Source organism: Eublepharis macularius, chromosome 4, assembly GCF_028583425.1.
Source record: "Eublepharis macularius isolate TG4126 chromosome 4, MPM_Emac_v1.0, whole genome shotgun sequence".
In the NCBI taxonomy this organism is placed as follows: Eukaryota; Metazoa; Chordata; class Lepidosauria; order Squamata; family Eublepharidae; genus Eublepharis; species Eublepharis macularius.
The window spans coordinates 51,596,017-51,668,105 of record NC_072793.1 but is presented as its reverse complement, the minus strand read 5'-3'; positions in this window follow the sequence as shown (position 1 = coordinate 51,668,105).

The window sequence follows — 72,089 nt, the reverse complement described above, 5'->3', positions numbered from 1 at the left end:
CAACAGTGAATTGGCAACAATGTCAGTAAAACATCAGAGTTTTTGGTCCAGATATGCACATAACAAACCTGCAGCCTGACAAGGTTGCTGTGGCCCCTACAGTGCACACCCACATCTTGTAAAGCAAATGGAAGTCACAATTCATACATTCTATATGAATGTGAATTGCACTGTGGTTGTTGACGTGCAAGCAATTCCTGATAGAGCATCTCGAAACACGATCACTTCCATATGAAAGTTAGCATATAGAGAAGTTAGCAGGCTTCAGCAGTAACCACTAAAATGGCAGAACGGACATCTCCCTATGGAGAAACACACAGATTTTCCAAAGCGGGGGAGGGGAGTGCCTTTTCACTATATCTCAAGCATGTTACCTTTTCATTGTCTTTTCTTTCTACTATAGATTTTTTCCCCAGAAACATTCCCTGTTCGATAAAGTGAAGCTGTCATAGAAGACAAGGGAACCAAATGTAGGCAAATTTGTTATAGCATCCTGGAGTCTTTGTGATGTGCCAGCAATATTAGTCAAATGGGGAACCCTGCTTCCTTTTTGCAGCCAGCAGTCACAGAGGGCACAGAGACACAGATGGATTGCTCCACTGAAGAGAGTATTGGTGATTTTATTGATGAGCCTCTCAAATCATCACTAAACCAAAATAAGCTGTTCACTTCCCAGCTGGAGTCACAACAAACTGATTACTGTTGTCTCAACCTTAGCTGATGATAAATGAGGTTCTCTTACTTGTTCAGGCCCTTGACCCACATTCACAGATATTCTAGTGACCCAGCCAAAAATCTGTGAGAAGGAGGAAAGACTGGCTAATGAAGCTTGTCACCATTCTTGCTACTATTCTCTATCACTCTGGTTGTAATTGATTCACCCAAACAGCATTTTTTTTTAATAATCAAAGAAGCTGTCTTGGTAATATCACGCTTCCCCATCCCCACTCCACTGTTAACACATACTTTTTGGATCTCCTAACAGATTGCAGAAAAACTCTCTCATTTGCTTTCTTACATAACATTACATTAAAAGGGGGCAAATAAGTGAGGGGAGAGGAGGCAGTACAGTATAGCCTGCTCTCATCTGATCTCAGAAGCTAAGCAAGTCAGTTCTTGGAAGGGAAGTCACCAAGGAAGACTCCGAAGAACAATGCACTGGAAAACCACCTCTGCTTCTCACTTGTCTTGGAAACCCCTTGCTGGGATCACCATATGTTGACTACAACTTGACAGCACATAGACACACACAAAGGAGTGTGAAGTTCTTTCTCTGATCCAGAGGTGACCAGCAGGCACTGAAGTGTTTGGTTGATCATTGGGCAGAAATGGGAATTTTCACAGGAGCAGCTTCTCATGTAACAATACTGCAAGAACTAGAAAAACTTTATCAGACAAATTTCCCTGTTCTGAACCTTAAAAAAATGTTCAGGCAACTCATGCTATCCTTAAAGAACAGCAAAGGGGAATGCTTACAGGGTTATGTTATTTTAATGGCAATCGTTGCACATTTTGAGCTTCCATACTCACCATAAAACTGACATTTCATAAGTTGCAGTGAACACAATACAGTCCATGTACAATGTATACTTGATTTTTATTTGTATGTGCAGTGCACTGAAGAATTCTTATGTTACTTTCAATGTATGTACAGCATTGAATGACTGGAATGACTGTTCCTAAGACTGGATACACTGTTCTGGGGCTAGAATGACAACTTGCAGAGTGGAATGATGGTCCTTGTGACCAGCTACGACCAGCTTAACTGCTCTTGGACTTGAATGATGACTGTCATAGTCATAACAGGCAGCTGTTATTCCAGCCCCAGAGCAGTTTAGCTGATCCCAGGGACAGTCATTCCACTCTGGGACCATCATTCCATCCCCTGAGCAAGACTCTCTAACTCCATTCTGTATTTTCATTGTAACTTTTTCTGTGGTGCAATGTATTTCAATGGAGCCAATACAAGTCAATTGGCATTCATGGCTCCCATTATATCCAATGGGCCTTCAAGCCTCTCCCATTGTTCTCAATGGGCATTCTTGTTATTTGTTTTAGTAACTCCCCTCTGAAGAGGGAAAGGAGAGAAGAACCTCTGTTGCCATGATTTCAATGAAATAACTCAACTTTTACAAAAAAAAATCCCACCAAACAAAGAGTTAAACCAAGCAATACCATGCAGTCTCAGATCACACTGCCCATTTCATCCCCAACAACAACCAAGTGATGTATAACAGATGAAAAAGGGGGGAGGCAATTAAGCAAACTATCACATGGAATAGCAGGAATTTTAAAAACCATTAAAAAGAGCTCATGTTAGAAAACAAATTGAAGTGGTCCGTGGCTGCTAAAGCTTTTAATGAAGAAGGGGGATACACTAGAGAAGCAATGATAAAACAAGTGAATCACAGCAATTGCACCACCTCCTCCACAACAAGAATGATACAAATACCACAGGAGAAAGAAGCAGAAACAGAATGAAGCTGACACTCTACAGTAGAGACTCTACAGTTAGGAGCCTGAACACTTGCAGATGCAACCACACATCCAGAGATCCTGTGAAATTAGCAGACACGTGTTCTACTGAGAGGAAAAGATCTTACATAAATTTGTTCACTTGCTTAAACTTGTGTAACTTGTCTTGTGTAGTTCCCCTCTTAGACACTGCTCTTCCAAAGGATGAGTAGCTGATTGTTGAACCTCAGCAGGAGTGTGGGAGAATGTTATGTCATTTCTGTCATCCTTTCAGCTTTGTGTTGCAGACTTTGGCAATTAGAAATTAAAGAAAAGTGAAATGATGGCAGCATGGTATAGCCCGGTCCTTTCATATCTCAGAAGTTAAGCAGGGTTGGCCCTGGTCAAAACTTGGATGGGATACCACCAGAGAAGTCAGAGGTTGCCCCTCATAGGAAATCATCTCTGTATCTCACCTGCCTTGAAAGTCCTTACTGGAGTCACCATACATCAGGAGAATACATAAAGAAAGCTTTATTGATATTGTATAAGGGAACTGAGTTTGAGGAAATAATTCATTGCTTTATTAAATGATAAATGTATAGAGATGATTAAATGAACAATTTGGGGAAGTGGAAAGGAGGTGGACCATTTTTTCCACACTAAGGATTTAGTCTCTCCTAATCACTGAGCATTATTGGTTAACATCTGCACTAACTAACAAAATGAAAGGGGAGGGGGTTAACTTCTCCCATATTAGCAGGATGTGCATGTGCAAGGACATATTTAAAATGGGGAAAACATGTTCTTGGGCATAGTGGTAATAATGTGTATTACCTGAAGTAAGGTTCCCAAGTAATAACGGAGGTACTTGATCATTGATGTGATTTTGGCCTATGTTGAAAGGATTGGTGATCCCTGTTCTCACTGGAGATCTTAATTATTGAACTGAGACCTTAAACATGCAGATAGAGCAGGGCTCTGTCACTGAGCTACCCTTGGCATCTTATTTGCAACTTCAGCTTTATTATGATCAGTTACTGACGTTTCTGAAGCAATACCGTTAGCATTAGCAACTAATCTGAACGTATGTCAGTCTTGCTAGATTTACAGCCTGATCCTAAGTTACCGGCATGGTAAGGGTTAGTGCATTGAATTAGTGTGTGTGTTGGTGGGGTGGGGGACCTTAGTTTGAATCCCCACTCAGCATTGAAGCTCACTGGGTGTCCTTGTGCTAGTCATTCTCTCACAGCTTAACCTAACCCACAGGGTTGCTGTGAGGATGAAATGAAGGAGGAGAGAATCAGCAGGTGTGTTCCTCTGTGCTCCTTAGAAGAAGACTGGGATAAAAGGGGATGAATAGATAGATAATTACTCAGAAGAAGCTCGGTAGCCTAAAACCTATCTCAGTTCATTCACTCTTTAGTCTACCAACTGCTACTGCCACCACCAGCAATTTTCAGAAGTTTTTAAAAGTCCATTTTTTAGATGTGAGATCTACCATTGAGAGACTATTGAGAGTTCAATTTAGTTCCAGGAAAAGGTGCAGGAAGTTCATACTCTAAAATGTATATGTTGCTTATTTCCATATTTATGTAAGTATTATATCCTTCACCACACCAGAGGCTCAAAATTCTTTAACGTTTGTGTGTGTGTGTGAATACTATTACACTAGTATTCTTGCTTCTGGGAGCATCAAAATGAAAGGGGCATTTGGAAGCATATGATGGGGTGTTATCCAAATGGAGGGAAGGAGACTTCTCAACCTTTCCATGTCTGACCAGTTTTCATGGGGAATTAACAACATTTTATCAGTTACGAAGGGGAATTAACTAGACATTTCATATAATGCTTAAAATGAGGATTTATTATGGTAAGGTAAAGGAACAGGGGAATAGCAATAATCAAAATAAGAACTGCAAGGACTATAGAAAAATTGCAAGAAATATTAGACTAGGGCACCCCCCTCAAAAAAAAAATCTGGGAAATTTGTATCTGGGTTTCAGTGAAACAAACAAAAAAAATCTATGTTCCTTGAAATCCAGATAAAATTCTCTAATTTGATTTGGCAAGATTAGAGATTCCTTGATTTATTCAGCCATTATTTTCAACGGGTAAACCTATTGGGGGAGTCTCCAGGGGGCTGGAAGGGGTCATTTTTTAAGAAAACTCCAAGTTTGTAGGGAACTTACTTCTGACTGACCTCTAAAGACCACCCAAGTTTCAGGAAAATTGGACCCCAGAGAGTCCAGTTCTATGACCCCTTAAACAAGGTGCCCCCAGACCCTCTCCATTGTTTTCTGAGGGGAAAACATCAAAGCTGACTCTCACTATAGAAACACACTGGGCCAAGGCACACTGCCAAACACAGGCTCAACACACTGAAAGATCAACAAAAGCAAACTGACACTCCCTTCCCCTCCAACCCCCAGAGGCTATCCCCTCTGGGGGTATCAACTTCCTTATGGCATCACTTTAACTGGCTTCAGTTCAAAACACCTTGAAATTTTCTACAAAAATGGAAGCTATGTCAGAGGGGGAGGTGTAGACAAAGCAGTTCACTGTTTTTGATTACTGTTCTCCATATATATTAGGCTATTGGGAAATGGTTCTGGATTGCTTTTGCCTGAAAATGGAGACATCTAGTATAGGCATGAGAACTGTATGGATCAGTGCTCTGTTATTTGTCTACCCAAATTTCATTTATTTTTTTGTTCATTTACTTCATTTATGTCCCACCTTTCTCTTTCAATGGGGACCCAAAGCATCTTACATCCTTTTCCTTCATTATATCCTCACCACAACCCTGTAAGGAAGGTTACACTGAGAGTGTGTGACTGATCCGAGCTTACCCGGCAACTTTCCATGGCAAAGTGAGGATTCAAACCTGGGTCTCCCAGATCCTAGTACAACGTTCTAACCACTACACCATGCTGGCTCTCAGATGCTGAATTTCAAGATCAAATTTTGCGATCAAAATTCAAACTTAGAAACACCAAAATATTTTGTAATGTTGCAGAGTTGAGACTGTGGCTTAATGTTATAGTATCTGCTTTGCATGCAGAATATCTCAGGTTCTTTCCCTGGCATATCCAGTTAAAAGACCTCTATCTGAGATCATAGAGAGTCAATGTCAGTCAAAGCAGTCATGATCTTGATGGACCAATAAGACAACTTCATGTTCTCTGTATACATCAATTCTCATATCCATTCCTGCCATACAACTTCACTGATCTCAATATCTCTGGGAGATAACCTTCCTGGTACTATCCAACAACAACAAAGCATTTATAACCTACATTATAGCTCAACACAGTACTATTTTACATAGCTTTCCCAACCAATACTGCTTGACTAATCAGGACAGTGGCAAAGGATCTTTATTCTAAATGCTACCTGGTAAGTTCTGCTGGACTGATCTTTTATCAGTGCCATGGTTGACATGGGAAATGTTCTCTGGAAGCTCAGAAGAGGACAATAGAGATTCAACCCATGATGAAAGCAGAAAAAGCAGGAGACAATTTCTCCAAGATTACTTTCCATAAAACAGAATCAGTGACATCTGCTCAATCCAGTGTAGATAAACAGTGAACTATTTTCCATCTCATTAACTGTGAGGATGAGATATCAAATAAACCCTGGAGGCCTTGTGCTTTGTTATCACATTTAAGGCATTTCCCAGACTTGTTGCATTAGCTGTTCTATGCACGACCACACTTAAAACTGCAATTAAACCATTTATATTTGAAGGTAACCTAAAATAAGAAAGGCTCAGCTTAATCTGCCTGTGTCTCTAATTACTAGTCACTTAGCCTAAATTATTTACCGTGTCCTCAGCAGTGATGTATGGTACACGTAAATCTCCAAACAGGACTCTAATAGAATTATCTAATTCTATTAAACTGCAAACAAGTATCCATTAAATATTTATTAGCAAGCCTGCATTCACTTAAGATAGATTGGATCATCAGCAAAACACTTTGCTAACCTTTTCCTCTTTCCAGTCTCAAGGGCTAAGGATCCAGAATGAGCTAATCAGAATCACAACTATTGATTAACTACCAATTATGGTGGCTATGAAAAAAATCAATGAAAAGAAAAGATCCTAAAAGAATGGGCAAAGGAGATTATGGATTTTTTGTTCTTCTTTAAAAAAAAAAAGACTAAACAGTTTAAATCAACAAGTTTGTTACAGCTCATGATTATGAAAAGCTTTTAGTTAAATCTACTGTTAGGCAAAGTATGAAGTTATAATGTATTTCTTTGATGTGACCATGAAATATGCTTCTGTTAAATGGAAGGAACAATTTCCAGACATTAAAAATTTGAATACAGTAAGTGTTGTTGTTGTTGTTGTTGTTTTTCTTAGAAATTACAGATCATAACTTGATGATATGACATAATATATAAAAAACTGATTGTGTGGCCCTTTACTGATTATAGAAAGCAAAGGTAAGAAATCAGAAGGAAAAGAGAACACACCCAAAATATGCTGATTCTATAATAGTGATTTTAATATCTTCCTTGCCATGTGCTACTTTATATTTAAAGTAATGGGCTACTTACTCAATGCTGGCGGGTTTTTTTACAGATTCCAGATGCCTCCGATTTCAAAGTGGAAGCAGGCAGTTTGTCTTTCATCTGATCAGCGTCTTTTCTGAGACCGGGATTTCCCGCTCTTTTCTGTGCCAGGTCAAGGACACTGATCAGACGAAAGAAAAACTGCCTGCTTCTGCTTTGAAATCAGAGGCATCTGGAATCTGTGAAAAAAAACCGCCAGCATTGAGTAAGTAGCCTGTTGCTTTAACAACATGTGGAAACGGTCATTGTTCGGCACTTGTGGGCTTAGATTGGAGTAATTCTGTTTAGGATTTCACTGCAAGTGGGCTACAGCTAAAGTGGAAATCTACAGAAGTCACACATGCCCTTCTCTCTTGCCTAAACCAATCTATTAATGGAGCAAGCATGAACTTACCTGTCTACTCCAATCATCTTAAGAGACCTTCTTGCTGCATTTTCCTCGACCCTTGAAGGTTAGATGACTGGCAACCTAAGAAAGGGCTTTCTCAGTCACAGTGCTGAAACTTTGGAACTTCCTTTCCTGGGAAGTTCACCTGTCTCCCTCTGTCATTGGTCGCTTCTACATGTTCCTTTTTTTTCAGGCTTTCTCTGTCCTGAAGCTGAGTCTTCCCAACCCGCTTTCATAACTCACCTTCCATAGGCAGCGTCCTCGTGCGTTTCTTGTGTGTGTTCGTAGAGGAAGGAAAAAAGGTCCCAAAACAGAAAGCGCATTCTTTCTGCATCTCGTCACAAATGACGTTGGTGCAGTCTGGCCCAACTTTCCTTTTCTTTTTTTTTTAACGCAAGTGAGATTGCGCTATATTGTTGTCCTGTTTTTCAGTTTCTGTAGAAACTGGGCATGTGTAGTACTCTGTTCTCTACTGTTGATTTTCCAAAGTTTTAAATGCAAAAGTGTTTAATAAATATGCAAACAATAGAGTAGCGCAATTGCACAATTTCATATCCTACTATATAAAAGGCAAACCATGTTCCCTAGCACTCACTCCTTATCCCTGCAGAGGTGCAGTATGCAGGGATAAGAAGCAGGTGGGGGCAAAATGAAAGCTCAGCACAGGCTGCAGGAAGGCTCAGTGTGGCGGCGAGGCCCTCCCAATGTCCCACAGCAGCAGGGGTGGTGCTTCCCGCCGCCTCCGTGGGATCTTGGGAGGGCTGGGCACAAGCCAAGCGGTGGCTGAGGGATCAGAGGAGGAGGGAGCCCCTGCTCTCTTCCCCATCCCCCTCTTGACTGATGCTGCAGGGAGAGGCACAGGGGTGGGGGGAAGCACTGCTAGGAGCTGTTGTATTTTCCAAAACAACAGGCTTTAATGCTCGATTGAAATAAAATCAGAAATGGCATTCTGTTCCCAATGTTGTTCCTAAACTGATAGTCTGATTGCTGAGTGATCCAATGTAACAAGCACTGCATCGTAATAGCACAAGGACCGTTTTAAAAAGTTTTTAAAAGGGGGGAGGAGGACTTAAACTCAGACATGTGAGCCAGATGCTTGTGTGGGAGGGGTAATGGCAAGAGGAGGGGTTGGAGATTTGTGGGAGGGCACTTCAAAAGTGCAAAAAAGCCTCCAGATGCATCGATACGTTAGATAATCACGCAAAAAAAGTGGCATCAAAAATGAAAATGGAACAAAACAAGTTTCACAAAAAATGCTCAAAACCCGGAACCATGACGACCTGCTCATGCATGGGGAACGAAGACGTATGTAATGAGTGAGATAACCCGCCAAAGTTCTGTTAGCAGGCCGTCTCATTAAGGACATGTGGAAGCAACCATTGTCTTCCCATCAGTGGGTGAAGAAGACTTTTTTTCATTTTGCATACCTTCTGTAAACTCCTCCTACCTGGGTGTACATGTTTGTTGTTTGGTTATATGCCTCTATCTTTTATTGTATTTAAATATACATTTTAAGTGTCATTTTAATATTTTAAATGTTTTAGTTTGGGGATTCTATTTGGGTGGGAAAGTAGCATATAAAAATGTTTTAAATAAATAAATCAGTGTGGGGGGGGAGTAATTTCAGCTAATTCTCCATTATTGATGCAATATCTGAAGCTGCCTCTTGCTGTCTCCCCAAGGGTTTTCTGGCATTCTGGAGCTCGTTTACAGGGGTACAAGAGACTGTGCTGGGAAAGGAGTGAGATGTAGTCTATGAACTCTTTCTATTTATGGCTAATTGGATCCAACATAGTGCAATTGATAAGGGAGGAGAAGAAGTGCAAATAAAGTGATGGCCACCAATAGATGGTATTAAATAGGCCACAAATGTATTAAAGGAAAACATGGCACTACTAGCACCTGTAAAGACCAATGTGAAGGAAGTCATTCTAACACAACTACTGATATGCCCAAATAGTCTAGTGCGGACAGCCAACAAAGACTTTAAGTTCATTAAATGGGTTCAGGAGTAAGAGAGATACTTACTGATATGCCCAAATAGTCTAGTGCGGACAGCCAACAAAGATAGTATCTCTCTTACTCCTGAACCCATTTAATGAACTTAAAGTCATTCATCTTCCAGAGAAAGGTAGGTCTGCAGTAGGGTCCCCATTTGAGCCACTTGGGTGTACCATACTGGCTGGACAACTTTAAGCATTCCTGGATAAAGCCAATAGCTCGGATTCTTTTCAGTCTGGTTTCAGGCCTGTTTATGGGATTGAAACAGCCTTGGTCTCCCTGATGGATGGCCTGTGCCAGGAGCTAGACAGAGAAAGTGCAGCTCTGTTGATTCTCTTCAGCACCACAGTGGATTTCAGTACCATCAATCATGGCGTCCTTCTTGACCACTCTTTCAGGTTGGGACTGGGAGGCAGCATTTTAGTCCCGCTACTATTCACACTAAAATATTTTCGCCATTTAAAAAATAATTGTGCATAGAATCAAGCCTCCATACACCTGGTGAGTTTAAAATCAGTGGGGACTTCATACACATTGCTCCTAACATATCATTTGGTTAGACCTTGAGTATTTACTATATACATGTGATACGTTGCAATACTGGAAGAAAATAATCTTCCAAGCATCTACAAGGTGTCTTTTTCTCAACATTGAATACCTACAATCTCCTGCATCCCTTGGCACTTAATTCAGGTACAGCTTAACTTGAACAGTTCAAACTACAAACCTTTTCCTCCTGGGAGGGAAAAACCTGATTTTCTCTTCCCTACACATGTTTGCTAACTTCCAACCAATAAAACAAATGCATATTTTAAACAACTTGCCCAAATCAGTGGAAATTTTTAAAAAATATTTTTTAAATGTTGATTTTGATGCTTTCTGAATAAATTGGTTTGTAGAAATTGCGGGGGGGGGAGAGCTCTTTCCTTCCCCAACCTCCTCCATTTCCCATACCATAAGCTTCCACAGCGGACGTAGCCAATAGGAAATGTATGTAGTTTACATATGAAACTGAAACTTCTAGGGAAAAAAATCAGAAGAGAGAAAGTTGGCAAATTCATTTGAAAGTATTGTTAGTTTTTTATCACTATGCTTTTCTCATTATTTGTTTTTCAAATAAAATATATTATAAAAAAGAAAGAAAGAAAGAAAGAAAGAAAGAAAGAAAGAAAGAAAGAAAGAAAGAAAGAAAGAAAGAAAGAAAGAAAGAAAGAAAGAAAGAAAGAAAGAAAGAAAAAGAAAAAGTTTATTTTATGTAAGTTTTTTTGCATAACTTCATGACCTCTACAACCAACAATTATGAGAAGAGGGCATAATCTTGAAAATTTCTGATTAGAGGAATATAAATACTACTTGGAACATAAAATTATTTGTGAAGTTTTGAGATTCATCTTTGCCCATCATATAAGGCAAGAAAAATGGGAGTGGGGGCATGCTTTAAAATATTTACCTCCATAACCATAGAGTCCTTCAGAACTATAGACAAGCTCTTCAGAATTGTCCAGATAGGCAGTTCCCAAGGGAAAGTGTAATGATTGCGAATATGACACTTCTAGCCACTGCTTGCATTATTGTGCCAAGAACATTTCCTACAAATAGCCTGTACAACCTGGAAAAAAAGGCTCCCACCTTCTGCAGAATGGGGATGAAGGAATATCACCTGATGGCCTCAAGAGGAAGATATGCTTAGATATGCTGGGAATCTGAATCTGCCCAACTGCAAAGTAGAAGTCTGTTCCTCTTTTTGACTCACCCTGAGGGCCAAACTAGATGTTACTTTTTACATGAGTTTGCCACATGCTTGCTAGTCCTTGGTGACATCTCCTATATAAAAAAAGCATAAATGGGCCCTATCAAATGGGATATCAAACAGACTGTTAAAGATCAAGTTAGCCTTTTAATTCACCTTCTGACTCAAGTCCTGGAAAAGCTGATCTCAGGAAGGGAAGGCCATACAAGAAGTCTGGTATCACCATTTGTTATTACTGTCTTCCTGTGATGGAGAAATGGATATTTTTATAGCCCTTTAGTGCAATCATAAAAACTTGAACTCCATAGGTGTCATGACTAGGGCTTAGGCTGGCTTTGGAGTGTGGGGAAGCTGGTCCTAACTCAAAAGGAAGGTGAAGGTCATCCATCCTTCTCTCTGAGGCAAGGGTTTGAAAAGATCTGCAGTCTTTTGTACTTGGGCGGGGGTGGGGGATCTGCAATGGAGAAAGGGGGGAGGAAGAGGAGGTTTGTCTCTACTCCCGGACTCTCCAACAGGATGTGCACCCAGCCTGAAGGATGCCAAGATAGTTTTGTAATGCTCAAGTGCTGTAGCTAGATATTAGTAATTTCTTTTCCTCTTCATATTTAGCTCTTAGCTATATCTCTCCCCATCCCAGTCCAATAGGCCTAATTCAGATCAAGATTGTGTGTTATATCTTCTTATATATCATGTTCTCTCTGTTTTTGATATTTTAATGTAACCCAATAATCATAATAGTAATAACAACTATAATAATCAATTTTTATACCACCCTTTAGGACAATGCCCACTCAGAGCGGTTTACAAAGTATGTTATTATTATCCCCACAACACTCAGCCTGTGAGGTGGGTGGGGCTGAGAGAGCTCTGAGAGAGCTGTGAATGGCCCAAGGTCGCCCAGCTAGCTTCAAGTGGAGAAGTGGGGAATCAAACCCGGTTCTCCAGATTAGAGTCCTTCTGCTTTCTTCAGTTAAAAACAATCTATGCCAAAAGGTGTCCTCAACCGCCTGCCTGCCTGTCATCCATTTGCTAGTTTTTATACATGGTCAGAGGTTCACCAGTTTCCAAAAGGCTGGTAAGGGTTGAAACCTGTATGTCTGGTGGTGGCAGAGAACAAGAGGACCAGGAACAATGGCCAGGAGGGAGTAAGAGAACATCTCTCCCCATACCAGTCCAATGGGCCTAATTCAGATCAGGATTGTGGCACCAGGGGAGAAGCTCTTGCCCTCCCCTCTGCACCCTTTTCAACAGCCGAAGTTATCTGGAGGTGTGGGTAGGGTGTTATTTGCCCCAGTGGAATGCTGCAAGTGCAATCATTCATTGCTTGTGCAGGCACCTGTTGGAGCAAACAAGCACACACACACACCTGCCCAGCCCATGGATTATTTTGGTTGCTGAAAATAGTTTGGGGAGGGCAGGAGATTCTCCTCCCAGATGCCATGGTCTCAATCTTGTTTGGTCATGAGAGGGACCTCTTTTTGTTGGTCTTTTCTCCCAGCTGCTTGGCAAAAGCTCAGGCATCCTTCACTACTCTCTTAGCTATGCTCTGGTCTCACTCTGTGCTCTCCTCAAAATGCCTTCCTTGCCACCCCTGCTTGTGGGTGGACTTCCCTTTTATCCTTTCACCATTCCCAATCTCCACTTCCTATCTCCACTTCCTAGTCTAGGGTTCCTAGGTGCCATCCATTGGCAGGCAAACTCCCAGCAATCGGCGGGAGGTAGCAAGCCCCCTGGAGGCTGCTCACCACTGGCAGGCACCCAGGGAACACACGTTGTGCGCACGCTTCCTGAGGGCATGGCGACATCACTTCTGGAAGTGATGTTGTCTTGCAGGCCACGGGAGCATACCCATGCTTCATTTGGAACCCCAAACAGGCTGAATTGGCCCCATGCAGAGTGCAGGAGCATTCATGCAGTAAGTGTAGTGATGTCACTACCAGAAGTAACATCACCACGTCAGCCCCAATGCATGCATCAAGAGCAACCTCATATGTGACATGAGGTAAGTGCCAGGGACCCTATCCTCCCAGCAGGAGGGGAGAGGGACCTGGCAACCCTATCCTAGTCCCATCCACCCCCAAAACCTAGCTGCCACCCTGGCTGCCTTAGGTAGCCACACCTGTGGTTGCTCTGCTGCCAGCCTCTTCTGCCTATTTCCAACCCCCTCTAGCCTGCCTGCTAGTTTGCTGTGTTGCTGTACTTCTTCTGCCTGCCTCTCTGCTGGGGTGTGGCCTGGCGCTGCCTTCGCCACCATGGATCTGCTGCTTGCAGCGGTGTTGGCTGGTTGTCTCTGTGTCCTGCACCATCTCCCTCTTGCTGGGCTGTTGAGCTTCCCATGGGCTGAGGCAAGGGTAGCCTGGAGTCTTGGCTGGGAAGTTGGCAGTAGCTAGGATCCAGGAACCACCACCTAGCTGTTACCAGAACTGCTTTTATTAATGGGGGAAATTAGCTTTAGCAGTCTGTAACTTAAAATTAGCGCGGATCTTAACCTATGTCTACGGAGGTCCCGATTCCAGACACTCTAGTGAAAAAGAGGCAGACTACAAATAGTTTCAATCACGTGTATTTGCTAACAATGTGGCGTAAGCCTAAACTTGCACAAACATACAAGAGAACATACAAGATCTAAGAAATACAGAGTAGGAAATACAGAGACGTTCGCATTAGCTGGTTCCCAACGATGGTGGGGAATACTCACTTATCCTGAAGCGAAGCAGAGACACGACAGCGAGGTGGCCCAATGCCAGCACTGGGACCACAGACGGACAGCAAGGGGTTCTGGATAGGATGGCACGAGCACCGAGTGGTCTGGGAGACCAGCTTAAATACCCCAAAACGTACCCTGGGGCTGGTGCTGTACTTGGTGGTTCTTACAGTTTAAAACAAAGGTTCTAATGGGTTACTGAATGGCTTGGATGGGCCACTTTGGTAATCAGATCGTGATAAGTGACACCTCAGGAAGAGGGGACAAAAGAGGGAGGGGGAAATCCAAGTGGGCTGAATGGATGTTCCAGCGGACAGGGCTTGTCCTGATGTCATCAGCTCTGGAATGCGGAGGTTTCTTTGAGATGCATTCTCTAAGTGCTTGGGATGGTCGGCACTTAGTTCCTTCTCCGGGGCGGCTCCTAAGATATGCAGAGCGGGGCGAGGTACTCTCGCTGCGGACGTGGTGTGCCCGCTTCGCCGAAATGGCTTCCCAAAGCAGTCTTTTCCTCTGGGTCTTCTGGCTGCCTAAGAACATGGATGCCGGCTGGGCATAGCTGGGGCTGGATAGCAGGCTGCCCGGTAGCGAGGGCAAGCTCGGCGACCGGCCCGCGGGAGGCTCCAGGCAGGAACTGACCAGGGAGCGCCTAGCCAGGCTCGCTGGAGGTTTCCCCGGCAGGCGCCCGGCTGCTAGCAGCGGCTTGGGCCCATATGAGGCAGGCTTCCATGGAGGCAGGGGGAACAGCACTTTAAAACACAGTCCAAAGCAGGGAACAGGCACGGTCCGTGGCTGATGGCACTGCAGGCACGGGGCACACTTGTAACACAGTCCAAATATACACTGGGAAATCCAGATACAGGTCAGGGCAGGGTGGCTCAGAAAAAGAGTCCTTTGTGCAGTTAGCCAAACATGGAGTCAGTGAACTACGCAGTCTATTGCAGCAGCAAGGTAATTAACACGCAGGCAGGAAACTGACACGTGTACCAGAACACACACGTGCAGGGCAGTCTTTGGTGCAGCAGTAAAATAGTGATGCAGGAAACTTTAACACAGTTCATGGCAGGCCTTAAAGCAGGAGAGGGGGCCTACTTGGCAACATAGCCTGCCTCCTGCTGCTGAGGCCTTGCCTGGGCTTCCTGCACCTTTGGCTTCCTGCCCCTTGTTAGTGCCTCTGGGCCAAACTACAAGTGATGAATGACACAGGTTGGACACTTGTCAGCTTCCCTCAAGTTTTGATGGGAAATGTAGGCAGCTTGGCGGAATGTTGGACAAGTGACAGTTGAAAAGTCCATTGGACAGCAGTCAGAGAGCCAAGCTGCAAGACCAGGATGCTTACATTTCCCATCAAAACTTGAGGGAAGCTGACAAGTGTCCAACCTGTGTCATCCGTCACTTGTATCTTGGCCCATGTTGCCTATCCCATGATCACTGGGTGAGTGGTAAGGGTGGCAGAGGGGGCTGTAAGCCTCGTTTTTGGGGTGTGCAGCCCTGGCAGGGTTCCCAAGTCCAGCGTGGGTGCTGGAGAGTATTTTTTTTCCAGCATCTTTTCCAGCTCTGTATCAGATGTCTGCTTGTTTTCACATTTCTGCTATCCTTCCTTACTCTATTGCTTTGTTTATTGAACGTGCCAGTCACTGATTGTATCGACTTAATACTGCGTAATCCACCTTGAATTTCAGTGAGAAAGGCGGACTATAAATAACATTAAAAAAACAAATTAAATTAAATAAATCACTCTCTCCAGTCAGTCACTGCCCCTTTCCTAGTTCTTATTGTCCTTTTAAAACAGCACAAGAAAATGAAAATTAAAGAACAATACAGCTGTGGACATACGTGTGTTATCAGAAGAGCAGGTGCCAGAGAAGAGGGCTGCAAGGAAACAAACGTGCACACACACAAAACCCAGTGGTGCAGGGGGAAACTAGTTTTATTTGAATATACTGCCCCTACATGTTTCAGGGACACTTCTTCAAGGGAGTGGAGTGGAAAATGCTGTGGGAAATAACTGATATTATTATATAGACCCCTCTGAAGAAACATTAGCAAAAAGCATAGAGATTGTATATGCAAATAAAACTACTTTTCCCACCACTGTTTTGTCGTCGTTGTTATTTCTTGTTCTATCAGAAGAACAGTTGGAAGGGAGTGGTCAACTCCCATCCAAATGTCAGAAGAAGTGCCATTTGAGTTAGTTAGCCTTAAGAGGTTAATGAACAGGGTGTGCTTGGCTCTGATTAGTTGCTTCTGAAATACACAAGCCACTGCTGATTTCCGTAGGATTGTTTTTATATTATCCCTGTATATTAGATTTTCCCTTTCCTACAATCTGTTGCTCATGTCCTTGTCCTAGTAATTTCTGGCCTTTGATAAGTCAGCTTCTCCAGGCAAAAACTGGAATGAGGCCACTGATTGTGTATGTGGAAAACCTTTGAAAAAAGTACTGAGAAAATTGCCATGTTTATGTACCATAGTTTCTTGGATGGATGTCTTTTAAATTAGTGTTTAATGCTGAATTTACTTTTCTTACTTACTAATTTCAAGTTTCCAACATCAAAATTTTACTATAAAGCAGATTTTTGAATGGCCCTCTGATTCTTGATTCCCAGTTCTATCAAGAATCAGAATAGCCCTCTGATTCATAATAGAACTGGGAAGATATCTGCAGTCTATTCCTCCATGAGTGGGTATTTCTCCCTGTCATAAATTTGGAAGGGAAAGTTGGTGAATATTTGCGATGCTCAATTTAAAATAATCAATGATATATGGTTCAATCTCATGGGCTATTGTCCAAGACAGGTATGAAAGCAACCAAATATACATAGAGGTCATATATTCTATTGACAATCTGAGGAAACCAAGTCACTAGCTTTTTATGACAGAAGGCAGCAATGTCTAAAATGATTTTGTGCTCGTTGCCATAATTTTTAATGATAGATTGTATAACTGGGGGTAGCTCAGCCACTAGAAGTCATACTTAAGTATTCCATCACCACTCACCTCTGCCTCCCATATTATGGAAACGTTTTATTAGCTTTTTGCAAGGACCATGTTTCTAAGCTCTACAGTTAAACAACGGTTAGTGACACCAAACAATATAAACCTTAACTGATTTTATTAAACGTTGAAGCAAAAAATGAGAACATAACTAAATCATGCAAATACTGCTTTTCCCACACAAGTTATTTGCCCTGAGTTCTATGCTCTTGTGAAACAGGTGTTTTTTCCTTGCCTCCCCACAACAACATGCACTTCCCAGGTTTTTTCCAGATTTCCTCATATCTATTTGAAACAACTACTTTGCTGCAAAGTCTAGATGGCTGTGATGTGGTTGGGATTTCTCAGTCCTACCCACATGACAGCCATTTCCCTTTCCCTGTACTGACCACCTCCGCCACCTCCGCCATGGGGAGCTTTTTTGTTTTGTAAACAACGTCTGAATATTGTTATATCGTTATAACATTATAAGAATCTGAACATTAGGTATATTGAATTCCCAGCTTCCATTTTTAAAAAAGTAAGTCTGTAGCCCCTTTCATTGCAGATATGTAACAGAAAAGGTTTTAAAGAAAAGGGATAGAGACTTTTTAATAAAAGTTTGAAATTCAGAGAACCTGATACAAAAATTGTTTTAACGTTATAACAATGCAATGCTATTTATTAGCTGATTATTAAAGAGGAAAAACTGAGAAAAGCCCTGGTGGCACAATAAGGTATAACAGCTGCTGGGGGATTTGGATAGGAAAACTGCAAAGAAACTTGCCATGTGGCAGCACCATTGCTGCTGCACTGTATAATTTATTATCAGGACTGATGGAGACTTTTTAAACCAGTTCTCGAACATGAACTTTATCCCCTAGACTCCTATAGAGATGTATCTATCATCCTGGGACAAACTACGTCTGCTTTTAAAATCTTGAAATATCTTCTTTCTTTATGTGCAAATGCTTTGAGAGCTGTGATTTCCTAAAAAAAAAAAAAAAAACCCTTTTTTTGGTTGCACTACTGTACCTGTGGATTTAAACCCTCTGTGCCTTACCCATGCTCACCAACCAGATTCCTTAGGGTCTTTCTATAATGAATTAAGGCATCGCTGAAGGTTTAAGGGCAGAATGAAACATAAAAACTGCTAAGAATTTATTTCTAAGGCTCATTTTTGGTGGCAGTAGCCAACAATATTTTTGTGAAGTTTTGAATATTTAAAGGAAACTGGATGCAAATGCAAGTGTAGGAGGTTATTTTAGAAAACCCTGCATGCCCCCTGGTCTTTTCATAAGTATAACCTAAGAGTCTCTGAGCTCATTTTCAAAGCAGGTAGTGCATTCAAAAGAGCATGCCAATTATCTCTGTGTGATGTATTGGACTCCAGTATAGAAAATCAAGGCACTGTTGGCTTTCTTCTTTTGATTAGAACATTTGGGACACATAGCCAACACTGGGGTGATTTTTGCAGTTGAAAGCTGGCTTCAGCTTCGGCAAACATTGCCTTCTTTGCTGAGGAAAAAAAAATAATTTAGGCTGTATCACTGAAAGACAGAAGAGAATGGAAGCATGTGATACCTGTTCTGCATGCGTAAATTGGCTGCTGAAGGCCAAAGGCAGTGAAAATCAAGTCCAATGAGACTTTTCAGGGAACAGAGCAAGCAGAAATTGCCCTCAGGTTTCGAAGAGTAGTCACTGCATTAGTTCCTCAATTTGAAGCTTCTCAGTGGTTGAAAGGAAAGCAATCACAGTGAACTACCACTGGAGAAGCTGAAATCATTTAAGAATCATGTCAACTCCAATTTGTTTTATTCAGTCTCTTCCCAACACAAGCAGATGCTGCTCATTCCAAAGCCCCTTAATTTCAGCGCTCAGAGTTCGGTTTCTCTCTCTCCCTCCCTCTCTCTTTCTCCTAATTGTATCGAGGCTACACATGCCTTCATGAAATTGTTAGGGCAATTGCCTCTAGGATGGGAGGGGGAACTCTTCCTATACTCAAGCTTGAAGGATTAAAAAAAAATCCCTTTCTGATCTTCCACCAAACATCTCCTGAACTGATAAACCATCTGTCCTTGGCTTATATGGGACCATTGGCAAGTCTATAAGAAAATATAATTGCATTACAAGAACTCAACAAAGCATTTAGGTAGGAAAAAATGCCGTAAATGTAAACTGAGTTTATATGTTTGTATTAAAGTCTGTCCTTAATGCTTTTGTCCTTGTATTCTTGGAAAATACAAAAGAGCTATCATCCACATAGAAGCTAAGGCAAAAAGTGATCGGAGAAAATCTGGGTGTTTTAGAGTCCAAGGGCTCAAAAAAAACATAGGAAAGCTCTACTGAATTAAGATATAGGCCATCTACAGAGAATCTGATTCTAAAGGCCTTTGCTAAGTAATGTAGACTTTCATATTCCACTACTAGTTCCAGTATAGGAGAAAAGATAGTCTTTCTTTTTGCACCTACTCAGCCATGCCATTTTCAGCTCAAAAAGACCTTAAACATTTCCTAGTTCCCTGACACCATTTCTGGACCCATTCCAGTCTGGTTTCTGCCTGGGTCACAGGACTAAGTGTTGGGCGCCCTCACAGACGATCTCCGTAGGCATCTGGATCAAGGCGGGTCAGCGCTGCTGGTGTTGCTAGATCTCTCAGCAGCGTTCAACACAGTTGACCATGAATTGTTTTTTTAAAAAATATTTTTATTAATTTTCCAATTTTTTAGACCATGAATTGTTGACCCACCGCCTTGCCGATGTGGGGACCGAGGGACTGCCTTGCAGTGGCTTGTATCTTTTCTCCACAGTCGGGGACAGAGAGTTATCAGCGTGCCAATCCTTGGTGTGTGGCATCCCGCAGGGGGCATTACTCTCCCCATTGTTGTTTAATCTCTACATGCACCCTCTTGCCCAGCAGGCATGGAGTTTTGGACCGGGTTGCCATCAATATGCAGATGACACCCAGTTGTCCCTGTTGATGGGCGGCTGGCCTGGCTCTGCTCCCAAGGCCCTAATTAGAGCATTGGAGGCTGTGTCTGGATGGGTGAAGCAGAGCAGACTGAAGTTGAACCCCACAAAGATGGAGGTCCTGTACCTAGACCATGGGGGGTAGATATGGGGATTCAGCTCCCGGCCTTTGAGGGGGCACCACTCGTGCCCGTTTCATTGGTCAGGAGCCTTGGTGTAACACTGGACTCCTCCTTGTCAATGGAGGCCCAGGTCAAGGCAGCTGCCAGAACTGCCTTTTCCCATCTTTGGCAGGCCAGGCAGCTTGCCCCCTATCTCTCAACCCATGACCTAACAACAGCGATCCATGCAACGGTCACCTCCAGATTAGATTACTGTAACTCGCTCTACGCAGGGCTTCCCTTGGGCCTGACCCAGAAACTGCAGTGGGTCCAAAATGCTGCTGCTCATGTCCTGGCAGGAATTTCATTCAGGGCACATGTGACTCCAACTCTGCAGCAGCTGCACTGGCTCCCTGTGGAATTCCAGATCAGATTCAAGGTTCTGGTTCTGACCTATAAAGCCCTAAACGGACTGGGACTAGCATACCTGAGGGACCCCTCTCCCGATATGAACCTCGGAGGGCTCTTAGATCTGCAGATCCCCTGGCCCCAGGGAGGCTTGGCTGGCCTCGACCAGGGCCAGGGCATTTTTTGTCCTGACACCAACCTGGTGGAATTCTCTGTCGGAAGACACTTGGGCTCGCCAAGATCTTGTATCTTTTCAGCGGGCCTGTAAGATGGGGCTGTTCTGTCAGGTATATGGTTGAGGCCAGCACTGGACCCATCTAATTAGCCTCCCTGCCGGTCTCCTGCCAGTGGGGGGGAGCATATGGTCCATCTGCCTCCCCATGCTTGAGGAGTTAGAGTTTCACCAACCCACACCCCCACCTTTTTCTTCTCTTGTGTATGGTGGGCAGGGGCAGGGGGAAGGGCGCACCATCTGGAATGCTGAAATCCATATTGGTACTGAGATGTATTTTATTGGTTTTATTTATTGTAATTTGTAACCCACCCTGAGCCTGCTTGCAGGGAGGGTGGGCTAAAAATCTAATCAATCAATCAAATCCAAGGCTGCATCAGCTGAGATCTAAGCAACATGAGTATGGACTTTGCTATCCCTAATGTTTTCTTCTCTCTTGACTCTTTGAGTCAGACCACACAAGACAAAATACACTTGAATTACACTTGAGTTACACTCAAATACACTTGAATTACAAAATACACTCAAATTACCTGTGTAATTTGAGTGTATTTTGTCTCGTGTGGTGAGACCCTTTATCAAAGCCTGTAGTGCTGTTGTGCTGAACCTCTGTTTATAGTAACATCATCTCATCTGGTCAGGATTTGGGGGATAGGTTGGAATTTGAAGAAGGCTGCTTGTTGGTTCAAGATTTTATGAACTTAAAATGTCAGTTTGGAAGACAGGCCTGAACTACAGGCTGTGGCCTTTGTCTTTTGTTTTCTGCTGGCAGAAGGCAATTTTGCCCATTCCCTTTTCCCATTGCAGACAACCACTTCAGCTCAGTCACTGTTCCCAGGGAACCACTTTTCCCTGAGTTACAATTGTGGGGGAGGGGGATACCATTGGAAGGATGGTCAGAAAGTTTATTCCTGTGCCTTAAATTGCATCAGTTGTATCCAAGCCCTTAAATTCAGAAATTTTAATTTGTTTTGTTGTAGTTTTTAAACAAATTCCCATGATAAGAAGGATAGGTACCAGAAAGCTATCAGTTGTGAAGTTAACATACATCAGCACACAATAGTGGGCACATCTACACAAATTCATATAGCTAAAGTATCTCGTAGGTCTGTAAATCAATTTAAGGGCATACTGTTACAATGAAAATTAATTTCATTCAGTGTAGCTCAGTAGGAAAAGAGGAAGACCTAAATTGAGATGGCCACGCCCTCCAGTTTGCAGGATCTGAGCAAGTCTGTTAATGATAGGAAGTTCTGGAGGTCTTTCATTCATACGGTCGCCATAAGTCAGAAGTGACTTGATGGCACATAACATAGCTCATTCTAAAATTAGTTTATTCTACCCACACATAATTTAATACTCCAGCTAAATAATGTTCATGAAAACAGCACTCAGTGGTTTGCTTTATTAGACCCCTGGAATAAAAAATACCATTCTGCAAAAATCTGTGTTTCTACTGTGCTTCAGCTTTGGTTCTATTGATTTGAATTGTGACTCCATTGCATTTTTGGCCAACAAAGCCATTAGCAAATCATCCATAACTGGTGGAGTCTGATGATAAGAATGATCTGCCTGCATGGATTTCATTAATGTAGTGAGGTGGTGGAGGGGATTATGTGCTGTTGCTACTTTGGAAAACTGAGGTTCAGACTTCCAACTAGGTCACTGGCATAAATCCCATTTGTTTCCAAGGGCCTTCGGCTAATACTGATGGTTGAAACTATATGCAATGTTTCACATCATCATTAACACAATGACTGGTTGCTAAATTGATTGCTCAGTTCTTGTTCACATAAGTACACATTTGTTTCTTTTTATATATATGTAGAAAAGAAGCATATATATAATTTCCCCCTTCTATCGGTGGTTTCCTGCAGAGCCGTTACTCAAACCTTTACTTAAGAATAGCAACGACAATTTCATTCCAGATTTTGGCAGAATACACAAACAAAATTTGCCATCCTTGGCTATGCTCTCATTTAAGTTGTTATTATGACTACAAAGTAAAATGGTTCCAAAGGAAAAAAATCTCACAGGAGGACTGCAGATGCTACAGTGCTGTGCAAAAAATAAAATAATGTAGATTTGTGACAGTTTAAAATGTAGCTTTTAGAGAAAAATTAAAGTAAAACTTTCAACTATTTGAGGGCTGTATAGTCCTGTTGAAAGCAAGATTTATCCCATTTGATTTTTTAGCATGCATCTTTAAACTGTCAGAGAGACATGGAATGTAGTGATCATGCCCCACTTTCTATGCTTATTTGGAGTATATTGCCTGTCCTCCTGCATACCGTAAAATAGGAGCTTTCGCTTGCTCATAGTTGCCTTTGTTTTCATTACTCACTCCCAGTTTGATCTTTGTTGCAAGAAAGGGCCAACTGATTATTTGAAATTGTCTTCTCTCAATGATGTATTCCAGCTGATGTTTTCCAGCATCTGTTTCCATAGTTATGTGGCCAATATGGCCCCAGAACTGCTGGAGCTAAACAATATTCTCTTAATTTTCAATGCAATGTGATATTTAGAACAGAATGAGAGTAGTCTAACTTGGGAGCCATGAAATAAGTCCAAACTTGTTCCAGTCACTTTTTAGTGTCTATTGAGCTGTAATTAATTATAAACAGATACTGAGAAGAGCCAGTCTCATTGCCATCATCACAGCACAGGGAACCGTGCTTTATTTCAAAGCTTTCCCCCCTCATTGCAAGAGCAGCCACTTTAACAGCCTATCTTCCACCGTGTGAGCACACAGAACAGAAAGGAAAGAAAAAGGATAAAAAGAAGACTGCATTCACTGGCATTGTCATTGTTACTATTTTTTCCTCATCTATTTATGGAACAACCTAGACCTTTATTCAGGCCCATATGTCCAGCTGCACACAAACATAGTTCATATTGCACAATTTTTTTTGGCCTACTACCCAAAATATATCTAGTTGCATGTTAGAATAAATTCTGCAGGAAATTAATGTTCACTAGGGCTTCAGATGCCATCTTGAATTTTTAGTGATTTCACAACATTGATATGAAGCTTTTTGGCTGATTCCATCTGTCACTCTGCCTTCTAGTGCTTCTATTGCTATTGCTTGCAATTCACTTTGCATAGAATATATGTGTATGAAAGATGGTAGAAATAGCTCATAAAGAAACACAGTCACTTTGTAGGTTTATGAATAGCTGTCCTTTTTTTATACCAACACATTATCTTTCAAAGGCACCCCCTCCCAGGGTGCACTCCTAGCCCCGAATTGGATTGGACCCAACTCAGGCCACTGCAGAGCACAGCAGCACTCCCGTGTTCGACAGCAGCATGGATCGGGCTCATTTCGGGCCCCTGCAGAGCACGGGAGCGCTCCCAGGGTAGCCCGCAGCCCATGCAATGACATTACTTCTCATAAGTGACATCATCACACAGGCCAGGAGCATATATGCTTCACGTGCACGCAACCAGAGAACAAAGGGTGAGTGCCGGGCCTCCCACATCCCGCTTGGGCGGTATTTCTTGCCATCTTTATTTCTGTGTCATTTTTTACCAAAAAAGGTGATTTTGTTCTATTTGCTTGCCTGTTCCTTGCTAATTTCCCCCTCTACCTGTTTATGAAGCACTGCCCAAACTGGGATCCTGGTAAACACCAGATAGTGATCATAAATACAAATTGCCCAAAAGTGTATGTTTGACCTGACACACATAAAAGATGCTCCAAAGTTCAGGAAGAGTGCCCCACTTAGGGAATAACTTAGTGCAAACATTGTATGGAAGCAAATTACATGAATTGCCAACTCCATGGATCTCCAGAGTAACCCAGAAATGTTGTACCCTTAGTCCTCCACTCTGAGTGACCCTGTTTATATGCCAGTTTTTTGGTGCCTGTACTTTGGCACTTCTTGCTTGATTAAAAGTGCCAGTGCTTACCTATAAACTGGAGTTGTGCATGCCAGAGGAAGCATCTCAGTCCATATAAGCCATCTTGTCCTTTCAGTTAAGCGAAAGATGCTCATTCTAATATGCAAGATTAGCAATAGGATTCCCATGAATTGTATTAAGAGGCTCTCCTGAGCTTACAAATATTTGGAAAGACATATGAAGTGTTTCAATTTGTTCCCAATTATCTTTTATACGAGTCTTTCTTTAAATGCTATTGTATAAATGTGAGGCTCCTCCCTTTCCGATGACTCCTGGAGCCCTTCGGCCATCCTGGAGATTTTCCAGGGAGGCTTCCCCAGCTCTCGAAATGGGCAAAGGATCTAAGGGATCACAAGACCAGGGCTAAATGTTGCTCCTTTAGCCCTGGGCTTGTGATCCCTTAGACTGCACAGCCACGCCCAGTTTCCTCCCTTGCCGGTCTCTCCCTATCACCACCTACCAATTCAGGCCCTCCTGCCAGGAAGGCAGGGAAAGCTCCCTTTGGATGGCTGTCTCAGCAGCCACTGCTCCTCCAGGGATGTTGCTGGCTGGTATAGGGCAGAGGGCTCCTGCCAGCCACTTCCCAGCTTCCTCAAGCTCCATTTTAGGAGATGGCCACTACAACAATTCCAGGCCAGGCATTGGCCCTGGACAATAAAGTTCTTAATACTTTTATGCATTTTCACTGTAGTAATCTTTCTAGAACTTTGACAGGATTAGACAGGATACACATTTAATAAATCTAAACTTAAAGTACAGTACAATCCTAACCAAAGCTGGTTGACTTCAATGGACTTAGAAGGATATAACTTTATTTAGGAGTACACTGCTAATGTAGTAAGGGACAGCACTGACAACTAGAGATGGGCACAAACCGCATTACGAACTTCAAAACCCACAAAAATGGTGATTGCATGATTGCGATCCGGCGGTTCATGATCGGCCACGGCCAACAAACTAGCATTCGGAAGAAGGCTGGTTCGGTGTGTTCGGCCACGGTTCGGGAAGCCAGACAGTCAGGCGCCAGCAATCAATTCCCCTGGAAATGGAGCCAGGGGAATGCCTGAACTCTGCGCTCCTTCTGTCGCCCTGGAAACCCGAATGGAAGCCCAGCTTACCTTGATCGGCAGGTCTTCCTTCCAACCACGGAGCTGCAAAGCTGTTACAAGTTGGGAGAAGATACCCAGGGGAGGGAGGGGGAAGGGGGTGTCCTGTAGCCACGGGCACTCCAATCTCATCCCTGAAAACCCTGATAGGGAGCTCTGACAGCTAAACACAGACCTCCTGCATTGCTCAATGGGACCTGTGCTTATAAATAGCTGTGGGCTCTCAGGCTGGGTTTAATTTTCAGTGAGCAGTGGAGTGGGACAGAGCTCTTGCTTGCCACTTGCTAGAGAGAGACTGAGAGTATAATTGAGCTTGGATTTTTGTTAGAGTTTCCTGGGGGCCTTGTATTGGAGAGGGTATAACTCCAAGATCCCTTTTGCAATCTTGTCCAAACTTGGGTGATGGCTGTAGGAGAGGTTGCAAAACAATCCCTGGGAATATGGGCTCTCTAAGTGCCATGGGGGCCATTCTGCGCCCAACAAAACATGAAACGTGAACCGGTTCAGCAATGGAAAATGTTCGTTGCGGTTTGCAATCTCAGGATCGTCGTTGGCACTGAACCGTGAACCGCTGGTTCGTTAAATTTTTTTGGTTCTCTACTGACAACACAATCTGTTTGTGCTTGGATATTCAGGGCAGTTGTAAGAAAGATTTCCGATACTCCAGAATTCTGTACCAAATACAGACATTAGACTGACTGAAGGACTGCCTTCTTCAATTTGAGCCTGGCTAGTCCGTTATATTACCAGGAGAGGCCTGATATTTACAGATATCAGGATAGAAGGGAGAATAGCAGGGCCTTCTCAGTGGTGATACCTCTTTTATGGGACACCCTACAGAGAGAGATCCATAATTCAGGCTTGTGGGTGAATCTCAGAAAACTGGCAAGTTTCCCTTTTTAGCAGATCCTTTGGAGAGTGATTTTTTGCTTTCCGTTTGCTTTCCATTTCTGTTAATTTATTTTGCTACTTCAACTATAGCTATTTCTTGGGTTGTTATTTGATATTGGACTGTAATGATGTTGTTAGCAGTCAGATCAGTTCCTTACACTGAAAGGGCAGTTTATGAATATGAAATATTATAAACCCCTTCCTCAATGTCCCATAAGCACAAAACACTGCCTGGCAAGCCAGAACAGATGCCAACCCTGGCTTGGAAAATTACCAGAAGGTGTGTCAGATTGACTACCTGCCCCTCCATGCCCAGGAGAAGCATTTAATCGAAACAAAGAGGTCTTCCAAGAGTTCCTGAGTTAATCTCATCTACACCCTTCAACCCTTCCCTCATCTACCATCCTAATCAGGGCTATTCAGGGACCTGATAGCCCCTTCCATCTGGCAATCACAGGTCATCAAGCAGTTTTCACAACTATAGTCCACCTTAGGAAGCCTCTCCCAACTCCATTGTCCACCTCCGCAGACTTGTCTTTGAGAGCAAGATGTCAGTTTTGCCCCAGGATACATTTTGCTCTATAATTGTGCTGCCATACCATGTGCTCAGTATGTCTGTCCTTGGATCCACTTGCACACTCTCAAACACATGTCTAAGCCTTCTTCCTGTCATGAAGTGCTGGTTGCTCAAGCTGCTGCGCCCATGGACATCCCCTCTCTCTCTCCTAGACTGGTAAATATCACTCCATCCCAACTACTCTCTCCCACTTTCCTCCCTGTTTTCTAGTTAGCTCTGTGTGTGTTTTCCTGTATGTTTGTCTGCTTATTTGAGAGTTCATTAAGGGAACAATCCTGGCATACATTGGTTGAGATCCCAGTTACCTCCTCTTGCTGCTTCTCCTTGCATGCTAATTCCCCCAACTCACAAGGAGACCCCCCCCCCATTTAGGGTAACAATATAAGCTACCTTGAAAACTGCCACTCGGCAGGTATACATTCGATTAAAAAAATATTAAAATATAGATAATAAGTGCTTCTGCACAGCCATAAAACCGGTTCTAATTAGTGTATGGGATGTTGTGACTGCTTTAATTTGTAAATGAGCTTTTTTTAATGAATTCCAAAGTATTTGGCACTTTTTTTTTGCCTCATTCAAGGAATGGATATTCATGGTTAAATACTTTGTTCTACTGAGTATTCAATAGGCTTGCATTTCTTCCTGTGGGGATTCTGCATGAAAAGGCCGCTCTCATCACATTGCCTCTGTATATCAAGCCCGAAAAGCACCTGCTGTGCTGCTCAAAGCATGAAGTCTGACACTGCAGTCGTTTCAATGCATAGTCAATGGGCGATCATGGCAGCGGTGCACTTGCATGAGAACAGCAGTGGCAAAAAGACTCAAAGAGAGTGGCAGGCAGGTTATTCCTTCATCCCCAAGTCATAGTGAGAAAAGCAGCGCATTCAGAAAGCAGCATGTACTGCACCGGGCTGTAGGAAGAAAAATCTCCCTTGTAAATGAACTACTGTCTGTGTAGCATCTTTCTATCGACCCACAAACATAATTATATTTGCTCAACCTCATCATGTCTTAGCACCAATGTATTCAGGTACACTTATTTTTGACAATTAATTTGGTCCAATCAATAGATGGCACATGTGGCCCATCCTGTCCTAATTTATTCTCCACAGTTAATTTTCATCCCTGACTGAGATCCAATCTTAACAGAAAAACAGAGAAGAGAAAGAGACGCACACCCACAACTTGGTTTTTCGGGAAGCAAATAGGCATTTTCTAAAATTCTGGAACATTTTCTACAGCTGAGGAAGTGAGATGGGAGAGCAGACCTACACCTAGTCTCTGATAGATCTCTGGTTTTGTTTTGATTTTTCTTTCCTTTATAAGATTGAAAAACTAAGCCAGCCAGAATACAAGATTGGTTGATCTGCGTTTTGCTTAAAGAGTCACACAAACTGTGGCCTATTATAGTGTAATTTGTGGAATTAGAAGAAGGAGAATGCCTGAGATGTCTTGCCTCTTAAATGTTTTGATCCCTTCACCTTTCCCTTTTCACCTTTCACATGAAGATGGTGTTGGTTCAATAATACATGTTTAAGAACTTCAGTAGATGCTGGTAGGATTTAAATGTCCCTAAATGAGCACGTTCACAGTGTGAGCTACACTGAGTCAGGCTTGTAGATGGAGGTACTTGTAGCCTACCTGATTATGCTGATGGAGGGGCGGAGGGGGGGGGCTCAACCAAGAGGATGGGTGCTGCAACTATTGCCCAAATCTAATAAAATTTCCTACAAACCCTATTGTTAATTGGTAACACAATGAAATATTTCCTGTTTCATAGGTGGTATAGCAACAGCAAAAAGAGAGAGAGAAACTGAAGTCTGGCAGTGTAGTTAATTGTCAGGTGCTGGACTTGCCAAGTGGGCCCTAAAAGAGAAAAATCCCATTGTTAACATGTCTGTAAAAGGCTACACAGTCTAAAGTAACAGTTGAATTGTCTTCCGTAGACAATGAGAGAGTGGTATTTTGAGTCTATGGATGGCTGATTAGACTAAATGTCTGTCATGCAGAAGGTTTATCTATAAACACTGCAGCTAAGCTTTAGATTTTTACAACAATAAATGGTTAGTTGCAATCAAAAGCTGCTCGAAGAAAAAAATGTGGCCCATAGCTGTAATTACCAGTCTCTTGACTGAAACAAAGGGCAATTACAACACACTGAAGAAGTGTGCTCACAACCATGAAGCACTTGATTATAGAGTAGTGAGGCAATCAGCAAGTGGCATATTTTTGCCTGTATGGGTCTAAAATAGATATCATTGGGGTTCGGCTGCGATGGGGATTTGGTTATAGACTGAGTTAACTCCAAGACTGCTTCCTGTTTAAGACATGCAGCGCTGGCTTTTTCAAAACATCAGCTTGTTTCATTTGGGGACTGAACAAAGGGTGAAAATACACTAATTCTAAAATAATATGGTGGAGTGGCTTTCTTTGGGTTTCTTAATCTGTTCTAGTGGATTTGCCAGTCTACTTGTTTGTGCGTGTGTGTTTTGTGTGCTGCTGCAAGTTTGTGTTATCATGTTTGACTGTGGAACAACAAAAGCAGGCATTTGTAAAGAATATTATCTCCTGATGGAATATATTCCATAATCATAGACCAGAAAAAAAGAAAAGTTCAGGTCCCTGCACAGGCTAACATTATTTGTGGTGGAACAGACCATTGTTGCTTTGTACTTGGAAAGGAGTTCTGCTGTCTCTGTGCTGAAGCATGGAGCAATCTTTTAAACAAAAGAAATGCTATTTTAAGCCACTGTTCGGCTCTCTTAATTTTTGACATTATTTGTTTTGCAAGATTAGAGCAGATTCAAGACAACACACTCAGAGGAGTTAAACAAACAATGAAGGACAGAAGGGCTAACGGAGAGTGTCACTTATGGTAATCAAAAGTGGGACATAGGTCTCCTGTCAAAACCAACCTTTTCCATATTTTTTGTTGCAACCTTTGCTTCCACATGTCTCTGGTATACACACAAAAAAAGGAAGCAATGAAAATCACAATAAAATAAATGTAAACCATTGTGTGAGAGCCAGTGTAGTGCTGTGGTTTGAGTGTTTGGGTTCAAATGCCTACTCTGCCATGAAGCTCACTGGGCCAACCATTCTGTCTCAGTCTGCCTCTTCTTGCATCATTGATGCTTCTGCTGACAGAAAAAATGCCAATGGTGCTGAAGGTATGCCAGCCTGGGTTGATTGAACAAGTCACTCCTGCTGTGGAACAGCAGTGGCCCACGGGGACAACATCCACACACCCCATCCCCACATGCTGCCATCACCCTACCTCACCCCTTTCCCCCTCATCGCCTCAGCACAGAAGCTGTGATCCAAAGAGAATGTTGCCAGGTCTCCCTCTGGCCCAGCAGTTCTTCCCTCCCCCCTGCACCCAGCTGAGTTGCTACTCACAGTTGTTGGTTTTTAAAGCCCCATTAAAGGGCAAACATAGTAGGAGACACCAGAGTTTAGTGCTCCAGTCCCTCCATAAATTTGCTGTGTGCAGCAGCTGTACCTGCAGCATGTGTACCATTTCCCTTTTAAGTTAGCACAAAGGAAGACTTTCTTTGCAATGATTTAAAAGGAACAGCCCCAGGAGCCTCACAAGTCATGCTCAGAAAAAGCACAGCTATGGGGGATTAGCCTCCCCCCATCCTTACACTCACCAGCCAGTTCAGATGCTCCTGGCTCTCCTGCAGAGGAACTTGGGGTGGCATGGCTTCAGGAGGGGCCAGAGGGCCGAATTGACTCTGCCACCACCATGATAATGCCGCTGCCATCAAAGAGGAGTGATCAGTGTGTGGTGAACAGGGAGTCCTCCGTCATGGCCTCCCCAGCATCTGTGCATTCAGGGAGGCAGGGTCACAAAGGAGCACAGTGCGGGCTGTGCAAAAATGGCTGCAGGCAATCACTAAGGTCAGTTAGGTCCTACTGGAGGGTGAGGACAGGTAGGAGGAGATGGCAAGCAACTGGTTGGCTCCTGGACCTGCCCATCAAGTAGAAGAAGCCCACAGCAGGGGTGAAGGAGGAACATGGGAGGAGCTGCCCACAGAGAATCATTTAAAAAGGAGAGCTGGGAAAGGCTTAGAATGAAGGGTGAGACTTATTCTATGTTGCAGGTGGGAGAGCCAAGTACCGTAGGAGAGGGAAACCTGAGTCCTAGGGGAACCCTTTCCCCTCCCACATTGCTGAGGCCCATCCTATGCCCAGGCTGTAGAAGGCTGCTGCCCCTGACTCTGACCCCACTGCTAGAGAGTCAGACAACATTGTATGGAAGCTCCCCAGTGAAATGGGGACATACTGTGTTTCATCTGAGGCAAAACCTTCATGTGGAATCAGCTTTGCTTCTTCATCCTTACTGTAGTCCTTTGGGTTTCCCGGCTTTTTATCCATATGATCTTACAATTTCCAGCATCAGATTTGGAATGTCTTGGAGTCTACTGGTGGAAGGGAAGCTTCCTTACACATGCTCTTCACAGGATCCACTTCTGTATTTGTATATGCTTTGAGTAACATGTCTAAGTCACATGTATACAGTCAATGTTCATGAATATGTACAGTGTTTCTTTTCAGCGTACTAGCCCTGCTATCAAAATCAAAATGAACATGCTTTCAGACTTTCACATAAACAGCTGTACATGCATACAACATAATGTATGAAAAGCATTCTAGGAGTCCTTGCTCCAAGCTATACACAGGTACAAATATAAAAATGCCTCAGGCACAGGAACTATTTCTAGTTTTTGTTCATGCACCATTCCAGCATACATCCAGCATGGATCTGCATGGTAAATAACACACCTTACATTTCTGATGAAGGTACTTGTTAAGCAAATTGTATTGCAAGGCCAAGAGATTTAAATTTCCACATCTTTGGTGTAGTTAGCGTTACAACGCAAACAACTCATATCATTACTTCTAGTCCCCCAAAGCTTAATTATATTATGTTCAGATCAAATGTAAAATACTTAATGCAACATTTTCCAAGGATACCTACAAAGTTAAGCCTTATGATAATACCTCACTGTTCTTCCAACAGGTACAATACGTCATTTGTCATTTTTTCCAGTTCTAACCCTTTTGCAAGAGTTCTCAGCCATAGTGTAGTGAACCTTCCCAAGTTATGAAATATGGAGGCAAACCCAAGAATGGTCCAAAGTATTTTTCCACTTTGTGCAAGGTAAATCGTTGTCTCCTCCTATGCCAACACCAGCCAGCTCTGAGATGAGCCCCTGTAGAACTGCTGCAGGAGACAGGTGTGGATTTGACTGGAGGCCAGGAGGGCAGGAGGTCCCCTCCTCTTCTGCAACATCAATACTTAAGAGTAAGCCGAGTTCCTGTGTTGCTTTGGCACTCCCATCCTTGCAATTGCTTGGGTGATGTGGTGAGGGAACCCGCCCTGGACAACCCAATCCAAATGAAGCATTTTAAATATAATTGGTTCCATGTTTACCCTTTTGCTGCAATCAAAGGCAATATTCAGAGTGCCTAATTTTCTCTGGCTTGCAGCACTAGTTTTTCAGCTTCCTCCGTAAAGACAGATTTCTCCAGAGAGGTAGTGGTGAGCAGCCATTCAAGCCTCTGAATCTTCTTTGAAATCACTTTGTAATGTGCCAGATGATTGGTTTTGAGCATTACAAAGAGTCTAACATTGTTATGTTTTATTCAGAACACTCATATGGTGTGGAGGCTTCAACTTTTGCTTCTTCTTACATGCCCCTTGTTTTTTTCCTACAGAAGCACCATGGGGCATTTCACCTCAGGAGATTACCTGGAAGCAGCACACCTGCCACGGTTCTCAAGCATTTCCCCTTCTCACATCAGACATGTGCAGCTCCCCTCACACTGTTCCTCTCACCTAACCTTGATTAAAGAGGTATCATCTTTTTCCTATCTCTTCACTCTTTCCATCTGCTCTCTTGTAAAAAAAAAAATCCCCCACAAAATTCCTTAGCCTTTTCTACTGTGTTCTGTTTTGCTTTCCTGGCAGCCCTGTCACAGAAAGGAACCAGTCCAAAATTCACTTAACTAAACTGAAAGGGGAAAGGCAGGAGGGGCTCCATCCCATCCCCCCATTACTGCTACGTTGATAATCTGTAACTCTCCTTTGCATATCAGTCAGCTGTAATGTTTTTGTTTGTTTCTATCAGAAAGGATAGAATGCATGGGAGCTTGGTGTCACATACAATTAGCATTCTCTCTGATTCTAATTAATAACATCCGACACTGTGTCTGTCTCCCTCACCTCCCACCTTTAACAGCCTTATCATTTACCGAATGCCGCTGACTCTGAATTTTCCATCCTTACACAGAGCCCAGGAACTGACACACCACTGAGTTATCTTCCTTGGGTGCAGATAAATGTACAGAACTTGAATGGTGGGGCCATTGTGGAAGCAAACTCAATATGTTTTCATCAATTTCTCTGCAAGATCAAGTCCAGGGAGAATTGGATCTGTATATTTGCCACTGAAGTTGTTGTTCACTCCACTACGCTGAAGGGCTAGAACTGGTAACATCACCAATAATATCACCTGTCCTGCTTTCCCCTATTTCCCCACAGCAGGTTTTCATCTTATTTTAAAATTGATTATTTTTGAAAGTCTAATATATTTATTAAAAACATTTGAAAACAAAAAGGCACACAAGCCATTGCAGCAAGGGCAGGGAAGAGACAGATTATGGAAACTGGTCACTTCCACATAGAAGTTCTCCACCTTGCCTCCCAAATTTCAGTAGTTCACTGGAGACTTTCACACGACATTGTTGTTTGTTTGTTTCATTTATATCCCATCTTTCTCTCCTATAGAGACCCAAAGTGGCTTACATCATTCTCCTCTGCTCCATTTTGTTTCCACAGCAACCCTGTGAGGTAGGCTAGTCTGAGAGTGTGTGACTGATCCAAGGTCACCATGTAACCATGGCAGAGTGGGGATTCAAACCTGGATCTCCCAGATCCTAGTCCAACACTTTAACTACTACACCACACTGGCTGTCAACTTGTGGAGTTATCCCTCTTCTGGGTTTTCCCTGGCTCCACTGCAGGTTTTCTCAAACCTGTGGAAAATTCTTTCCTAAAAGTCTGTGGATGAATAGATTTCCACACCTCCCCACCCACATCCAGCATTATTTCCCCTCTCATCACCATTCTTCCCCCACCCCCTCACTTCCAGAAGAGCTTTTTTATTTGGCAGTTGCTATATGAAAGTACAATAGTGATACACAAACTGTGGCGTCAAGTCACCTCTGACCTATGGCAACCCTATGAATCAAAGATCTCCAAACATCCTGCCATCAACAAACTTGCTCAGATCCTCCAAACTGGAGGACGTGGCTTCTTTTATTGAGTCAGACTATGGCAGATAGACTCCTGTACCATTACAGCAAGAATCCAGGCTCTTGGTTAAAAGGTTTTATTCAGGAATCAGATCATTTCCACAGATATGTCCATAGGATTACTCAGAAGCAAGGTAAGCAACTAAGCAGTAAAAACAGGTTGACAGGAATGGCCACATGTGGAAAAGCCATTCCTCTTAAAGAATGCAATTACTCCTTTTCCCCCTCCCATCAGCAAAACATAACTTTTGACGCAAACCCGTCTTGGAAACTTCTCAAATATTTTAACTATCACGTCTAGACACTGAGAAAGCAGGCGATTAAAGTTGAAGCACAGTAATACATGGGAGCGGGGAATGTACAAGGTCAGAAGCACTGAAAGCTTCAAAGCCGTTAGATAAAGACACCTGCCTTCAGTAAGCCTGTGAAAGCAAAGCAGTTATGGCATTGGCAATATGGCATCAAGGAACAGCATAAAACACTGGTTCAGAATAACAGGTCAGCATCAAATAATGGCATGGATGGGGTACAGATAGGACACAATCCATCTCATTTTAGATCTTCTTCATCTTCTACTGCCTTTCAGTTTTTCTAGCATTATTGACTTTTCCAGAGAATCTTGTCTTCTCGTGATGTGACAAAAGTACGATGGCCTTAGTCTTGTCATACACACACTACCGATTTAATAAAATGGCAAAGAGACCACTAGAGGTGAGGGAGAAAACAGCAGGTTAATGTGAAAGAGCAGTAAATTACCTCATCTAGTGGTTCTATACTGCCATGCATATCTTTGCATTCACTGTGGCAATGAGATCAAAAGCAGGATTCCTGTATGGAACTGACTATTCTTTGAATTATTAGCTAGTAAGGAGAGCCTGATCTCTGGTCTTTAGTGTCTTTACAGGCAATTATCAATTTCTCCAATTCTTCTCTCTGGAGATCCCTTGTAAGTCTGGAAGAACTCCAAGACCTACCTTGAGGTTGGTATTTGGAGATGAGGAACTTTTAGGTGGGAATGCATTTCCCATTGTGAATGACACAATATAACAATATTAAAGAGCTGGAACAAAATTTTTAATGAACTAAGTGAGCTGAACCTGTACCTGAATGCAACTGTCTGTGCACATTCCTACTCTGCACTCTTAATTTACCATTCTTTCCTTCCCAAGAACAGATGGACACTTTCCTTCTGGCTCCACAGCATATTAGGGAACACCATAGCCAATGGTTTCTATGTAACTTGATTCAACTACGAACACCACAACACAACCTTAGAGCTAGCACTACCTAGGAGCCTGGAGAAGCATAGATCTTAAACAGTACTGGGTTTGCTCCTGGTTTGATTCAGAGTAAGGTAGCTTCTTATTAGGGATACTGAGAATTTTGCAGTTAACATGTTTGATGGCCATACGTATTCAAAGATGGCAGTCATACGTGAGCAGATCACTCCGTTTGTTTGGTTCATGCTGAGCAGCCTTGAATGCCCACTAAACTGGTTTAATAGGTTTCCCCTAAAACTGTGCATGTGCAAAGACACAGTTGATTCTAACTGATTGGCAACCATTACCATCATTAAGAACTATTTAGCCGGACACTGAAGGGTAGAATTTTATTGAAATGCAGCATTTATTGATAACTGATTTATGTGATTGAGGAGTGATCTGAACTGATGCAAATCAGTTTTTTGCAAAACTATGCATGTGCAAAGATGCTGCTGATTTGAATTGATTAACAGCCATTAATGTCACCAAAGACTACTTAGGTGAACAGTGTAGAGTTTTTATGGTCTATTTAAACCATTGCAATAATGAAGCAAGGACAGAGAGGTGGTAGACCTCAACTGGGCTGTGTGCACAAAAAGCCAATTATGCTGTATGACATGTTTAGGAAGGAACATAGTGGAACAACCTATCAAACAGTCACGAACAGATTGATGAACTATCGAACTGATTGTAAAATTCAGGTCTCTGTTTGCAACTGGCGAACAGGGTGCTACCTGAACCTGCAGTTGTTTGTGCACTCCTACTCCTTAGATCCTCATTCCTATGTGTGATAGAAAATCAGTTGTTCTGATCCACTTACATAGACAACCCTGTATTCTAATTATCTCTCCTTTCCTTGCTATACTTGAGATGTAGAGGGTTCTTTAAAATTACCTTGCCAATTCTGCATTTCCACTATAGGTATGGAGTGAGAGGGAGAAGTGAAGTGTGAATGAACCACTCTTTTTGCCTCTGTGTGTGTGTGTGTGTGAGAGAGAGAGAGAGAGAGAGAGAGAGAGAGAGTATTAGCTGGATTTAGAGAGACCATGTGTGTGGCTTGTTGTGGCACAGTGTATCCTTTAAAAACCAGTAATACAACAAAATATTGGTTGCATGTGGATTCTGGTAAGCAGAAGGACATGAAACAATTTAGTTTATGATACAGTGGTGGGTTCTCCTTGGAAGTGCAAGCCATTAACTTTTGTCAGGCACAACCCACTTTGATATATTTCCCTATTTCTGTTTATCTTCCTCAATGCACCAAACCTTCAGAGACAGTGTACTACCTGTAGACTCAAGATGATGGGAAAGAATCCCGTTAGATTATTAATTTATTTCACCATACAGTATTTATAGTTTTCAGCTCTTTATATGATATAGTTATTTGTGGGGGAATTGAATGTAAACATTAATCTTAATATCTCACACATTTTAAACAACAAAAACAAACTGAACATAATTTTATATTTAAATGCTATTTCTTTTGCAAGATGTTTGCAAGATCTGCTACTGTCTGGAGAATTTACCCTATTTTCCCTACCTTGTTTCTTCCAGATTTTCCCTTTAATCTAGTTTATTTTTTTCTTCAAAAGAGGAGATTAAATTTAGCAATATTTTGCAAACCCTTTGTAATTATAATCCTAAACTTTACATACCTTTTTCTATTACCGTACATACACAAGATCTATAAAGCATCTTATACTGTGTCTGAAGTCAGAATTTCATGCAGAGGAATAACAGGTTCAGATCCTTGGACTTTGTTATGATTGAGTCTGTATGGTTTTAATTTCTTTTCTATGGTTGGAGAGCAATCCTTTTAAATTCGACAGCTACAAAGGGAAGTTTTCTTTTTCAAAATATATAAATCTTATGAAAGGTTTTGCTGCTATGATATATTCTGCTACTGATATTGAAATAGCCACCTGGCATGGACAGATAAAAATGCACTAGTGATTTTCAAAAGGTCAGCTATTTTTGATGCTACCATATATTTAGAAACCATAACAGTGAATCTAATTCACTAGGAAAAACATCACTTGATATATCTCCCAGCTGGATTGTACACAGCAATTCTATACCACTATTAGCAATATTATAATATTCACACTATACAAAATATAATTAAGGCAAAAAATCAAGCTGGATGGACAATTTCTAGATAATAAAAGAGAAAATAATAAGAAAATGAATTATTGCAGGCTAAATGCAATTATATTTGGATGACAGATGCAGAAATTGTCTGAAACAACTGTCAAGGCATTGTCGAGTTAAAGTTTTTTTTTCCCCTGTCACTTTTGTTCCTGTTTTTGAAGCTGAGAGAAAAAAAAAGTGATTTATAAGATTTCTGGTAGACATTTTTCTGATAAAAAAAATCCAGAAGCAGACATAGTTATATATGCTTACGTCCTACAAGCTTCAAAGAGATTTATGCACGTGCAATTTCATTGTGTGTGGCACATCGTTTTGAGAAGCCAGTATGGATGCAGGTAGTTATTTGGAAATTTAATCAGTTACCAACTTAGATATGATATTAGTAAAACCAGAATCTCTTCATACACTACAGAAGAGAGATTTTCAGCATAATCCTAAAAAGAGTTACTCCAGTCTAAGCCCATTGAAATCAACAGGCTTAGACTGGAGTAATTCTCGTTAGGAGTGCACTGTTTGTCACTAGGGTCACCACCATGCTGTGCTGCAATAATGTTTGTGGAAAGAGGCGCATAAACCTGAAGTTTGGAAGGGGGTGTGCTAGATAATGAGTGAAGTCCTAAAAATTATACTCTGGCTGGGTGTATAAGAAAAAATTTACACCCAGAAATGTGTTTCCCATTGAAACCAGTTAGTCTGATATTAAACCAGCTTGACATATTTAAAACAATTTAAGAACCAAATCCAATACAGTTCTTCTCACACATCTAGAAAGTACTGACCAGTCGCAAGGCTATCTCCAAGGTTATATATCGTATTTGTTCACAAGTATTTCTTAGCTTTATGCCATCTTCCAAAATAAAACTAGACCATCAGAACTAATAACAAGGTAAGTTAATAAGACCTCAGCAAAATGAGATGCTTCTGTTCTTTGTTTTTTTTCTTAGTATGTGCATTCCCTAGTCTGATTCTCGCACTGATCTCTCTTACATCATTCTTCGTTTAGCATAGAACCAGATGTCCCACTATTAGGAGCCAACAAATTAAAGATCACTGACTAGATAGGTGGCTATATAAAATATCTTAAGGGTCCTTGACTGTTTAAAAATAATAATGTAGTAATGGTTGTTTGTACATATATTTCACAGCAAAAATGCGTTCAGTGAAAAATGACAAGTTTATCAAGAGAATTGTGTTTTTATTATGCAAGTGTAGCCTCTCCTATGCAGCATATCTTGCCATTGGTTATAAGAACTATAACATCATGGCCAGCTGCTCCAAAAAGACTCATTTAAATTTTTCCCTGGGGTGGCAGCAGCTTCAGGCAAGGCCTAGCAAGACTGCTCCTTCTTTCATTTCAGCAGACTCTGAAAGTTCTCAGTTCATTTCAGTTCTTTCAGCCTTTTCATATTAAAACCTCAGGATCCTGCTTTCTAAGCCTGTTCATGAAGCATTTTTTACTATAAAACAATACACTGATAATGTTTTTAGCAGGGCTTCTTCTGGGGAAAGTGGTGGATCTATTATCACATGTGCATGCGCAAAGCATGTGCACGCCACCAGAAACACATGATGATGTCACTTTTGGGAAGTGACATCACTTCTGGAAGTGACCTTGCTTCCCGGAAGTGGCCACACAGTGCACAGCCACCCCCCAAAGTGCTCCCTTGATTTGGGTCTGCTCACCTCCCTGCCTCTTACCTGGCAGCCATGTTCCCTCTAAGTGGTGCAGTGTTGTGAGCCAGAAATCCACTTTGTGAGCAGCGAATTGCAAGTTTGGTCATGCCTTTTCCAAAACCGGAATCCATATGATTAAGAGACTTTTGAATTAGATTGTCTGAGACATTGGTATTGGGTGCCATCAATATTTTGATGTCACTCACTTATGCCAGACTCGTAGATTAGATTTTCGTAGGGCCAACTTCGATGAACTCAGAGGCTTGATGAGAGTCATTCCGTGGGCGAGTGTGCTGGAAGGGAAAGGAGAGAGTGAAGGGTGGGCCATTCTCAAACACGAGCTTTTGCAAGCCCAAGCCCTCACTATCCCAGCAAGACGGAAACATGGTAAGGGCTCCAAGAAACTGATGTGGATGCACAGAGAGCTCCAGAATAAGCTAAGGGAGAAAAAGGAAATGTTCAGGAAATGGAGAGAAGGACAGACCTCTAAAGAGGAGTATATGAGGGTTACTAGGCACTGCAGATCAGCCATCAGAGAGGCCAAAGCTCAGTACGAGCTGGGTCTGGCCAGGAGGGCTCACTACAATAAGAAAAACTTCTACAGATATGTGAGAAGCAAACACAAGGAAAAAGAGGCAATTGGACCGCTGTTGGGAGTAGATGGGGAAACTCTGATGGAGGACAGAGAAAAAGCAGACAGGCTTAATGACTTTTTTGCCTCTGTTTTCTCCCTGAAGAACTCAGGCATATTTAGAGATAGTAGAAAATGTGGCAGGACACCTGATTGGCTAATTGACATTGACAGAGAGGTTGTGGAGAGACATCTGGCTGCACTGGATGAATACAAATCCCCTGGGCTGGATGGGGTGCACCCAAGAGTGCTGAAAGAACTTTCTAGAGAACTTGCAGAACCCCTGTCCATCATCTTGAAGGCCTCCTGGAGGACTGGGGATGTGCCACAAGATTGGAGAAGAGCTAATGTTATCCCAATCTTTAAGAAAGGTAAGAAGGATGACCAGGGAAACTACAGGCCAGTCAGTCTGACTTCTGTTGCTGGGAAGATATTAGAACAGATTTTAAACGGATCAGTCTGTAAGCATTGGAAGGACCGCTCAGTGATCCGGGGAAGTCAGCATGGTTTTGTCCCTAACAGATCTTGCCAGACCAACCTGGTTTCCTTCTTTGATCGAGTGACCAGCTTACTGGATTGGGGGAACTCTGTTGACATGATTTATCTGGATTTCAGTAAAGCTTTTGATAAGGTCCCCCATGACATTCTGATGGGCAAACTGGAAGACTGTGGACTGGACTATAGGACAGTTCAGTGGATAGGGAACTGGTTAGAGGACCGCACCCAAAGAGTGGTGGTCAACGGCGTTTCATCAGATTGGAGGGGGGTGTCCAGTGGGGTGCCACAGGGCTCGGTTTTGGGCCCGGTACTTTTCAATATTTTTATCAATGATCTGGATGAAGGAGTGGAAGGGCTGCTCATTAAATTTGCTGATGATACCAAATTGGGAGGAGTAGAAAACACCCAAGAAGATAGAATTAAAATTCAACAAGACCTGAATACTCTGGAGAAGTAGGCAGCTGTGAATAGGATGCAATTCAACAAAGACAAGTGCACGGTGTTACATCTGGGCCACAGAAATGGGAAGCACAAATACTGGATGGGGGATACACTTCTGTGCAGTAGTATATGTGCAAGGGATCTTGGAGTAAGAGTGGACTGTAAACTAAATATGAGCAGTCAGTGTGATGCGGTGGCAAAAAAAAGGCTAATTCAATCTTGGGTTGTATCAAAGGGGCAAAATCGCAGGAGGTCATAGCCCCTCTCTATACTGCCTTGGTCAGGCCGCACCTGGAGGCCACACCTGTGCAGTTCTGGAGGCCTCACTTCAAAAAGGATGTGGACAAAATCAAGAAGGTGCAGAGGAGAGCGACGAGGATGAGCAGGGGTCTGGAGACTGAGCCCTACGAGGAAAGGCTGAGGGCCTTGGGAATGTTTAGTTTACATGCACAAAGGTACCAGCTGGATATTAGGAAAAACTTTTTGATGGTCAGAGTAGTTCAAAAGTGGAATCAGCTGCCTAGGGAGGGGGTGAGCTCCCCCTCACTAGCAGTTTTCAGGAAGAGGCTGGATGAATACTTGTCAGAGATGCTTTAAGCTGATCCTGCACTGGGCAGAGGGTTGGACTAGATGGTCTGTATGGCCCCTTCCAACTCTATGATTCTATGATCTATGATCTATGATGCATGTGGTTCTCAAAAGCTTATGCCTCAATACAGTTGGTTAGTCTTAAATGTGCTACTGGACTCTTTACTATTTTGCAACTACAGACTAATACAGCTGACTCCTCTGGATATTAAAAAGAGCATCTGTAATATATGGAGTTCAATGCCACATGAAGTGGCAACCACTAGAGGGTATTTAAAAATGATTAGAGAAATGTGTGGATGAAGTGTTAACTGGGGCAGTATAGCCAGGCTAGCCTGATCTTAGATCCTGGAAGCTAAGTAGGTTTTGCTTATGATTGCTTTTCCAGTGCTGTAGTTTTGCTGGTACATAAACAAGAGCGATAATTAAAGTATTGCAAGCTACCCTGCCTTTGGGATGGGATGGGATAGAAGTACAATAAGGGAATAAATAAAGACAAAGCTAAGGTGCTTCGTATTATTGCACTTTTTCTAAGTGAAATAATAATGCATTGCATTTCTATAGCAACTTCATTGTTCAGAGAACATTGCAGGTATTACCAGTTACCCTTACAATGGCCCTGTAAGGTAAGCCAGTACTGTTCTCATATTGCAGATGGATGGTTGAGAGTAACTAAGGCCACCTTGTGAGCTCCTGGCAGAAGTGAGATTAGAACCAGGGACCTCCTGGATCACAGCCCATAGCCATTATGTTACTTCAGCTTAATAGGAAACCCTAGAGCAACAATATCTCTTGGCTTAGATTGGCTTGTCCAGATACCATAAAGAATACAGCTACCCATCACTAGTTTATGACTTCCCAGCTAAATCTGACAGAAAGCAGTGGCATTAAACAGTCTTAAATCCAGATTCTTCCATTTTCCTAGGTTGTGGGACTAGGTAATGCCCAATTTATTTACTTATTTATGTTATTTATGGTCTGCTTTTCTCACTGAGACTCAAGGCGGATTACAGTGTAAGTCAATATGATCTACGGCTGGGACATTCAATAATACAATCGGGTATGGACTGCATACATTTGAAAACAAGCAGAAAGCTGATACACAGCCATAACAAAACAGAAGCAATTTAACATGACATACTGTTACTCTCTTGACCATTTAAGTCATGCTATGCAAAAGACTGCATGGAAGAGTCAGCAGAATGCAAAAAGAAAAGAAAAAAAGCTGGGAAGTAAAGATCCCTTTTAAGCATCTCCTTCCTATTTCCCCATTGACTGAACACAGACTCCACTTGACCAATGAAGCTCCCCACTTAGAGAGGTTGGCACCAGCTCATGAACTGATCTCTGCTAAAACATTTCATCCTTTTAAATTCCAGGTTTCTGAGTGTTTTCGCTTTTAATGTCTAATTTGTGACCATTTGTTCTCTTCCATTCTCTCTCCTAAAGACCCTCCACCCCAAGAGGGGGGCTCATAGAACAACCCCCTCTTTCCCCTGTGGGACCAGCTGGCCAGACAAACAAGAGGCAGCCACAAGCTGCAGCGCCATGGCTTGCCACTGGCCTCCACAGGGGAGCCTTCTGAGAGGCTCCTTTACTCCCAAAGACCAAGGCAGGGAGGGGGAAGTGGCTGCCTGCCCTGTTAACCCCAACAAGGGCCAGCCCAGGTGGCTGCCTCACCTGCCCCACACAGGTAGCAAAGAAGCCCCAAGCCTTACCTTCACCCCCACCTTGCTCCACAGGCCCGCTCTTGGCTTGCCACAGCTGGGCACTGCTGCCTCGTCTGCCTCACCTGCTGTGGCTCCCGCTGCTGGGCTCTTTAGCTGGCTCTGCCGGGGATGGCAGTGGTGGTTGCCCCCCTGGGAGCTCCGCCTTCTCCCCATCAGTGGGTGCCTCCACCAGCACCACTATGAAGTTGGTGGGCAGGATAGGGGCCCTTTCCCTGAGGGGGGAGCACACTGCCAAGCTGCTCCTTTGCCACCGCCTCCAGCCAGCTGTGCGCCTCCTTCCATCTCTCGCCCCTTGCTTGGCATGATGGCAGCGGCAGGAAGAGCAACAGGAGGGTGGCTTTCTCTTCCTTTCTTCTTCCTCCCAGCCTGCCTCTCAGCCAGCCAAGTGGTGGTGGCACCTCATGAAGGAAGGTAAAGAAAGGGAAGAAGAAAAGACATGGAAAGAGAAAGGGAAGGAAAGAAAGAAGGAAGCAAATAAAGAAGGAAAGAGAAAGGGAGGGAGGGAGACCGGGGAAGCAGGCAGCCTGGGGGTAGTCCTGCCACTGCCACTGCCACTGCTGAGCCCGCCAAACAGCTGAGAGGCACGGCGGCAGCAGGAAGAAAGGAAGAAGAAAAGACATGGAAAGAGGGAGGGAGGGAAAGAAAGAAGGAAGCAAGGGAAGAAAGAGAAAGGGAGGGAAGAGGAAGGGAAAGGCCGGGGAAGCAGGTGGCCCGGGAGAAGTTCCACCTGGGGAGACGGCCCATGGGTCTTTGGGCACTGGGGACAGGGCCACCAGTCATGTGACCTTTTTTCAGAGATGCCGGATCTCAGATCCAGGGAGATCCCGCTGAAAGAAAGCCCTGGTTTTTAGTATTTTAGGTGGGTTTGTGTCTGTGTATTTTATAGCATTCATTTGTATATTGGCATCTGGCTACAAGCACCTGGCTACTAGCACATGCTCAGATTGCTGTGGTTGATGGGAATTATAGCTTACTCATCCTTTCTATACAATAGCCAGGAGGATGCAATGACTACAGTTCCCATCAACTCCAAGCAAGAGAAGATGAGAAGTATCTTACAGGAAAAACTAGCCCCAGTTGAGTCTGCCTTCTGTGTAAAGAACCATCTGTAGTGTCAGGTTACACTTTACTGTTGAAAACAGAAAGCTTATGGCTTGTAGAAGAGGGAAATGGCAGGGAGGGAGGTAGCATCTGCGTATGTGTATGTATATACATACATTCTGTGAACATCCCATAAAATACTTGCAAATGTCCATCAAGCATTTCTTAACACTCAGTGGGTACATTCACAAAAATACGAGAGGTTTTGTGTTGAACACTGCACTATTTACTCATCATTGTACAGACTACCGTATGTGTATATGTGTCAATGTGCAAGAATAAACACATGCATCAAAAACTGCAGAAAAAATGTTGATGCAATCATTCATATGATTGCACATCAACATCTTGCAGTGTTTTACCAATGCACATGCTCACACTGAGTTGCATATTATGGATCGGGGACAAATAAGAATGAAATAAAGGAACTAGACACCACAGCAGAGTGCACATGTTCCAATCCCAGAATTAATTTTCAGAAGTAGTAAGCTACAGAAGAAAAGAAATCCACATGATAAGGAAAAGGAATGATGGAAATCTCATTCTTATTCTGCAACATGGTGACTACTTAAAATGCAAACATGTGGAGACAGCTCATAAAGCAATTTGTTTGTCTGAAGAAGCTTCCTTGGCTGGTCAGGTGATTTTCATCATGACAGGGCAAACGGTAAACCTATTAACTGCAGCTTGATATATTGATATTAAACAGGCAAAGCTTTTCTTACGCTTTTAACTTCAAGCCAGAGAAAGCTTTATCTGCTAAACATCTGCATGCCAGGCTACCATTAAAGAAAGGAGCAGACCCCATTTTTTAAAAAAAATCTGTCAACTCTAATTGTAGCAAATTATTTTCTCTCTCTAGGCATACAGGCTGTTTGGCCACTGTAAAGTGCACTTTGTGATGGAACATCCTTAGTCTTCTAATTTTTTTTACCATTTTAACCTTATTTACAGGGTTACTGCAGCAAAAAAGGATACAGTAGGGTATTTTCATGGCATATAACTGTTAGAAGACACAGCAGCACTCTTTTGAGCTAGGAGTTTAATCCTTTTTTGAGTTCTATGTGTTATTAATGTTAAGAGCTCGGTTTTGTTTTCGTCTTTCTTACTTCAAAGACAACAGAAGGTTCTAACAATATTGGTCATTATGGTTTACAGCATTTTGTCAAATTCAGTTACTCTGATTATTGTGAGGCTGAAGACAGGTAGCTTTATTGATAGCATGCCCTAATCCAATTAGGATGAAATCCCCTGTGATGTCCCCTCAAAAGATCCTACCTCTTAAATTTCAGGTAGAAAGCAGAAAGCAGTTTGAAAGGCAATTCAAAATTCTCACTTGCAAACTGGGAAGAAAAAAAGGGAAGGTAGGCAGAAGGTCACAGCAGAAGCAGATATTTGGCAACTCCAAATTTAGGTACATGTACTTGTGTCAATCCTGGTTGACAAAATACCCTTGAACAGAAATGTCTGTGTTATTATGCTGGTATTTGAGGAGGAGGGCTGTCCAACAGCCTGGTAGGCAAGTAGACTGCTACTATTGTCTGCTGGGGAATGCAAGCAGTGTGCATTGAGATATTCTCCTTCCACTCTCTTGCCATTCATGTCAGCGCCAAGGGCCAGACTCAGCTTAGAGAAATCAGCAGCCATTGGAAAGCTCTTGGCCGTTTTCACACGGCCACGCGCACAGAAGATCACACGAAACTCATGGCATAAAAGTGTCTTCCTAGTGTGATTTCCTGGCACGATCCTATTTAAGGGCACTTTTTCTGACATCATCTGGTCATTAAAGGGGATCATGCTGGGAGATTGTGCTAGGAAGATGCTTCATGCCATGAGTTTGTGCGATCTCCCAGGGCATGTGTGAAAACGGCCCTGAGTGCTCTCACAACCACTTCCCACTGAAAGAACTCTGCGTCAGCTGAGGAGGTGGGCTTCTAGTATTGAGCTTGCCTATCAGACTGCCAACCAGCCCAACTTTCTCTCTCTTTCTCTTCCCCAGACTAAATAGGCCACCTCCCCAGTCGTGGACTTCATATGCAATGCTGTTCCCTGGCCCTCGCTCATTGCCCTATCTTAGTGAGTGTGATTACTTGCAAGGAAAACAACAGCTGGAAAAAAACAGCTGCACCAATAGTGTGCAAGTGTTAACTGAGGCTTCCACTCATCATAAGGATACCTTATAGGTAGTGAAACCTGAAAATGTGGACAGAACCATTGGAATACATGGATTTATTTAAAATATTTGTAACCTGCCTTAGACTCCAGATGACTAACAATCCAACACCAACTTGCAAGGACATGAAACATAAGAATCCATTAACAAAATAATAACGATGCACTGATTAAAAACACACAGTCAAATCTGCTGAAACAGTTCACCTTCCCCCAAATGTCTTCTGTAACACAACTGTCTCACATGATTTCCTAAATGTAGCCAATGAAGGTGCTGTCTGTGGACCTGGCAAGGAGAATGTTCATCACGAGCTACCTGTTGCTAGATGGACGCTCCTAAGAGAGTGCACCACAAGGGGAAGACTGACTGAGGAATGTAGTTGGCAGGAGTATACTGGGACGTGTGGTTTGATAAGTGTGCACATCCTGGGCTTTAAAGGTAATAATAACCCGCTCTTTGAACTAGGCCCAGAAGCAAACTGGAAATGAGTGCAGTTCACACAGCACTCAAATGATATGATCTGAGAGGCTGACTGCAGGGAAGAGTCCCAATGCCACATTTTGTACCAATTGAAGCTTCTAAGATGTCTTCAAAGGCAGCCCCATGTAAAGTGTTCTTAGTCGTTGTTTTATAGATTAATGTATATGTTTACTGTGGCTTTCAAGTAACTATTTTATTTGTTTTATTGTAAGCTATCTTGGGTGTTTCTTTGGAGAAAGATGGGATAAGAAATTTGCTAAATAAGTATTCTAAAAGCATATCTGGTTTAAACATATACAAACGATGTAGAGATTTGGGACCATGGAAAACTGATATGTAGAACCCCAAGAAGATCGTAATCTGGCCAGTACCATGACAGAAGATTATTTGGGAATCCTCTTCAAACTGTACTGAACTCATATTTACATTGCCAGGGGATATTGAGCATATGGCGGAGAAATAGAATTATAGTCACTGTCCCTGTTTTTGAACCCCATGTCTTCAATCTTTAAACACAGAATTGAGCCCTAAGGAAACGCAATTTGAACAAGCATAGTCCCTGTTCATAAAGGAATGGGGATTCAGGGGAAGGAGACAAACGTGATTTTGTTCTTCACGAGCGCATCCAATATTTCTAAAATGGAGACTGTTTGAACAGGGCTTGAATTTCAGCCAGATTCAATGACAAGAAGATAGCTGGTACTTTGTGAAAGGTGTTCTCACTGGCCTTCATTGACATACAAATGAAGCCCTGGCCACAGACATACCTGGGGCCCAAGTTAGCAGCCCAGGGGGTTGAAGGGTGTGGAGCATGGCGGCCACCATTAACTGGGGGCCAGGAACTCCCAGCAGCCTCCTTGGAATGGCACAGGCAACCGGAGATTTTAAAAACCCCAGCCACACAAACAGCACTGAGGTAGCCAGGCTTCCACTGGTGAGGGCTGTTTAGCCAGCAAATGGGAAGGGCATAGCCTGCCCTCTGGGACACCAGCTAGAGATAACATTTCAGAGCTAGCCAGCCCCTCCCCCCAGCACTCTGCTCCTGAAACAGCTTCTTGGGCATTTGGATTCATGTGCTAGGCTATTTTGTCTCTATCACAACTTTAGAGCACATGGTTTTGGCTTTGGGAATGGATCCCTTTGGGGGGAAACAGGGCCACATCATACTTATGGATCCTCTTACGGGATCTTGGGGAAGAGGCTTTGCAAGGACAAGCCCAGTCAGGGACTGTTGGGGTCATGATCACTCCCAGGTGGCAGGAGGATCCACACAGAGGTTGGCATCCATGTGGAATCTCACAGTCTGTCATTCCGCTTTTTCCACCTTCAGCAGGCATGCTGGAGGGGTGATGGGGTCATCAGCTGGCAGGTGGGTTGGTTGATGCTTGGATCCGTCCGTGTCCTATGCAGCACCAAGTCTCCATAAGCTGTAAGCCAATAAAGTTGCGGCCTGTTTAATTCCAACAAGTTGCTTGGGTCTTGTGTCACCTTGCTGTCACCCCTCACCTCCTTTAACATTGGGCTCGCAAACTACACACTCTTCCTGTAGTATATTTTATTCAAGAATGTAGAACAATCCACTGATACATTATTCCTTAAATTTCTTGCTTGGCAAAATAATGTTACTGTTCTGGTAGTTGTGATTATTCTGATATTTTTGTCTTCCTTTGGAGCTTGAGTTCCATTGCTTAAACTATCTGGATTGTTAATTTTGATTATTCTTTCTTTGTGTTGTGCAGTCATTTCTATCATGGTCATCTGTTTTTCATTTCATTATAATCAAACTGAGAGCCAGTTTCGTATAGTGGTTAAGAGCAGTGGGACTGTAATCTGGAGAACTGAGTTTGATTCCCCACTCCTCCACTTGAAGCCAGCTGGGTGACAGGCAGCTTCTAGGAGCTCTCTCAGCCCCACCCATCTCATAGGGTGTTTTGTTGTTGTGAGGATAATAATAACATGCTTTGTAAACCACTCTGAGTGATGTTAAGTTGTCCTGAAGGGCTGTATATAAATTGAATGTTATTATTATTACCTGTATTGTGCATGTAATGATTTTAAGTAAATGTGTGCATGTGTCTTTAAATGCTTGGTGTGGTACAGATGAAGAGTGGGGCGAAAGAGAGGGATGAGTGAGTGATATGATTGACTGAGAGTGTGGGCAGAGTGAATGCAGTTTTAGACTGAGAGTGGAGAGAAAATATTTAGTCAGGGCAAGAGAAACAAGCTGTGTGCAGCCTGAGTATTTTTAAGCAGTTCTAAGAGAAATATTTAGTCAGGAGAAAGCAGGCAAACTGTGTGCACGCCTGAGAAAAGGTCTTACTTGTAACTGAGAGAGATATTAATATCAAAAGCAGGCAAACTGTGTGTGAAGTCTGAGAGAAGTTCTGTGTGACTGGGTTTAAGTAAAGCAACTTTAAGAATTGAGAACTACTCTTTTGAAACCATCAGGCTTAAGAAATAATATAAAACCGATACGCTTCTTATAAAAATAAAAGTTTATTTTTTTAATATCCCAGAGTATCTGTCATTCCTATATCCCATTCCTTTCCTCAGGGCCACATAGTACCATGAAAAAGCCTGACCCTTGGGCACGTTACAAAAAGGAGAAATTTAAGTTATTCTGAAATTTAATTCCTGGTGGCAGCAATCTACCAAGAGGGGCAAGAATAAAAGGCTTAAAGACCAAATCTACCCAAGAGAAAGGGGTCGTAACAGTGCACCTCATCCACAATACGTTAAAGATGAGGTTGTGAAAATAGAGTTTCTGAGTTCCTGGATCTTTCTTAGCTTAAGGCAACAGCTTACATTATTTTTGGACTACCTTCAGTCTTCTTGTTCCAAAAGAGACCGCTATAAATTGTAAAGGGTAATATGTAAAGTTGTGAATGTCAAACCTTCCGGCAAAATCATATCAAAAATGTGTTGGATCATGACAGATGCTTGCTGCTAATGCTATGTGTCTTCCCAAGTGAGTTAATTCTTATGCTGTCAGACTATTAGTTGAACTACAAACTAACGGTTCCCTGCTAGGCATTGGCTGAGGTGCTATATGGTCACTGAATGTCCATTAATTTACTTACTTATAAAATTTGTGTGCCACCTCTCCAAACCTGTTGAAGGTGGCTCACAATAAAAACAATAATATACAACCAAGCAAGGAATTAAAGTAAGTCAATAAAAAGAAATCATGTCACTAAAAAGAATCACAAAAAAGATGAACATTATAAATCTATGGGGAAAGAGATATTATACAATAATGACAAGATGTAAGAATATCTTTATGTGTAGCCCAGGGAAAGGAGATACTGTGCTTTTAGAAAAAAATGGGCAGAGGCAGGGATGCTGTGAAGGTGGTTGCTCAGAGTATGGAATCTGAGTGGGGGAAGAGCCCATGAGTTGAGTGACCAAGAGGACTGGGGTCTCATGAATGAAGGTGCTGGTAGAAGAATACATAGTGGACAGCTGGTGTAGAAGTTTCATCTGGTATAAGGATAGGTGGAGGGAGCAGAGAATGGGCCAGGAGAATAATCTGAAGGTATAATGTTCAGTCCTATTGCTGAAGACAAGCAGGACTATGCTTCTAAGCTTCTTGGGAGATCAACGGCAGACCACCATTTGCAAAAGCATGCTGAGATGATCAGGGAAAGTGTAGAGTATGGGTGTAATTAATTAAATAAGCAAAGCAGTCAATTGGCTGTACAAAAGGTGAATGAAAATCCTTGCTCGGTGCTTAGAGACAGGACGATCTGTGTTCCAGCATTGGAAAGAGGGTCAAGGAAGGATAGGAAAGCAACATGTGGACTAACTGGGGTCAAGAAGTCAAGGGAACACAAGGACTGCTTGGGCATTAATTTAAAATAGTCAATTGTATTTTGGCCACTGAACTCTGGTGGAAGTGTATTCAGTTTTGGAATTTGCAGCATGTAAATCAGTCCCTCTAATTACTCTATATTCTTGTATGCATTTTTGGAGTGTATTGCTAAGAGAGTGTCTTCACTGAAATCTGTGAAAAACAAAACATGAGTAACTATGACAGCACTGAGAATGATGACAAGGTTGATAGAGTTCGACCCTGTGTTGCCTTTCTTTTCATTAAATGGCAATAATCATAGTTTTTGTAGAATGATGACTGTAGAGGATATAATTTTTAACCACATAGAGTAAAATGAGCATTATGGAATGACTGAGCTGGATGAAGGACCATTTCCAGCAGAAAACCTTCAGAGGCTGCACCTCACAGCTCTGACATTTAAAATATTTAAATTCTGATTTGCTGCTATTGAAATGTCATTTTCTAAGACACACCAACCCTGAGGCAGCATTGCTAAAAATGTAATGGAAAAGTGAGCAAATGGAATATTCAGTGACTTGGAGGATTGCTAATGAGAGAGGAGTTTTTAATCGCTAGGTCACCAGTTCAAATCCTGGCCAAATGAATCATCTCAAGTCAGTGGGATCGCCACTAATAATCAGCACTTAGTAATGTGTCTAATGCTAGGGGCCTACATTTGAAAATGTCAGCAGAGGTATTTAATCAGAAAGCATGTTGAGTAAGTATTATTTACAGAAGATACATTATAATTCTTAAACGGCTCATATAAAATACGGTGTCCGTGTTGCATTGGTGATATATAATTAGACTGTTTACATCTATTTAAAGGGTTTTATAGCCTCAATCCAGATAATAATTATAGTATTTCCTACATGGCACATCAAAGAAACCACAAGTCACAGTTTCTTTTTTTAAAGAAAGTGACAGATTAATATTAAATAACATTGCACTTGTTAAGGACATTTAATTTCCCTGGGATGTGATGAAGGTCAATAACCAAAAGGTTACAAAAAGATTTATTGAAGGAGAAAAAAAATCAAACTCTTTTTAAAGTTGAATGTATATGTGTGAACATCCCATTTGCCTAAATTGAGAAGGACAAGATAGGAAAAGGTCTGCTATAAGACTGCAAAAAATAAACTCTGTGGAGGGGAGAAATGGAACGCTAGTTTATCCACCCTCTCAAAAATTCTCCCTGTCAAGGATGTGCATGCACAATTCCTTCTCGCGACTAGGAATATCCCCAGTGACAGAATGTCGTGTGTGGAGTCTAGCCCTACGCCTGTGAAAGAAATTGTGCTGGCCTTGAGAAATCAAGCACAGGTCCCTTTTTATCAAACAACACAAGGGCATGCTAAGCAGGACAACTCTGAGGAAGCCATTGGCACATAGAAATCACTCTTAGGGCATGAAAAACGTTAGCAGACTAGTAGTACAGCAAAGTGTGTGTGTGTGTGTGTGTGTGTGTGTGTGTGCCTGCATTACAGAGTGAGGACGTTGAGAGGAACAGAGTCACACACAGAGCCTGGTTAAAATTTAGGGGGGAAATGTGAGTTCTTTATTACTGGAACTCTGCTGTGGATAGGAAAGGGTAGAGAAAACATTCTGTCTAGCTTTCTGATCTAGGGTGCCAAGGGATGCATGTCTTACACCCATAGTGGCATGATGGAGAAGAAATACAGAGAATAAGATATGGTGCAAGAAGGAAGAAAGGAAGTCCCAGAGAAAACAATCTACACTTTGAAGGGATAGCTCCAGAACAGATGGATGGATGGATGGATGGATGGATGGATGGATGGATGGATGGAGTCTTGACCTCTCTATCTTCCAGACTCTTTCATTGCCCTCCCACTGAAACTTGAGAAGAGGAACAGCGTAATAGTTCTTCGTTTCTTACAGAGAACTTCTCAGCCTCTTCCCACCTATTGGTTCCTTGGAATTGCTAAATGAAGAAGAGACAATTGGCGCAGAGGAAAGGAATCTTTAATAATTGTACAGCCCCTGCACGTTTCATGTGCAGCTTCATCGGGGGAATCTTCCAGATACTTTTTAATTCCAGTCTCATCTATACACTTTAGCAAAGTGAGCTGTCCGGGCTTGTTCTGACTTCCGAGAGAACAAATGATGAAGGACCAAGAGAAGCCTTGTACGGAAACAGTAGAGCTAGAGACTTAAATAACATTCAGAAGCTATTGAAATTAAGTTTGTTTGTTTAAACATTTGTATCCCACTTTTCTCTTGCAAAACAGAAAGTTGAGCTGCCTAATTCAGAGCACACGAGTCTTTAAGAGCCACTACTGCAGTAATACCCCCATTGTACTTTATCACTGGGCATAGGCCTCTGCAGGCATGCAAAGTGGCATGGGGGATATGTAAGTCATCATCAATGATGGTGCCATAAGAATTATCTAATAGGTGTCCATGATACTTATTTGCCACATTGTACAGAGTGGTTATAGTCACATAACACAGAGACCATTGATATAGGAAACTTTTCCTTTGAGCTTTTCTTCCACCATGTGAACCTCTGATACTTGTTAATGTTGAAATGAAAGTGGAAGAAAACTGGCATTTTGGCCGGTGAACGCTTTGTAGCCATATTTTTTGCAGCTATTGAAGAAAGAACTGTTTAAAGTTTGAGGTGTGAAGACACCCACTGAAGTGCATATTTATTGCATAAAAATGATCACATAGAAAGACCCAAGTCTGTGTAACAATTGTTGCCCTTATGCTGGCTAATAAGAGTAATCTATTTCCAGATTTGTGAAAAGTGAACCTTTCAAAAATAGTTTTAAAATCCTTTAATTTCTTTCTTTTTTTAAAGACTGAAAAGAACAACATCTTTGGTTAAGCAGGCTCTTCATTAGCCACCTAACCTTGGTCATAAATTATTGTTTACCTGGCAGCTAAATTCAGGACACCCACAAGGTGCACTTTGAAGTTAACTTCTTGAATATAAAGAGCTGCTGAAAGTGCTGTTGAAAAGCTGCTTGATCTCCAGACTGGGTCCTTTGAAGTTGCAAGCTAATGGCAGATTATTTTTATTCCAAGTGATCAAGCAATTAATGAGATGAAATAGGGGAAAGACAGGCTTAATACAAACCATTGTGACTCAATCACGTGCTAAACCTTCCATAAAGCACTAGGAAACATAGCTGGAAACAAGCAAGAAATAGAACCATGCAAGTTTAAGGCAGAAAGAAAAGGAAAGGAAGAAAAAGCCATACAAACTCTTTGGCAGAACTAAAAATTATTTAATGCCTGTCACTCTGTGTTCAGTAAACAAAATGGAACTTTGTACGCATCATAATAGTTAGCACTTGTATAGCCCATTCAAAGTTCAAACTGTTTCACAAAAAGTAACAGAGTAATGCTTACAGCAGCCCTGTATGGAAGGCCATTATAATTATTCCTTTGATTCAGAAGAGAATCTGAGGTTAGAAGAGGAGCTGAGGTTTCTTCCAAGCTTGCTTAAGGCCATCTGATGAGTTTGTGTTTAAAATCTGATCCAGTAACTTCCTGGATCACAACTCACTCTTTTATCCTCCATACCATAAACTCACAGGATGAGTAGAAGGAACTATTTTGTGCCAAGCACAGCCATGATTTACTGCACAATCTTATGCAGAGTTCCACCCATGCATTGCTGGATATTGTACTATCATTGAGTCATAGTTAGCAACCTGTGCTTGTGCTGCTGCTCTGGCAGCCTTTCCAGACTTTGATTAGACATCTCTGTGTTTTTCTCCCTCACCTTGGGATTATTCTTGACTTATTAAATGATCAGATATGGACTTAAGAGTCAGACTTTTGCTCAGACCCACATGACTAGATTGCTGCAAACAACTTTGTCTTCTTTCTTACTTTAGCGCTTGGTCCTTGCACTTCCCCTTTTAAGTAGAGTAACTTGTACAGACTGACTTCTTAAGTGGGCTTCTGTTATTGGGTGTTGTTAACAACAACAACAACATTTGATTTATATACCATCCTTCAGGACAACTTAACACCCACTCAAAGCAGTTTACAAACTAAATCTAGGACGGCTTTTGCAAGAGAGAGAGAGAGAGAGAATCCCCTTGGCCCTTTGGTGGAGAATTGCATCACGGATTCACTTTCTCTCTTGCAAAAAGCTTTCCTAGATTTCCTGCCTCCTGTCATGCCCAACACCCCCCACCCCCAAGCTCCCAGAAGAAAACCAGAGCAGAGGCTTTTGGCAAGAAACAGAGAATCCCCACCACCACTCCCCCCCCCCCCCGAGGACAATCTCATGGAGTGCCTGTTCTTTGTAAAACTACACTACCCAGGGAACCTTGCATGACCCAACATGTGCCCGGGCATCCCACGTAGTTTCCCTCTGTTTCCCCAGGTTTCCTTTTTTTTTAGTGTGGATTGGGCCTTGGACTGGAAAGTATACTGTATTCACAATTACCCATATAGGGTGCAGGTGCCTTCTAACAGTGTTGTAGTGGATTGACTATGCCTTGGTTCATACTAGAGATGGGCACAAACAGCAATACGAACAAAAAAAAGCCACGAACAGCCCAATCTGATGTTTGAGAACAAGCTGTTCGTGAGGCCCCATTCTAAATGAACAGGTGGTTATTGCAAGCCTTGTTCATTACTGTTCATCAAGCCAGACAGTTTGGCACCTGCAATCAATTCTCTTGGCAATGTAGGCAGGGATTGTCTGAACTCCCGCTGTTGCCCTGGAAACCCCAATCTAAGCCCAATTTAGCTTGATAGGCAGGTCTTCCTTCCAAGTGTGGAGCTCCAAATTTGTTATAAGAGAGCAAAGACCATGGGGGAGTGGGGGCTCCCAGCTCTGGCTAGTCTTTGCAGACAGTGGAGAGGGAGAGACAGCTGCTGTTGGCATTTTGATAGAGAGACAGGGAGAGTGCATTGGAGCTTGAATTTTCTTTGTGTGTGGTGGGATATGGATCTATCCTTTCAGGTTCCAAGGCTGCTGCCAGGCTCTGGGGCCAAGCTATTATTTATTATTGGTACCTTTCCTGGTGCCTGCTCAAGTCAGGTTTCTGGGAGTGGTGCAGTAGGGATCTTGACTAAACTTGGATGATGGCTGGAGGAGAGCCTGCTGTTCATGTTCGTGGGTGTTCGTGAGTCCCTGTTCATGGATGGCAATGAACAATGGACATCATGTTCAGTTTTTTTTCTGTTCATGCCCATCTCTAGTTCATACATCCAGCTGGGATAGCATTGCCATCATGTAGCGCCAGAGCAGTCCAAACGTCTCCATTCCTCTAATGCAAGTAGCTTCTGTTGTGAACTAGGTTCCCCATATAATTCACATGATTCTACTTGCACAAAGAAATAGGGAAAGATCACACAAATTGATCCCCCATAGTTAGGTGGGTAGCTGTGTTGATCTGCAGTAGCATGGCAAGTTTGAGTCTTAGAGAGCAACAAGCTTTTCAGAGCATAAGCTTTCGAGAGTCAGAGCTCCCTTCTTCAGATGTATGTATGATCCCCCATACAAACAGATGTTTATGTGGAATGCTTCATTTGCAGTAAAGACGAGTGAGGTTTTTGTGCTGCTCCTTGACCATGCTATTACAGCATCAGCTGAATGTATAAATCAGGGCTTAACAGGCCAATGGAAACCTGTATTCAGATCCATGTTCAGTCTCACATTGTACTGGACCTTGGAAAATTGTCATAATTCTCAGCCTAATATGCCTCATAAGGTCATGGTGGAAACAAACAATATAAACCCTATGAATGACACTTTCATCTACTTTGTGAAAGAATTGGCTGCATTTGTGTTAAATAGATGATTTATGTATTAAAATATTTATATACTGCCTTTACCATGGGGAACACAATTTAAAACACAACATAAAACTCCAAATAAACCCCTCCCTACAAGTAGATAGGAAAGCTATGTCAGAATTCAGTACATATATTAGGAGATCTATTTATATAATTGTGTTTGTGGATCTAACAAATGTGTTCAATAAATATTTTCTATGGTGTATACAAAATGTACTTGCTATAGAAGTACATCAATAGCAAATGCACTTGTTATAAGGGTTGTTCTTTCAGGATTCTAAGAACACTTGAATTCAAAATTCAAACTTTTGGCAAAGGTCTGTCATCAATTGCATCCATCCCTGAGCTGAGAGAATCATCAAAGCAATGGGATGGAGGGCGGGAGAGGCAGACCAAATATTTCCTGAACAAACAAAATGTTGGAAAATGTAAAGAAAATAGCCCTTGAAAGCAACTAGCAATCTTGCTTGATATCTTAGTGCACTCCACTCTAGCATCCATAAATCACAATGAAATGGCAGACGATTTCAGCCCTGTATCACTTAAGCTGCAATATACCAGTCACAAAAAACCATGCTAAAGCCCAGCTCTTTCCATTCCTTTCTCAAATGCTTGTTGTCATGGCTCAGAAACAGTAATTTGGATAGAATCATTAGGAAATTCTGACAGATTTCTTATAAAACCAATGGCAATTAGATCCGGATACACACCATCATATGAAAAGGCTGCTACTCTTATTGTGACTTTGCCACCCACTGAGGCTTAACACATCCACTGGGGCATTTTTAGTTAAGAAAATTACACAGGAGTTGGGTAGGCTTAACGCTCCCCTTTTTTCATCACCATGGCCCTGATCCAGATTCTCCCCTTTGCCCATGCAACAGCTTTTAAGGATCAAATAAAATACCTGTGGTACAAAACACAAAGCTCCCAGCTCTTAAACTTCCTCAAGTTTACCAAGAATTTGGATTATTTGGCTGTACAACTTTTTAAAGAAGAAACCGACACCAATGTAACCTTAGTATTCCCCCCCCCCATTCCTTAAACATCATTTCCCCTCTAAATTACTCTTATCTCAAATGACTACAGTACAAGGAGCATATTTCAAAAATATGGCTCGGATCCAGCAGAAATTTCCTTTGACAGAATGGATTCCTATCAGCAAAATGTAATTCTACTTCTCCTCCTGTTGCAGCCCCAAATGCTCCTCAAAGCTTTTTCAGGTAACAGGGGACCCCCACCCAGAATGGCATGAGGGAGAAAACAGAGCTCTTTAACTGGAAGGAGGAATAGGCAAATATTAATTCTCCTTTCCATTCATGGAAATCTTTCATGGGATCCAACCCCTATGTATGTGTGTGCACCATCACCTCTCAGATAGCTAATGCTAGTACAAAAACAGAAAAGCTGAGCAATTTGAAAATATATTACAAGAATCAAAACAGAAAAAAATACATGGCTGTATGGTAGAGGAAGAATGAATAGCCCAATTGAAAGATGTGAAGAAGGAGTAAAGGAAGGGAAACTGTCTCAAGGAATTGCAAAATATTTGTTTAACACAACCCCTATTAATACTCAGAACGTCACTGTGAGGATAGCTATCATGACTAGACATGGGCACAAACAGCATTATAAACAGAAAAAACCAATGAATAGCCTAATCTGCTGTTCTCGAACAAGCTGTTCGTGAGGCCCCATCCTAAACAAACAAGTGGTCATTGCAAGCCTCGTTCGTTGCCTTCGGCAGCCGTTCGTCAAGCCAGACAGTCTGGCACCTGCAATCAAGCCCCCTGGCAACCGGAGGCAGGGAGGGACTGAACTCTGTCTGAACTCCTTCTGGCTTTCCTTCTGGCTTTAATCCTTCAAAGTACTTCCAGCAGAGAGTCCCGTTTTTGCCACTGTGAAGAGAAAATGACAGCCAATGGGGAGACCCGTGGATCATGCCTTTCCCGGGGTGCAATCTCTCTGAAACTTGGGGGGTCTTCAGAGGACAGTGAGGACTATGTCCCCTGCAAATTTGGTGGGTATTGGACATTGGAAAGGTCTCTTTTGTAACCCCTCAAACTAGCTGCCAGCAGACACTGCTGTTTTTGCCAGGACATGGCCCTTTAAACTATCAGCTGGCAGGCGGCAGGGAGGAATCCTGGCCCCCATGAACAATGAACAACGAACCTGTCTGGGAACAGTTCATGTTCATCCATATTCGTTGTTCGTGGATGGCAACAAATGACAAACAGGGTGTTCGGGTTTTTTTCCCCGTTCATGCCCATGTCTAATCATGACTTGGTCAGATTCCACTTTTCACATTTTGTAAAAAAAATCTTGGTACTCGAGATTCTATTAGGTGGACTATGAAGATAATTTATATTTTAGTATATAGTAAAGCAAGCCATATATATTAACACAAATCACACATCAGTTGTTCAGTACAGACATAGCTTAACTTAGATGTTTAGTGCTGAAAAGCCAAACTCTATAGCCAGAGTCATTTTGAGCACCATTCAGTGTTGATGGCATTTTAAAATATCTGCAATGCTCAGCTATGATATTCTGTACAAATACAGTCGATGTCAAAACGGTAATTTATGGATGCAATTACCATAACACTATAAACAACTAGGGTGAAGTGCACATGATGTAAAATATGGGCACATTTCAGAAAGAAAAGGCTGAATATATTTTAGAGGTGCTCCTGTAAGCTGCAATTTGCAGACGGAGACTATAAAATGAGCCTTTTCACTGATTTGAAAACCATTGATTAATTTCAGCCTGATGACCTTGCTCCTTTAACACAACTGAAGTTTAATTTATCTCATTCCAAGTGCCTTGAACATGTCTTGCAGTGTCACTAAATAAGTGACAGCAAGTATTTGATGTTTTATAGGTGTTATCTGTTTTAATGAATACAAACACAACACAATGAAACAGATCAAGAGAAGCTGGCGCTGAAACTGGTCAAAATTGCATCCTTGAACAACGAAGAAGAGAAATGAATATCCTTCCCCGAGGCACTGTAGGCAGAGAGCGATAACAACTGTGCTTGTCTTCACTGCCCTGTTGGTCCTACTAACAGATTCGAACGACAGAACACTCCAAAGCACACACCATCATTACCTCATAACTAATTGGTGACAAAAGGAAATTGTCTACTGACAGCCTGACCAGGGCAGTGCAGAGAAATGTCACAATTATTACAAGCTTGTAATCTTGAGGTTACAAAGGTAAACTCAACACTGCTGTAGTAGAGGCAAGACATCTTCTCATTGAAAATTGCTGATACCACTCCTTAGTATCGCCCTGCTGCTGTCTTTACCGCCTGCTCTGTCTTCCACTTGCTGCGAGGTGCAGCAGGAACTGCACACTCCAGCTCTGCCATTAGCAGGTGAAAGGAGAGGATAAAACAACAGTAACTATAGCAACACCAGTACGAGACTCGGCTGTGTGTGCATTCAAGGCATCACAGATTGTTTAGGGGACGATGACCTTCTTGACATATTAGGGAGAGGCTCCTAACAGAGTGCACCAGCGACTCTCCTCAGGATCGGCTAATAATCTCACGTAACTCTGTCTCACCTGAAGTCAAACAGCAAACACTTCCATAGCACTGAACTGGGTAGATCAACATTTCACCTGAGGCATCGAGCAATTAGACTGCATGACTTGCCAAGGCACGGTTGGTTCTACTCCAACACAACACATTTCTGAGTGCAAAAAAAGGGAGAACTTTGGATATTCTTCTTTACATTAAAACTGCGTCACAGTGTCTTGCTGCTTAACATTTCTGCCCAAACAATGAGTATTTTGTCACCAGGTTTGTAAAGAGGTGTTCTTAAAGATCTCTAAAAATTATTACTTACAAGAATAATGTTTGTTAAATGTCTACTATGAGTGAGTGTAGTGAAACTAGCTGTCTACACATATTACATTTTGCAATGCAGAAATTAATGTTAGTGTTAAAAAATAAAATGTGACCTTTAGATCAAGGTGTGATCTAAAAATGATGCTAGCGAGGCAAAAACACTCACCTCCGGGAATGTGCTCACACAGCATCTCTTTTAAACTGGACTGATGCCCTTGCAAAAAATGTATTTGTACTTCGAGCACCAGAGACAGGGAGCCCAGGGAAGTGTTATGCTGGTAAAGCGTGGCTTTGCACAGCGGACAGCCCAGTTTAAATGAGACTCGCGTGAGTGGATTCTTTTGACTCTCCAGCATCAGGTTTAAATCAGGCCTAATGTTTACTTTGGCAATATGATTCACCCTGCTGCTGCGTAGCAGCTTGAGCAGGGAGTTGCCTTTGCAGCCCCGCCCGGAGAAACGGAGCCAGACTCCCTCCCGGGCATCCGGGGCTTTGGCCAGGGGGCGGAGCCAAGTGCCATCTTTAGGCGGCTCCGCTTTCCCTGGCTGCAGTTCGTAAAGCGCTCGGCCCACCCACCTCTCCCTGTTTTTAGTGCAGGACCAGCTGGCTGCTGTTCCAGAGCTGGGTAGGAATTTTTTACCTTTTTCCCCAGATTGGCTGCGGGAAAAGGGTTTTTTTCGCCTACCTTGCACTAATGGCAGTGTGTGAGGTGTTTTGAGGTGGTGCTGTGGGGTTCTGTCATTGGCAGGAGATTTTGGGAATAGGGTGCGGGCTGGTGAGCACCCAGTGGTGCTTCCCCAGGGGTGGGGAACAGGGTCTGCCATTTAGTGCGGTATGCTTGTTGACGGCTACCATAGCACTGGCAGATGCCTGTGGGGATCCCCAAGTACAAGGCCTTCCCTCATGCTGTACGGCTGGGGCGTTAGGTACTTGATGGGGGGATCCATTGCCTGGCTGGCCGGGTTGCAGCCATCCAAGGGATGGCCTACACTCGGGGCGTTGGGGATCGCCCAGGCAGGTCAAGACGGTGGTCAGTGGGCTGATCCTGTGGCTTGACATGTACCGCTTAGTTGGCCCTTGCCTTGTTTATGTTACGGTCATTTTAATAAACAGCCCTTTAATTCCAAGCCTGTGTCTGTCTCTTCATTCCAGCTGGGGTTGCAAAAGCAAATGGCAGCAGGAGTGACTTACTAATTCTGAGCACATTCAAAAAGAATCTGCTTTATGAATTGATTACTATATCAATCTACTGCTGTAATAACAGGTGTAGCAAGTTCTCTGAATTCCCCACTTTCTTTTTCAAAAAAGTAAGTCTCTAGTCCCTTCCATTGCAGAGATATGCCCATTTATCAATTTTATATTGCTAGATCAACCTACCATTGTAATAATAGGTACAGCACTTTCTATGAATTCTCAGGTTTCATTGGAAAAAAAAAAGTAAGTCCCTAGCCAGTTCTATTGCAGAAATACATCTTTTTCATTATAGAGAGGGGCTAGACACTCACTTTTAAAAAAATAAAATCAGAGAATTCAGAGAACTTGTTGCACCTTCTATTACAATTGTTGGTCAATCTATCAATATGAAATTGAGGATCTTCTTTTTTTACAAATTGCAGAATCCCAGGAGAAGGCGGCGGGGGGGCACTTCTGGCACCAGAAAAAGCAGCACAGTTTGAAAAGTACATAGCTATTGGTGCTCCAGGATCCATCGCAAAAGAGGTTTGTTTGCCCATCAAGTGCCAGCCTCCATCTCCTGGCTCTGGGTCAGGCCAGGCAGGGCTCTCCAATTTGGATGGGGTGTAGCTTTGGTATGGGTAGTGAAGCTGCTCACCTTTTAGGCTTCCCCATGCAAAGACTTCCCCATATGTTCATTTTCAATCTTTTTTTTTCAAATCAATCCTTATCGATCTATCAATATAACCATGCACAAAAAATAAAAAAGTGGGGAGTTGCTGTGACATCACCAACGATGCTGCTGATGATGACTGCACCCTCTCTTGAAAATCCTGATTATTTAAGGCACATGCAGGACAAAGTAAACTGACTTCACAATTGTAAAAATTCAAAGGAAAGGCAGACATGCAGAAGAACCAACCTGATTCCAATGCTTGGGGGACTGACTTCAGGAATAAATCAGGTGTGAAGGAAAGCCTATAATGTGTGCAGTGGCCTTCAACTACATTTCATTAGGGACAAGAGCCATTGGGCAATTTGAAGTTCTTCATTGACTTCACAGGTGAAAACTCTGTGTGTACTTAATATGGATGCCATATGATTCAATATGGCATTCATGTATGTGTATACTTAAAAGATTTGAATCACGCCTTTCTACCACTGAAAGGACACTCAAGATGGTATAAAATTAAAAAGATGAACATTCAAAGAATGCATAACAAATTTGAAACAATGATCAAAACTTCTAATCAACAGCAGCATAATAGCAATCAATTTAAACGGGCAAAAAGCATAAAACTGCTCACTGAAAGAAGAGAGTTAACTTCCCATTCTCCTGACAAAGAAAAGGAAAATAAAAACTTCTTGTGAAATTTTCCAAATCGTTTGCCATGAAATTTAAAAAAATAAAACCACAAAACTGCAGCTATGTTTGTCTTCATTGCTAAACTATATATTTCTTGGTGAACTTCTATAGATTCACTTGTAGAAGTGCCAAAAATAGATTCAGGCAAATGTCAAAGGGAATGCATGCTAGCTGAAACAACATTAAATATGCAATCTTTCTATTGTTTTCTGCAAACATATGATATCTTGAGCTCTTTATGTGAAAAGTGGTTTTTTAAAAAAAAATATTGAACCAAAATTGGAGTTTATTATTTAGCATAAAACTCCCAAGGCTTAAACAGCTACAGAAACCAAGTATTAGACATGCAACATAAATTGTTAATATCTGTAATCCTTTGGATTGCAAATACAGAATAAAACTTGGTTGTTTTGTACAATCTGTAAACATTTCACAAATGAAAATATGGGGAAAGGAAAGGAAGTAATCCCATTAGTATATAATCTTTTGTGAATTATTAGCCAATCCCTCGCTAGTAGTTGCCCAGAATTTTCAAGCCCAGTGGCTGCAATTTCAGATTCAGCAGAATATTCAACACATCACCAGTGCACAGCGCTTGCTCAGAGCAATGTCACTCTTTTCCCGTTCTTTGCTATGCAAGAAACCTCTTGCAAACTGGGCACATTGCCAGCGATAGTATGCTGAATATTCTGGGAGGGTGAGTGGCAACATTTATGTAATTGGAATCCATTTAGAGAACAGTACTGTGCCACTTTCTTCTTCAGGTTACATGAAAATCCCCAGAATGTGTTACACAAGATTTAAGTCAAAGCAAGAAGTGCCCAGCATGGCTCTCTCACATCTCGGACTTTCAAATTCTTAAATTTGCCCTTTACTGAAAAAAGTCAATGATTTCCCCAAGAAAGTTTGATTAGTTTCTTTTACTTTCTGTAATGAAGTGCCATCCTTTTTACACTTGAAAGGATCTTTGTAATAATGCAACATTGATCTTTTGAATACAGATGAGCTAACCTAGATAATAGGATTTGGTGCCCAAAAGACGGGACTCAAGAATATATGTAAGGTTCCAGTGCCATCAAGAGGATTTGCTTGGCAAAGCAGCTATTCATTGTGTAAATGTCCTCCTAACAACGCATTTTCCTCTCTCTCTCTCTCTCTCTCTCTCTCTCTCTCTCTCTCTCTCTCTCTCTCTCTCTGCTCCTCCATTCTATTTTATTTATAATTTCAATTTAAGGAACAGCTTTTACTATATGACTGAAGATTTAAATTCACTAAGCCCCACTAATATTGAAATGAATAACCAGCATGTATTTATTTCAAGAAGTACAGTCTAATATGGCATTTGAAAACATTATTGGGTTTTTAGTCTCATGCCAAACCCCTATGCCTAAAATTTTGATAAATCTTCCAGAATTATAATAAAAAGAACAAGGAGTGGAACAATGGATATATTTTGATGAAGTAGTCTAAGATAAACAACATTGGATGTAAAAATGATCACTTTCCCCAATAATATTTCTACTCCAAAAATAGAAATGAGATAGACAAACGTGACAATAAACACTGTGGGTAACTCATTTTAGACACTAACTTCTTGTATAAGCTTGTAACTTACTTGTTGCTTACCAGTTTGTCTTTGTTGTCTAGTGGGAACTTAAGAACTGAGACTCTGGGTCGAGATATCTATACCACCATGTGGTTTTTAAGTTGGCTTTCCAGGTGTATCTGGAAGATTAACAGCTGACTGTTATGACCATTTCCTACCATTTGGTTATAACATCCCGTAGTCAAAGGTATTCTGCTTCAGAATCCAGAGCTGTCATGGCCCATAATTGCTGACAGATTATTCTTTATAAATGATTTGTGAAGGCCATCTAAGCTATTGGTAAATGTATGTATGTATGTATGTTCCATCAAGCTGCAACTGACTTATGGTGACCCCAGCAAAGGACTTTCAAGACAAATGAGGAGCAGAGGTGGTTTGCCACTGCCTTCCTCTGCAGAGTCGTCCCCCTCCAAGTACCAACCTTTCTTAGCTTCTGAAATCTGACAAGATCAGCCTATACCCTGCTGCGTTCCCTCCCAATGGTAAACAGGGTGGACAAAAACAAAAAGTTAGCACAGGATTTCGAACAGTTGACATTTTAACAACTTTGATCACATTCTCTATTGTGAGAAGTAAAGCTAGTCATATTAGAATACTTGTTTCCAACATAGCTGACACCCAAAGGATCCTCCCTCCCATACTTCTGGAAGACAGGGGAAATTGTCTGCATATTTGAAGTAATTAATAGTTTTACTTTCAGCACTGACACAGAGATGCAATTTGGCATGTGAATGAACTATCTACCCAAGTGGTATAGTTAGATAATTATAGGTTCTAGATTAAATTGTCTTCCCTTAAGTATACATCAAAAGTGAAACTACAGCCTGCTTGGGAGGGGAACTGGGCTACTGCCCAAAAGTCTGTCTCCAATGGTGCAATGGTCTCCAAAACAATTTTGTCCCATCTTCCACCATGGAACTCAGGGTAGCATACATGTTCTCTTTTTTTCTCACAACTTACCTGTGAGGGAAATAAGGCTGAGAGAAAATGACCAGTCAAGGTCTCCCAGTGTGCTTCATGGCTGGTAATTTGAATCCGGATTTCCCAAGTGCTACTCTGGCACCACTAACACTAGCTCTCCTTCCTGGAATCTTCAAGCAGCAGAATGAGTCTCATTTGTCATAATGATAGAGAAAATGGATGGGAGGTGAGGAAGAGAGAACTAGGACATAAATACTCATAGGATTGATTCATATAAGGGAGAAGCAAAATTAAAATACAGAATTTGAAGTAAAATTTTCATATAATTCCTCTCACCAATCCATTCTAGGTTTGTTTAGAGGTATGCACTGAAAAAAAATTCCATTTCCATTTCAGTTCCAGGTTTTTGAAAGGACAACATAACATTATTGTTTTTTCTGGATGGGAGCTAATCCATTTGGTTTTTTGCATTATCATGAGTTTTGTCCCCATTCTTTGCAATGAGAGGTTCCAGGCTCTTTGGAGCAGCTGTTTTTGCACTTAACGGCACCAAAACTACACAGTTCTCCCTCTAAAGCATCAATCCACCAAGTTTTTACACAGTTACACTACACACACACACACACACAACAATTGCCCCTGAAGAAAGTGAGTATTGGTAGGTGCACACTATGGTGGGACACTAACTGGCAAAGGGGCAGTAGGGGACAGTGGCATTAAAAACAATACAGCTTTGTGTTCACTTTTTTCTTCTATAGTGCCAATAAATTACTACATTTGCATCCTGCTACTGCCTGTAGTGCTAGCTGTTTGTTTGTTTGTTTGTTTGTTTGTTTGTTTGTTTGTTTGTTTGTTTGTTTGTTTGTTTGTTTGTTTGTTTGTTTGTTTGTTTGTTGTCTACTTTTCTCATTGAGACTCAAGGCAGATTACTTTGTGCTTTGCAGGTTTGTCCCACAACGAGGTGTTCTTGCATCAATCACCACCAATCTCCATTGCCCAAGTACAGGCAGACATTGATTGTCTGAATGCCACCCACCGCACGTAAACAGACCTGGGTTTTCCCCCCATAAGTTTTCCTTTTGCTGAGGGTAGGCAGGATTGTTTTTGAAAGGGCAGAGGAGTCGAATGGCTCACAGGATCGAGTGGTGAAATCCTAAACAGGTATACTCAGATATATTAAATAGTGCTTGCTCCTAGGGAAATGTTGTTAGAATTGCAGCCTATGATTGAAGTCTTCTGGGGCTTTTATCAAGTTTGAACGATTGAACAGACCACTTGCATCTCCCCTCTGACACTGACCATCCAAGTGCCCAAGTGATAGGGGTGGAGGAGACAGACCAGTGCCCAAGTAGCACCACAAAACAAACCAAGAGGCACCCCTAACATTCAATAAATCTATATAATGACATCATATTTCTGTTCCTTTTTCAGTCTCATGCTTAATACTTCCAGATATTAAATTTGATTCCCCCCCCCCATTGCTCTAGCACAGCAGGTTTATACTTACAGTGACTATCCTTTAATGGCTCAAAGATCTCTTTCATAGTATGCTCAAGGAAAGGATTCTGGTGACCAGACCCAGAGAGCTATTAGCCTGCTCTCAGCTGTGCTTAAGTACCATCACGGGTGAGGGCTACCTAATAACAGAGGGGAAAAGGAGTTTTGCCTGCCTCTGTTGCTAGACGGAGTAGAGCAGCTACTCTCTTGTCCCCCTTTTAGAGTTGGCACCAGATACGCAATGCCGTAAACTGCCTTGAGCACTAAATATGATAGAGAGGCGGTATAGAAGTTAAATAAATAAATAAAATACAATTGGTGCCCACTGATGGGGCTAGAGTGGCACATTAAGAAAGAATGGATTTAATGTTACATTTTAAAAACGTACACACCCAAGAAATAAAACTCTGCCTCTAATGATGCCCGTCCCGTCCAGATTCCCTTCCAGAGAAATAATGGTCATATCTGTAGGTTACTGGAAACTTTGGACACCTTCAGCAAAGGATCTTTTGCAATCCATCTGCATTAAAAATGTAGCTCCAGACGCCTTCACATTCCACATGTGATGAAGAGACAAATGTAAATTAACTTTTTTCTTTTAAAGAATTTGTATAAGGAGTTGATCTTGGTCCCTTCCACACATCAATGCTCATTTCAAGTCTTCTTGTTTGTAAGATCAAGAGGAATATATTATCCTCCCCAAATTGTTGCTCAGGAGGGTTCATCTGTGGGTTATCATGTGTGATGTGTGCCTTGGCCAGGGAGAGAAAGCTGTTGCCAGGGTACCTGTGGCAAATGGGTGAAAGAAGCGGAAAAGCTAAGGAGGTTTCAATTCTCAAGAAGGACTGGAATCAAGAAGAAATTTCTGTTTGCCTTCTAATAAAATACTTGGAAGCTGGTGCTATAAAGATTGCATGGTATGGTGTAAAAACACTGATTTTTTAAAAATGTCCTGAAATATGAAAGACGTGTACTGCTAAACAGTGTCCATCTAGCTTTCCATTCATTTATGTGTTCATATGATCTTAGTGACATTTCTAGCTGTTTAACCCTTATTCTGTAATTGTTTTATCAGAGCCAAATTCAGCCATCTATTCAGATTGTTAAAATGTGTCAATCAAAATGGCAAATGAAGATGAATCACCTGTTTTGCTATTTCCATCAATATAAACCCACGAAGAAATAATGCACAATATAAATTTTTAACTACCTGTCTAGTTATACCTGCAAAGATGAAATTCCCTTGTGTTTTAATAAACGAAAAATACACCCAATGTAGTTTTAACAAATGGGCTGTCTGCTCAGTGGCACTGGAGAAAAGAGCTATCACTTTGGTGGGGTAAGACTGACCCCTTGTGGTACAGAGAAAAAATAACCTCTCAGAACAACCTACAGGCTGCTTATACAGAGTCATTTTATATTTCTAGCATTTATTCTCATAAACTTTTTTTAAAAATTAGTTATTTCCAATATATACTGTACAGCAAGGAGATCAAAAAATAAAATTGAATACTTGCCCTAAGGAAATTTCTCTGCAACATTTCTCTTTAATCATTGTTACACTTACCATTTTTCAGTATATAATCAGAGTCCTGTCAGTTGGGGGCTATTGAAGTTTTTAATATTTTCTACCATCTGTCTGATGATATGAAAGGCGGATTAGAAGCTTCTGACTTTCTAAAACACAAAGGACACCCACATAATTGAAGCAGGATGCATGGGGGCAAAGAGCATCTATCACAGAATTTGCCGAGTAACATTAGAAAATAATATTTTCACTGAGTTTCCCAAGTTTCAGTGAGTTCTCTAAGTAAAGTTACAAAATAATGGACTGAGAATATAAATATCTCCTACATTATAATACACATTTTGATTTTGTCAAGCTCCTGCTGCCCTGAAACTGTTTGCAATTTAAAACAAAATGTATTTCATTACCAGAAGTTACTGTTGGTGCATGTTCAGAAGAACAAAATCAAACCCCCTAACGATGTGAAAGCAGATCAATCAAAAAAGCAAGAGCAAAATCCATACAATGCCTTTTATTTGGACCAACCAAATCGACACAATCAGCTTTGCTTCCAATACAGATGAAAGACAAAGCAGAGCCCAAAACAAAAACTTTAATGGATTACTAGGAATATGTGGAAGCAGGAGATGCTTCAGAATCTTAGTTACAGGTTATGTAAGGCTGTAAAAGCCAATTCCAGCTCCTTGCACTGGACCAGGAAGCAAACTGGAAGCCAATATAGTTGCTTCATGACAGGTTTCTATAAGAGGCTCCAGTCAGTTTGCCTCATTCTACACCAATTGTAGCTTCTAAATTATATTCAAGTACAGTTCTGTGAAAAGTGTATTATAGTTATCTCACCTGGATGTGACTGGTGACGAATAACCAGCCAGATCCATGTTATTCCAGGTTAAGGATGCAGCTGATGCACCAGCAAAGCTGGTAAAATGTGTAATGTACAATTTTTAATCTGTAGAACTGGATCAAATAGCACTATTCTATGAATTTGATCCTTCAGGGGAAGTGCAGTTTCATCCCGAATAGGCTGTTTCACAGATCGACAGCATCTCTGCTTTATTTGGACTTCACGTCAACTTGTTATCTTGCATTAGCCCATTACTGGAATCATTAAGAACATTCACCTCTTCAAATGAATCTGGTAAAAGAGCTAAGTCTCTTCAGCTTATTGGCAGTGTCTCACTCCAAATATTCAGATGACCTTGACCATTAGTTTCATGTAGATATAGAAACCTGCAGGATACCATGATTCAAATGTTACAGGATCAAGCAATTACCACAGCACCACTTTCTAGCATCTGGTCAGGCAGGCTTAGCACCACCAGATCGTGATGCCCCAAGCCCCATCTCAGCTAACTGATCAAGGAGAAAAACATGATTGAAGGAATCAAAGGCTGCCAAGAGATCTAGGAGAATCAACAGGTTGGCAACCCCCTTACCCTCAGTACTTCTCTTGAAGTAGGGCGTCCATCAGGCAACCAATACAATTTTAGTTCCAAAACCTGGCCTAAAACTATGGGCCTAGATAATTCTAAGAAGCCATGGGCATGTCCAGCTGTCATGCACTTAAATGCTCCCCACCCCCAAAACCCCAATATTACCAAGAGGGCAATAATTATTTAGATCAAGAGGATTTCCACCACTGCCCCCAAGGAAGAGTTCACCATTGCCTCTTTCAAAGCTATTGGGATTAGCCTCTCTTTCAGTGATATATTTACCACTTCTTGCACCCAATCAACTAACCCTGGCAGTCTACTTTTTACAAGTCAAGGACATGGATGGAAGATGTCAGGCAGACTCCTCCAAGCAACTTGTCCACATCCTTGAGCTGTAGTAAGTGAAAATCATCCAAACGACTGTGCTTTGACAGACCACTGATAACATTCTGTAACAAGACTGCCAAAATAGTAGAGTTCATGTCTTGGCAGGTAAGAGAGACTTTTATCTGTAAAATGCCTTCCGAATATGTCACAGAGAACTAAGAATGTTCCATGTCTACATCGTCCGGGACCTATTAAAAACAGTTCCGCAGAACAATTTTATGCAGGTGATTGCACAAAAGCAAACCTACTTTGCCTTTACCACCACCAAGGAGGTCTGAAGACCTCGTGTACTGGGCTGTTTGATCTTGTTCATTGTAAATTTTCTTCTGCTTATGCCAAAGTCATTTACTTGGCTGTAACCACCTCTAATAGTCTCTTGCCATGAAAATCCCACCAGGGGTCACCGTAAGTCAGCTATGACTTGATGGTACCACACACACACAGCTCCTCTGTAAACCACGGTACCCAAGCTCTATGGAAGCAAAAAGCATGCTTGGAAACAATCATTCCAAGGTTCTGTGTTATCCCCCAAGTCAAATATGATTGCTAGTTGTAGCAGCAGGGAAGCATCTGTCATTGGTGGAAATTAGACTTATAAACACTTGTTTCTGCCCGGGATAACTCAACTGCACCAAGTCTCCAGCACAGCCAGACTCCTCATTCTCCACTCTCTCTGTCTCATTCTTAGGCCCCCTCTGCCACTTTGCCAGTTAAAGGCTTCCCTCTGTGTTTGAACTACTCAAGAGAAGCAACAAGTGCTACCAAGAGGATCAACATGCTTAGTTGAGCACTCTAGGGAAGAACGGTTGAACCACTGACCCCTCCCCTTTTTGCTTCTGGTATGCATGGACTGAACAGGGGCTTAATGTGGGTCACAGAGATCAGACTGATGGCATTAAAAACAAAAATAACTTTGGTAAGTGAATAAAAAACATACACTGCACCTCCAGACATTGCAGACTGAGCAAGGATAAAAATAAATGCAAATAAGACATGAATTTGCTAATTCTTGATTCCCTATAGATTGTAATTAGAGATAAGCTATACAATAATTGGAACTGCAAGCAATTAGAAATCATCCATTACCTTGGTTTCAGTATCTAGGGATCATCCCCTGGTGATCTCAGGACCACGTACTCATAGCTGCCTACTGAAGTTGAGATGGATGCCTCCTCCTTGGTGCGTAAAAATGGCCAGTACACTGTCACACTAGCTGAATAATGCACTTTCAATCCATTTTCAACTGGATTTTACTGTGTGAAATGACAAAATGCACTTGCAAAGATCACTATAATGGATTGAAATCGTGTGTGAAATGGCAAGTTTCCTCAATGTGTTCAGGGGTTTTATTGCCCTGAGATCATCCTTCATTTCCTGTCTGCAGGAACATCCCCTATGCTGGTATTGACCTATAAGGCCCTGTGCGGACTGGGACCAGCGTATCTATGGGACCGTCTCTCCCCATATAACCCCTGGAGGACACTCTGATCAGGGGACAAACAGCCTTTTCGGTCCTGGCTCCCACCTGGTGGAACACTCTGTCTGCTGAGATAAGGGCCCAGCAGGACTTACTATCCTTTTGCCGGGCCTGCAAGACAGAGTTGTTC